The following is a 72,089-nucleotide window of genomic DNA, read 5'->3' as shown; positions in this document are numbered from 1 at the left end:
AACTCTTTGACATAAAATGTAATACTATTATTTAATTTTTATACTGCCTTTATTTTTTTTATCAACTCAATGCAGTGTATGTATTTAATGTTCCCACCTATTTTTCCCACACAACAACTCTGTGAGGTAGTTGGGCTGAGAGAGAATGACTGGTCCAAAGTCACCCAGCTGGCTTTCATATCTAAGAGAAGACCAGAATTCACTGTCTCTTGATTTCTAGCCCAGCACCTTAGCTGCTATACCAAACTGGCTCTCCAAATATATATTTGCTATGTAACATTATTAAGCACATTTGCTACTTCACGTATCACCTTGAGAATCCTGAAACAAATTATGTACAAGATTCTGCTGCAAAAGGTAGATGGGTTCAAATATAAACAGCCATAATTTGGACAGTAACCAAAGAAAACAAAACAAAACAAAAGCTTTTCTCCTGCATGGCAACAAAGTCACTGGAAGCTTTTTTCATAAAACACAGATTAGTATTATACCCAAAATCCTGATGTGTTGAAATAAATGAGCTTCATAAATTAAAAAGCTGACCTGTTTCATTTGAACACAACTTAATACCTGAATTAAACAATAAAAAACAGCTAATAAAAAATAAAAGCAAAAGCTTTCTTTTAAAAAACAAAAACAGTGTTTTTTAAAGTAGTTATTCTGAAGTTTCACAACATTAACTTACCCTATATGTGTAACAGCATCTCTGTTTTCACATTCAGTAGTCCATATTGCTATTTTATCCCCCTTGGTTCTAACATTAACAACAGCTCCACACACATCATCACTGTAGTCATCAAAGGATTCTCCAATAAGGCACAGCAGCTACAAAATTGAAGGTAACAATAGACAAGCAAACAGTCTAAATAACAAAATACAACTGAACACTTGCAAAAAAATCAACACTATATAACAATGTAAATTTCTACCAATTTCAATATACCATCAGAGCAAATTGCCATTTGGCAATAGTTTACTGAGAAAGAAAATTCTCAGTTCATAGCTGCTACACGAAAGATCCTATTATAGTAGAAGGTACCTTATTGCAAAAGATTTGACTTAGAATCCCTTCTATACTCAAAATCCCCTTTCTTCCATCAAGAAAGATAATCTTTATAAAAAAAAGTATAGCCCTGGATCTTAATATAACCATACCAAAAGATTACCACCATCGCTGACTTAAAGACTTGTGCCAGAGGGCCAGCATTATCATTTTTTTGCTTTAAATTTAACACACTTTTAATTCAATTAATCCATCACAGCTTCTAGATACTGATTTGAAAAATAGACAACTATGGAATGTTTAGTTACTGACATGGAGAGCTGGATAATATCAGTACATTAATGACACCCAATGTCAAAATTCCAAATGAGTGCTCCTGGTATATGGGGCTACCCTTGAAGAGTATGGGAAGCTTTAGCTGGTCCAGAATGCAGCTGCGCAGGTTATTTTTGGTGCCCCTAGATTGGCACATATAACACCTTTACTGTGCGAGCTGCACTGGGTGCCAGTTTGCTTCCGGGTCCAATTCAAGGTGTTGGTTATGACCTTTAAAGCCCTAAATGGCATGGGGCCAGGCTACCTGAGGGACCGTCTCATCCCCACAACATCGACCCGCCCCAACCGGTCAGGCAGAGAGGGCATGTTACGGGCCCCGTCGATAAGAGAATTCCATCTGGCAGGGTCCGGGAAGCGGGCCTTCTCTGCAGTTGCCCCCACCCTTTGGAACAACTTGCCCCCAGAGGTGAGGCAGGGCCTTCACTTCCGACCTTCAGGAGGGCCCTGAAAACCTGGTTCTGCCATCTTGCATGGGGTGGGAAGGTGGGCAACCATTCATGGGGTTGGCTCGTGCCTCAGACCCCCTCCCACCTGATCAGAATTTTTAACCTCTTGGATTTTATACTTATTTATATTGTATTTTATATTTGTAAATTGTTTTTATAAGATCTTAATTGTCTGTCATTATAGTCTTAATTTTATTGTAAACCGCCCAGAGTCCCTCTTTTGGGGGAGATGGGCGGTAGCAAAATTTGAATGAATGAATGAATGAATGAATGAATGAATGAATGAATGAATGAATGAATGAATAAATAAATAAATAAATAAATAAATAAGGAGATGATTATGTCAGCTTCACTAATGAGTACTCTCTGGCACACACCAAAAAAAAAAAAAACACACTAAGGAGTCTAGCATGAGTATTACAGACACCCAATCAAAATGGTGTAATCTTGTTTCATACATGAAGGCAAAGTTGAAAACTAAATAAAAGCCTGCTTATTTCCAAACATCAAAGCCACAAATGCCAACTCAATCTCATAGCATGATGGGAAGTAAAGCTCAGGTGGATTGAAAGTTATAATCCAGAAACATTTATACTAACAGTGTTTAATTTTTTGGGACAGGTAGCCATTACTGCTTTGCCACACTGTATAGTAAAAAGCTATTCATAGATGACCTAACATTGACTAATTCACCCGATCTAAAGATAATTTCACCAAAAGCAAATGAATAATCACCTCCTTTAATAAAGGAGAAACATTTCCTTCCTGAAATGATGCATTTATTTTCCAAGTTCTATTCACTTGCCAGAACTTCCTTGGACCTAAAGATGCAATGGCCTTCACAAATCTAAGCATGCTGTCAACATACGCAAGAAAAACTATGTTAAAATAATCTGACCAATTGCAAGAAACAGGTGATTGATATCCCTGGTCCAAAGTGCTACAAAGACACTGATCTGAGTGATTGTACTAGTGGGCTGCAAATCACCCACTGTACAATTTATCTCAGATATGGGCATTCCAATGCCACCCAGGCAAAGCTGTTACCACTTTGATGTGAAGGTAACAAATAATATTTTTTACTCTTTCCAATGTAAAGGAATCTTGGGGAAAAAAAATATGTAGACGGGTTTGGGACTCTCTCTGTTTAGCCAATAGCAGAATAACTCCCTGAAAACTGAACAAAACGGAACTAATTTTGTTGGGAAAGATGATAGAAAAAGAAAGACCGAGTTTGAAAATGGGCAAGATCTGGCTGTGGCAGCAGAAAAAACACGTCCCTCCCCACCAAACCACCCAATGTTTCCTTATGGGAGAAGCAATTGAGCAGCAACTCAGAAATACAGGTAGTCCTCGCTTAACACAAGAGGACAAGTAGATACATAAGCCTCTACATCTTTACACAGTGTGGGCCACCAAAATTGGAGCCTGGTGAGGTGTAAGGCTTTCACACCAGGATGTGGCCAACTCCTCCGCTCTAAACTTCACTTCTTGTGAAGTGACCCAAGGAGTACTGTTCTAAGCAACAGGAGAGAATTCAAGAACTCATGATCTCCATGCTTTCCTACTGGTCACTGACACCTCACAGGCCTACAATATACTTTATACACTTACAAATACACTGTATATCAGGGATATGAAACTTTCACCTACTAGGTTTCTAAAACAAGCCCCAGCATTCTCCTTAGATTGATTGTAACTGCAATGACATTAGTTTTGTGACTGCGAGCTCTGCTGTATATTTGGGATGATCAATATGACATGATGGCAATCCATCCAAGAGAACATGAAAATTATTTCTAACACATCTCTTGAACCAAATTCCAGAATCTAGGAGGATTCACAAGTCTCCAAAACCAATTGTTTAACAGGCCTCCACCCAATAAGAACATTCAATGCCAAGAACACCCTGATGTAATAATGGTCTAACCATGATCAATTAATTATCTGTATGGATTTTGTACATTGTCTTTTCCCTTTAGAAATTGGGAAAAAAGAACTCTTCTCTTAAATATGATCAAAACAAGCACCACACACAGACAAAAATCACTTACTGTCTCTAGCCAGAAGCGATCAAGATCACTTCGTCTCTGCTGCTTGTTTAGTGTAATTAGCCATCGCCCTCCTCGTTTATTCTTCTCATCTTCCCACATGGGTTCAATACCATCCTAAAAAGTGCAGTTCGATTATAAAACACAATATCCACATGTGTATTTAACACAATTTATTTTTAAATATTTGGAATTTGTTTATGTTACTAAAATTTTAGTCATGCATGAAACAATGTTGCTTTAAAAAAAATCAATATATGAGCCAGTTCACAAAAATATTTTCCTTCTGACAGAGAAATGGAAATTGAGGACTAACTAGATTAAGCATTTTTATTTACAATACTATGAAAACAGAGGCAGTGAGTGATAAAATGGGAAAGACAAGATTAGCAACATTTAAATAAATGTTGCTCATATGTTTAGCCTCACCTTTTCTTGAGAATATCATTATAATATTAACATGTATCCTAACACAGAAATCCCACTATGTACATACAGAAACTAAAACCAATAATAAACTCTGTATGAAGCCTCCTTAATATATCCTTTAAAGTCTTTTAGTTAGCAGATTACCCTCCAAAACTGCCTAACAAGATGAAATAGACTCAAAAGTTTATTCTGCATACCTTAAAGAGTGAGTAATCGCAACCAGGCATTAAATTACTAGAGAGCTGGATATGGTTATATAGCCTATTCAGGAAAAATATAATAAGTACAATGAATGAAGTGAATTATCACAAACATTAAAGATTACAGATACTCAAATGTCTAAAAACACATATATTATCTTAAATTTGAGGGTTAAGCTTTCAATATGAATTCTCAATAGCACAAATTATTAAAAGAAAAAATAGTAAAGTCATACAATAATTACTTCAAAAATTAACTCAACACTGCCATCATCACAGAACTTGAGAATACAGCTCACAGGTATTCCTAATACTTGACAAGAGCTGGTTGCTTGCAGTTTCCTAGGTGCCTATATTTCTTTCAACCACTTTTTACTACAATCATAGCAAGCAAAAATATTTAATGCCTTCTGCTTTCCCAAACTTAAATCTAAATGTTCATTATAAAAGTCAAGACAAATTCAAATTCATTTCATTTTTTCTTTGAATATTCCCTTTCATTCAACTTATTCTTCTCTATTTCCTCATATATAATCCTCAATAACAAACAGAAGAGAGGAAAAATAAACCAATCAAGTTTCAAGTCATATTTATAATTTCACTTACGCCCAAAAATCTTCAACAGTATCAAACTTCGAGATCAGACGAAGATTTGCTTGCCAGGTTTTACTTTTGTCATTTTTAAAGAACCAAAGTGCCCACCTGGGGGAAACAACAACAACTTCATGTTGGCATACAATATACAATTAATATTTATTTTAAAAGGCAGGAATTAAAATCATAACATATATAAGAAATTTGGAAAGGAAAATACAGACCAAGAGTATAAAAAAAAGTATACAGGTTTAATGTTCAAAGCTACTAAACAACTGGGTACACAATGGAGGCTCTAGATGTCAACAATTCAGCTATAGGAGGAAACCTGAAGCCATGCCTATGTTTACATAATGACTGCTTAAGCCCAAACAAAAATTGAATTACCCCTCTTTTCTCAAATTTCCACTTGCTGGAAATGGATCCTAAGGAAATCAGTTTGAACGATATAATTTGAAACATGACCTTAAATAACTCATAAGCCTTCAGTGGCACTTACAGCTAGCTGCCAAATGAATCAATTAATCTGATTCAGAAACTAGAATTACTTATACCATCTCCCTCTTTAAAAGAAAAATATAACATTCAGTTGTTCTGAAGAGGAACTAAATTTGGTACATTATTAATTATTGATTAACAATTGATTAATCAGCTGATTCATCCACTTTTTAGATAGAAATTTTACTCCAGGCAAAATCATTTTGCTGTTTCATCTGTAAGGAAATAAAATACATGAAATTATAATTTCACTAATCCAAGAATCTTAGAATTGTGATACTGTAGTTTTTTTAGTATTGAAACCATAAGATCACTAAGGATATCAATAATAAAGAAGAGCTAAAATCATCCACACTTGTTACGGTGTGATTGCAGGTTCTCCATGGACAATTCCTAGTTATTTCTGTAATACCTTCCACATAGATTAAAAAAAAAATTTTTTTTGGCTTGAATTGATGCACTACCTTTTATGGAAACTACCTATATACTAATAAAACTCTTGTGTCTGTTTGTACTTTGTAATCTTTAACTGGGTGAAATGGTGCATCGCATGGCAATAATTTTTGAACCAAGGTACCTCAAATGGGCTAACTTACAGAATGCATCAAAATCCGGGACCCATGACTCCCATGGAATTGAAATTTGGCAAAATTTATAAAACATTTTATGACATAATACAAAATGTCATAAAACAAGAAGTCAACTCCTGATGTTTGACTGTGCAAAATAGTCCAATATGAATGACATGGGCTATTTTCAAGGCAGATACATCTCTGAATATCTCCCTGAATTTTAAAGAACTTTTCCAGTGAAGACAGTACATTAGAAGTTCTGCCACTGTTGAAGACATTGAAGAATACGGTCAGGAAATATCTCTTGAAACAGTGACCCAACAGGTCACGGGTTGTCTAGTAGGCAAAAATACTAGTTTCCCATACAATTACTGCATGTATGCTCAGACGAAGAGGTTAAGTTAGTAACCGATATATTATTACACTACCCATTGTACCACCTATGCCATCTGGCAATCATATCATAAAACTGATTGTTACCAAGTTTCTCCCACTAGCTATGGCTTGCAAAAGGTAGCTGATACCCTCATTATTGTTTCAGGTTTGGAGGGGGCTGAATTTTAAATTTTGTGCCTACGTTTTATTGGCCTAATACCATAAATACACAAAATTAAAAAATCATGACTTTGCAACTGTTTCTATCAACTACCACCTATCACCAATATATCTAACTAATAATCATGAACCTATTCAGCAAACAGAAATGGAAAATGGCAAAAGCAGGCTATAATACAGAATTGGATGATTAACAGCTAAAATGCCACCTATTCATATACTTCCTTTTAAAAAATGCAGGTAATAGCCCATTAGAAAAAATATTCTATTTCTGCATATTTTTTTTGCAATGGGTTAGCACATAAATGAAAAACGAACATTCAAAAACACTCAAAAATACATTTCAAGATAATTCAAATTTTAAGCTAAAAGCATGCTATGTTCCTTTAAAAAAACTACTATACAACTGTCTCCATATAATATCAACAATTTTAAATTCATATATTGCTCACTGCCAATCTACTACATGCTTGGAGAAACATTGGCCAATGGGAAGGATTGTTGCCTTCATTCCCTAATTTTGGCCATCTCAGAAATATTTATGTAGTAGCTAATATTGAGAACAAACTTCAATTCTGGCTATTGATCTACTCAGGCTGTACTTTAAATCATTTTCTTGCAAAAAATATGGAAGACCTGAAATGAAAACAGATAACTAAATATGACAATTCACAAACATGAATGTACCATATTCTACCAATAAAGTATAAACATATTTCAGTTTTGAAAAATCAAAGGGGCACTGTATATTATTCCATAAATACTGTGAACAATATATAAGATATTGCAGTTACATGTAGAACTAAGACATTTGTTTCTCAAAAGGTATCCCCTGAAACCTTCAAGGTTTATGTATTTCTGGAAATGTATCTTTCAGAAGAGGAAACAGTTCCATTTTCAAGGAAAAAACCCAAATATTCTAAGAAAAAACAAAATATTCTAAAGATGAACTATTGTTTTCCATATCCTAAACTTTAATGCAGCATTGGAAAGTTGCTTTAGCTACAGTATATTGAGTCAGATGAAGTATTTCTCCTGTTTGAAAAAGTGAAAGTATATTTTCATACAGATTTTATTTTATTTATTTATTTTTCACATTTCTATCACCGCCCATCTCCCCTGAAAAGATGAACCCTGGGCGGTTTTGTATAGATGTATTTGTAAATGCTAGTAAAAATAACAGTGCCCTGCAGAGAGTCACCCTGTTTGAGTTGGGTGGCCCTATAAACCCAATGAATGAATGAATGAATGAATGAATGATGAATGAAAGAAAGACAGAAAGAAAAAGAAAGAAAGAAAATTAAGCAGGGAAATGCACACCCAGAGAGAGTGAGTGTACTTATTTTCAGAAATGGGTCTTCAGCTGAGATTAACATTGCAGGTTGAAGGATGTCATACAATTTTGGAAGGATTACTGCTGATAAATCATTCTAGCTAGAAACTGAAAAAGAATTCCTTCTAAAGAATTAAAAGCCATCATATATAATTGATATAAACATTTAACTAGTAGTACTGTGGTTTACTGTAATAATGGTTTAGAAGATTTTTAAGACTATTTCCTTAAATTATTTATGCAGTTTTATATTGCTGGTGCTAAATACCATTTCAGAAACTCCATTTTGAAAGAAACATACACTGAATTTCTTCAGTGGCTTGTATGGTAGCTCAAGATTGCATTTACATTTCTAAACAGACAGAAAACAGGAGTTAGACATGTTAATCAAAACAGGCATGTGCAACTTCTTTCAGATAAAGAGCTGTTTTAAGGCCTTGAGTTGTATGTGGAAAGTTGTACTCCAAAAACTGAACAGAGAAAGGAAAAACAAATGTATGTCTTTATTTTAATTAAAATTAGATAAAATCAGTATGATTATTCCCCAGGGCTTAAGTGTTTTTCCTATCTATCACATTAGCATTCACTGAAAATTTTTGTAAGTATTTTGAGACTAACAGGCTATGTCCTTTCAACTAAATCCTAAAAGTACTGACAGTCCTCAACCACATCCTACAGCTATTAAGATGACAAGGAAAAGTTAGAGCAAATATTTAAATTACACTGAAAAGTAACATCCTGGGAAGAAACCCAAATCCTTTAAGATTCTGAATAGGGAGATTGTATCAAATACTATCTGTAGCACAAAGTGCAATTTGGCTGAAACGTACACTGGCTAGAACAATTAACTCCTGTTTAAATCAAGAACTTATTATCTGTCAACGGTGCATTTCAAATTGTTATGCTAAAAAGATCACAGTATGAAATGTATGACAGGTTAGTATGTTATACATTCCAGTTTAAAATCACAACAAAGTTAGTTATTTAGAACCTTGTTATGAAGTTTGTAAAGGTAGCAGATTTTCAACTGCAATCTCTTGAAACATAAAGAGAATACCCATTATATAACATTTCAGAATTTATCACAAAGGACCTTAAAGTAATTTAAGATAAAAGACAAATATTTCCCAACTTTTATTTTAAAAAGGAGGATGTTTATGGATATGTATTCTGCATTTTTAAAACTAATTTCATTCCAAAATGCCTAGCTGATTCTGTTTTGGAACACACTATTACACAATTTAAAGGAAACATGCCCCACCTGTTCTGTAATGGATGCTTAACATATGTTTCAGGACTCACTATCTCCTGACTTGCTGATGTCTCAGTTTTCTCTTCTTCTGAAGTCTGAGGGTTAGAAATGGTTTCCTATATAAACAAAATAAACGATTAACTTGCTTCTTTATAAAGGATAAAATATTATATATAAAGGTTTTTTTGAAAGATAACCACTGTGTCCAAATATTCTGCGATTAACATTTGCCAATCCTTTTAATATGAATACGTCGATATAGTTTTCCACATATAGGCATTCTAGAACAATTAGAACTAAACTTTATGTGTAGTCCTCAGGAGTCTTCTCAGACAATTGCAACTGGAACAAAAAGATATAATCAATTTTTCCACTCAGGACTGTATTATCAAATGTGTGCAAATTTAGCAAAATGTTATTTTTCTTAATGCAGTTCTCAATGCACATGCTATTAAAAGTGATTCATTACCAGAAACCCTACGCATACACCAAATGTATGGTTCAGATAAAAAGGGCAATAAAATTCCAAATAATGGTACCCATCAACATATATTTTGAATTATTGCTAATTTTACTACACTGTAAACAGCTAAGTTTATGTAGCAATTTTCTCGCCCACTTGTCTTTCTACATATTTCATTAAGATTTGTAATAGTAAAACATATGATAGAATAAAATTTAGATACTATCGAGCCACTCTCAATTGTAATACTGTAGTACATTTGATTAGGAAATATGTACAAACATTATTTATTGCAAACTTCATAAATTATGGACAGACAGTATGAAAAACAAAAAATAATGGGACAGTTGCAGATGAAAGTAGTTACGTTAAGATCTCAAAAAAATCAGTGTTAAATGTTATGACTAACTTAGGTACTACTGATTTCAGCAGGATTAGGTACAAACTACTTTGTCTGGATCCAAACTGCAGGTAGTCCTTGGTTAACAATGGTAATTGGGACTGGAATTTCCATTGTTAAGTGATGCGGTTGTAAAGCACGAAATCATGTGACCACATCACTTAGTTACAGCAATCCCAGCAATCCCCATTCCCATCATTTAGCAAGGTTCATGGGTCATTAAGTGAGGATCCCCTCACAACTTCCCACTGGCTTCCAATAAGTGGGAAAGCTAGCAGGAAGTTGCAAATCCCAGGTGGTTTGCAAGCAGGCCAGCAGGCAGGCAAGTGGCTGTTGCAGGGCGGGGGAGGGTGTGTGGGGGTGCAGTGCAGCGTGAGCGTAAGGCTCGGGATAGCTGCTGCGGGGAGGGTGTGTGAGTGACCAGTGCAGTGCGAGTGCAGTGAGGCTTGGGGTAGCTGCCCCTGGGCAGGGGAGGGCGCGCGAGGCTTGGGGTGGCTGCTGCCAGGAGCAAGAGACTTACCCAAGCAACTTGCAATGTTCCCTGCCGGCTTCCCCACTGAGAGAAGCCGGCTGGGAAGGTTGCAAATGGTGATCACGTGACTGGGATGCTGCAACCGTCGTAAATGTGAGCTGTTGCCAAGAGCCCAGATTGCGATCACACGACAGTGAGGGTGCTGGGACAGCCAGAACTTCAAGGACTGGCTGTAAGAACCACTAGTTCAGCACCATCGTAAGTTCAAACGGTCGCTGAATGAGTGGTCATTAACCAAGGACTACCTACAATGAAGACATCTGTACTGCCACATAAAATGGTATATTCCTGCCAATTTTTAGAATTACATCTATAAAATCTGGGAAGAAACTGTGTCAGACTCCACAATCAAATGACTGATGAATCGTCTGATCGTGTCTGCCATGATGAGTCAACGCGTATCAAGAACAGAGGAGAGGGGGAACACCAAGGAGTGTGAAACTATTCTGTTTGGGTTAAGGAGGGGAAGTCAAGGTCATACTGCCAGAGACATCTGCGCTTGGTATGGCTGATGGTTGGAATTAGGTGGGAAGAGATGTAAGGGGGGAGTGGGGTGTTGGGTAAGTTTTAATTAGGTAGTTAGGCAGGAATCTTTAATCACAGCTTTTCTCTTGATCTGTACACTACTCTCAATAAATCTGAATTCTGCTTATTTCAACTGTGCATGGGTCAGGTCATTATTGGGATCCAAGGTGTCAGTTCTTAGAAACTGACAAAGCTGTTTCCTGCCCCCTAACAAGGCTAAAAATCCTGATCCAGATACAAAAGCACTATTTGCAAATGAAAAGTCCTATGAGAAATGAAGCTAATTATGAAGATTTAATCTGTATATTCTGTGTGCCAGACTATCTGGAGATACAGTAGTATCAGTCATCTAACAGATGGTGTACAAATCTATGTTAGTTAAAACTAGCAAACAAAAAGAGAACCATTTGATATTACCTGTACAGGGACTGATTAAATATGTAACTTTCATTTTATTACCTGTTCTCTTAGCTGCAATTATAAGATATAATTATATCTTAGGTGAAGGAAATCTTTCAACAACCAACAAAATAGACTTGTCATCCTTTAACTTCCAAGCTAAACAGGAATGAAATTAATGCTTATGCATACTTGTGGATCATCTGAAAACTAAACTCAGCATTTCATACTTAATCCTATCAAATTGTAAAGAAGCTTGTAAATTTACTTTAATAAATTCTTTTTAAGAAAAGAAAAATCATGGTGTCAGCTACAATTTCTACATACAATAAAACTTCTGAACTAAATATATCTGCTTTGACCTCACTGATTTTGCTGGCAGTTGAGTGTTTTGAGGTTCATTCCCATATTATAACAAAACTACATGAATGTTCAATATCTTTTTCATGTTATATATTTAATAAGCCTGTCTTTCAAGTGAGTAAATAAAATTAAAATAACATAGATGCAGGTATTCAAAATGTCAGCTTACCTTTACTGAACTACATAACCCAGAATGGCTTTCAATCATGATGATTCAAAGTTTTTAAACTCTAATTCTTTCATAGAAGTCTCCTGTATACATACACTTTTTTTCCTATTTGCTTTGGAAGCTGATAACACTTACAAAAATTAGAGATGTAAATTGTAAATTGTGCCTACTCTTGAAAATGAGAGATGACATTTTTTATAACCAGATGCAGAGGGGCATAGTACATGCATGCTATATCCTGGCAAATTTCAATCCTTCTGAATGTACAGTGAAATACCGCTAAGCCAACTTGAGTGTTTAACTTGCCACTACCTAAAGTGTCAGTGACAACTGCAGTTCACTTGGTTCAATGCCAGTTATTTTCCCCTGCACAATATTACTACTGTCATCTTCCATTGCATCTCAACCCTTACTTTTGTAGTTCACCGGTCAACTCACGGTATGGTAAGTTGCAGGGGGGGGGGCGAGGGGCACCTTTTTGTTTAATAAATTAATATCTGAAAGCGATGTTTGGCCTTAAAAATTCTGCACAGCTTGGAGGAAAAGAGGAACAAACGTCTATTCAAGCATAGGACAATTGTATGAAGAAGGCCTGAATCAGAGACAACCTTCTTTATGGAAAAGGTGAAGCCTGAGTTACAATGAAACAATCAGGACCCCAAATGTTCAGATCCCCCCCCCCAAATTATGCTGGTGTGAAAAAAAAAATTAGCGTTTTCCTAGCCGGTTCTAAGGAGCTCAATCGTAACTACACTTTTCTTGGGAAATACAGAGCAAAAAAGCGAATGGAAACAAATTAGGCCAAGGATCTGAAAGAAAGCGATTTTTGTCGCCTGGTTCGGAGGCACAGCTTAAATCCACAGGACGGTGCCACCCGAGAAGAAACAAACGGGCGCTGAGACAGCATTGAGAGGAACCACGGAGATCAGGGATGGGGGCGGTGGAGGGAGTGATTCTCCACCGGTGTTTGGGCACTCTGTGTCTGGCAGGCGCGGGAAGACAAGGAAGGAGAAACAGGCCGGCATAAGCGGCGCGATCCGCGAGCTGGCACGACGGAATAGAGAGAAGTTAAGTCCAGAATGGGGGCCCAGAGTCCGACTGAGCTCCGCCTCCTCTCTCGTGGTGATTTCTCCTCTCCCTGCTCACGCCGGCCGTCTTCGGCCTTCCTCTCTCTCCACCTCACCCGTCACACGACCCCTCCCCGTCGCCCCTCAACGCCCCCGCCCAAACTGTGACGGCACAATCCTGGCCGCTCGCCTCACGAGCTCGGAGCCCCCCTCCCTGGCCTCCCAGGTCTTCCCATCCTCCTCCCGCAAGGCACTCCATCGCACACGCCGGCGCCTTTCGCTCGCCGTATGCGCGCGCGCGACACACAAGTTCCCAGGCCGCTGTCTGCCGCCCTCCCACCTCGCCAACCATCTCCCCCCCCCGCCACTTTCGGCTTCCTAGCTAAGAGATTCTCTGTCCCCTTCAGGGCCGCGCGGCCTTTCCATAACCTTCTCGGAAGCCTAAGTGGAAGGCCGAGGGCGGAAAGAAAGAGGAAGACGGGAAAACGAAGGGAGGAAACGGGAATAAGGACACTCACCGGTTCCACCGTCGCCATCTTAGATCGCTCTGATCGCACAAGCGCTGAGGGGAGGGGAGAGGTAAAAGGGGAAGGCGGATAACAAATCAGGTTCGAAAACGATTGGTCGGCGAGGAGTCACGTGGAGGCGACGGCCGTTTTGGCGGCTCGGCGCGTGCGCAAGCCCAGCGCGGGGAGGGTCGGTGCCTGCTGCCAGAGGGAGCAGCAGCAGCAGTGTCTTATGGGAATTGTAGTCTCGGATGATTTCCCCCCCTCTCCCCACCTCCCCTTCCAGGAGAGAAAGTCACGTGGGAAAGGCAGGCATGTCAGGCTGAGACGACGTTGCTCAGAACGGGGAAAAGTGACTCCTCGAGTCCGAAAGCGGCAATTGCAGGTGCAGCCTGCGGGTGTGACCTCTGCATCCCGCCGCTGATGCCTGGCCTGACGGCGCAGCTGCCCCTTTTCTGTCACGGGGTGTCAGCATGTGTGATGCAAGCCGCCCCTCATCTCTCCGGGCGTCACCATTCAGCTTCCTATCCAAAATTTGAGGGTGGTCAGGGAAGGCGAGGGAGCGATCAGGTGCTGCTGCTTTCACCTACCTATGGTCATCGTACAGAATAACAGCAAATGACTTATTCTACCAGGCAGCCCGGTGCTCTTAATAAGGCTACCCGAAGCAGACGATGTACTCTGAAATCCTAGGGATAGTTTTTCGAAGGGCTTACATTACCCAGCCAGTCTGCCTATGGTTTTTTCCTTGAAATTCCCACTTTCAGAATGGGAACACAAAATACCAGCGCAGCTGCCCAATTTTTTGCTTATTCTCTACTTTCATTAACACTCTTGCCCAACTTTCTGGTCTTGAGAAGTGTTGGACCTTCATCCCTCTGAACTCAACTTGCAGGAACAACTGCAGTTAGTCTATGGCAGTGTTTCACTACCGTGGTTTGAAGATGTGTGGACTTCAACTCCCAGAATTCTGATAGTTGACGTCCACACATCTTCAAGTTGCCAAGGTGGAGAGACACTGGTCTATGGTGGCAGAAATCAGGAGGAGTGTGGCAGCACCTTTTCCAACTAACACATTTTATTACATTTTGTTAGAAAAAGTGCAAGCAGGCTCCTGATTTTTTGACATGCTGGTTGGGGGATGATGGAAGCTGAAACCAAATACATCCAGAAAGCAACAGGCCAAGAGACTTCTACAATAAACACTTTGAAGAAAAGAGCTTATCACTCAGACAAGGCGTTCTGTACACAATTGAAGATAATTTGTTTTAAAATGGATTTAATGATTCTTGTCAGAAAGGAAAAACAATCTGAATGCATCTAAACACTTGGACAATAAACAAAATCACATCCTCAGAAATACTAGCAATGTATGCCTCACTTCATCATGCTTGTCATCTTTTTTTTATTTTTTGTTTTATTATAATTTGAGTGCTCAGATTATAATAAAATTATAAAAGTGCTCAGAGTCACTGAGAGTTGGGTGGCATGCAAGTTTAATAAAGTATCTATCCAGGAAACAAGTCTCATGAGCTGCTATATGGGAAAGGAACAATGCATGTAATGATCTTGCAGGGGTACTTAATTTGGTCACCTGTGCCTTCTCTGATTATTCTACCCACACTATAATAGAGTTTATTTGGTCCCATGTAATATGTTACACACTGCAGTTATATCAGCTGTTAAGCCATTGTCAGGAATTCCTATTGCAAAATCAGGTGTGGGTTTCTGCTGTGAACTATTACCTCCATTTCCCATAGAATAGATAATAATGACTGTGAATTCTAGTTTAATTATATAATGAGTAAACAAGTGCTTTTGCTTACTGCCCTGAATCTCTTCAAATTTCATTTTAAATGATAAGTTCTAATACTGTGAAGAGAGCGCCAGTTTGGTACATTTGTTAAGGCATTAGGCTAGAAACTAGGAGATCATGAGTTCTAGTCCTGTCTTAGGTACAAATCTTGCCAAGAAAACCATAGGGACTTGTCCAGGGAGTTGCCAGAAGTCAACACTGACTTGAATGATGGATGGATGGATGGATGGATGGAGGTAGATAGATATATCCCCTGATGCCTTATATATTTAGTTTGAAGGAGACACACACACACACACACACAAATTACAGCAACTGCACATTGGCTTGACATTTTCATTGATCTATCTACATCTATCTGTTCTGAATATATATTTAAATAATGGTTTAGTGTTATGATTATTTTCACATTTTTAATATATTTATTTTACAGTATTTATAACCTGCCTCAGTCCCAAAGACTATGGGTGGGTGTACAACATCAACAGAAAGAAACCCAAAAGCATAATAAATCAGAAAAAGGTAAACATCAACTGTAGGCTCTTGGGATTTATTTTTGTTCCTTGTGATTATTTTTTGATAATCCCAAGACAAATGCTCACAGTTAATTTCCTAGGACCAAATGTGTATTGAAATAAAAATGTTTTAACCTGTTTGCAGAATAGCAGCAAGGTGGGGGCTTCACTAATATCCAAGGGATAATGTTTATTTATTATTTTTATATACCTCTGGATTCTCAAAAAGAATCCCAGAGTTTTGTAATAAAATGTAACACCAATACAGAATATGAAATCCATAAGCTATTTACACATCCCAGTGCCTGTTAACTGATCACAACTTTATGGTTAAAATTAGATTAAAAGCTCTGCAAAACAGCTCTAGTACACTGATTATCAAAATCAGTCTGTTTATAGCCAATTATATATTTTGATACATCTTTAATACTTTACAAAGAACATTATATAACTTAAGTATATTAAATTAGGGAATTAAGTCCATATGTTAAAATACTGTATATAAAAATATGCTCCTGTCCTTCCAACACAATGGATCATGTGAATTTGTTTGCTTTTCAAGCATTGTGGCTGTTCTGATTATTTTGGTTTCATTTTGGAGAAGGATATCCTTCCAGAACTGACATAGTGACATACTGAGATTCTATTAAGTGCCTCTGATAAGAAGAGTATTGATGCCTTTGAACTTTGGCATTGGAGAAGACACCTGAGAATATTATGAACAGTTAAGAAAACAAACTGATGGATCATTGAACAAATCAACCCAGAGTTCTCACTCGAGGCACAAATGATCAGGCTCAAATTAACCTACTTTGGACACATTATACAAAGACTCATCTCTCTGGAAAGGGTTCTTATGCTAGCAAAGGTAGAAGGAAAGAGAAGAAGAGGATGACCAGCAGCAAGGTGGATGGATTCAGTTCCAGTGGTGAGAATGCACCACTGGAACACATGAACAGGTCAGGGACACATCATCATGGACAAAATCTATGTGGTTGCTACATAGTTTTGAGTTGAAAATGACTTGATGGCTCATAATCAATCAACACACAGCACGGTGAACCACAAATTACACACATTTTAGCTTAGTGTGTTATGTAAACCCAAGCTGTGTGCTTAGTATATGGTTCAATATTGTGTGAATCCAGAAAACTGGGTTGAAGAAATCATGGTTAAGTTAACCATGGGTTAGTAGTCTTTCACCAAATTTTATAACTGCAAATTCCATAGATGTGAATGATTTTATCTGCCCTTAATCTATTTTATTTATTGATTTAGCTGCATTTCATTGTTTTATTTCATATCCTGCCTTTCATAAGGCACTGCTGGGTGAACTTCTTTGGGGCACCCCTTATGGAAGGTATGTAACCAACATTTACAGGCAAATAGTTAATCAATAATACAGACTCAAGCAATGTTGAAAGATGTATTGTTCATATAATTTAAGACCGATTCACTGCAAATATGACCAAAATGCTGTTTTGTACTTGTCAATTTTCTTCAAAGCATGTTGACTACATTTGTTGTTAGTCTATTTATCATGGATTGAACTACTCATGTATTTTATCAAAACACACAGACTTGGATGAAAGCTCATGGGTGCCTGAAACAGGGGCTTTAGCCACTTTTCAAGTTGCCCAAATAACATGATAAAAAGGGATTGGAAGTTCCAGCCACAATTTCCAAGATTCTGTACCATAAACCTAATTCTTGCATTAAAACTCCTTATCAAAATGGCTGTGATGGTTGCTTCCTTGACTGTGCCCTATAGGGCTTGACAGTCACAGACATGCTGGAACACTGCAAGAAGCATCACAGTGTACTTCTACTGTACTTTACCTTCTGCCCGTTGGCTATGCCAATAAGTTGTCTGTCAAGCTAGAAAGCAAAACTGACATGACTTTTACCAATTTAACCCCACCTCCCAAAAATCTCAAATCAGTAAGTGCTGCAAAGGAAAGGCAGTGCTTGAAATATGTGTCTCAGTAGGCAGCACCAAGAAATATCCCATTAAGTATGCAAAGTGATATTAAAATAGGCAAAATGGCATTCCCCAAGGAATTAAGTGGAAAGCATAGCCATAAGAAGCGCCTTGTTGGCAGTACCATCAGCAGCAAACCTGATATATACATATTTGGAGAAGAACAAATAACACAGATGTCAGAATACAGCTCTTTCCCAGTTTAAATGGACTTTCCAAGTAGAGAATGATAGTGCTGCTTTTAAACACATATCACCACTCTTTCAAAAGACTGCTAAATCCATGCTTAAAAGCCGGTCTATGCTCTTTCAGAAGAACACTAGAACTGTGCATATAAGAAGCCCGTGTAATGCCTGAATGGAGATTTGCAAAGATGCAGTCAGCTTTGTGAGTGAGTGCCTCTGTGGCAGGCAGGTGCCTGATTGTTTCTGCAGCCCAAGCCATACCCAGTCATGCTCAGCAACTAGAGGGGGTGGCGTGTGCCTGCAGCAGCAGAAAGTGGCCAGTGGGAGATGGGCAAATCCCAGCCCCTGACATCATCACCAACACTGTAAAGGAGGTATTGCAGAATATTCCTATAGCAAGACTAGAGTCTAGAAAGAAAACAATTACTACCTAAAAAGCAAAACAGCTGAAAACAAATGTAAATTCCTTCTGCAACAAGAAGGTAAGTCTCCTAAAAACAGCAGAATGTCTTCAAACTGGGGATACTGGGTCGTGAGGATAAGCCTAGACAGTGAAATCTGGAAGTTTACTCAGAATTCCTATCAAATAAAGTCTGGATAAAATAGGCAGCCATTAATGATTCACTCTATGGACATGTGGCCAAGTGGGGGTATACAGAAAAAGAAAATTCTTGACAATGGTATCACATAGTAAAACCAAAGTATGAATGAGTCTGTGAAACACTATTGAATCCTAGTCTATACATTCATTATTTAATATTGGGTTAACACATCCTCCCTCAATGTGTGGCATAAAATAGGATCTTCCAATATCTTCTTAATTAAACTCTTGCCATTGCTACTGTCCAGAGAGGAATGTTGAATTTGCATGTTTTATTATATACTTCATATATTTTTAATATGACTTCAAAGTACATCCTTTCTTATTTTTATTTTATTCTTACTCTTTAATTGATGTGCTGTTGCTCTGATCCTCTTCTACCAATTTTCTGCTTAGACTTTCCCTTCTGATTTCATATTTGCTGAAAAATAGAAGAGACTTTATATCCTAACAGTTGAAGCCAAAATGCAGCATTCTGATGCAAAATTTGAAGTGGAACTCCATATTGTGAAGGTTTGTTTGTTTACTATGGAATTCCCTTCAGAAGAAAGTATAACTGTGCTATGATCACACTTAAAGTCCCTTTTTAAACTATGTATAATCATTGTAATCCTCAGAGAAGAAAATGGACCATCAAATCTATCCTTGACATGGAGTTTGGAAACCTTGAGGCTGTATCATTCAAGTGAAAGAATTTTGCTTTTGTTGTATTCATTAGTTTGTTAGGATATCATGAAAAATCAAAATGACACTGCAGATAAAGGGCTAACAATAAGCCTCTAACAACAAGCATTTTTCTCTTACACTCTGTCTTTTTAAAACACAGCCATTTGTAATATAATATCCTTCTTTGCACTCTCCAAATGCATTGGACAACCGCCCTTATCCCCAGATAGCATACTCATACAACGTAAACAAGTATAATAATTTAATCAGAAGCACTTTTATAGTCCAATGCTATATACTCAGAAGTAATTGCCCTTGAATTCCAATAAGAATATAAAGCCTTCATCAAATCTGATTGGTGTATTGGGAAAGGTACATATCTATTTTTCTTTTCCAATGACTTCAATCCGGCTACAACCATATTGCAGGAAAATGTTGGGTGTAACTGAGAGTACAAGAGGATCGATTGGATTCAAATACCCACCAACAGCATGACAGAATTCACAGTTCTGAATCTAGACAAAAAAGTTTAAAAATTGTACATGCTGAATCATGTCTAAATGAAATTTTGTTAACCTAATACATATGATGGTCTTTTAAAGCATTTTATTTATACTTTACTTGTAAGTTTAATTAATTTGGCTTATTTTGTTCTTTTCAATTAGCAGCCTCAAGTGCACTTTAAATGGAAAGGCAGGGCATAAATTCACCAAATAGTACAATCCCAAAAAGAATCAGAGAGAAGTTTAAATGTATTTCTTCTTGTGCAGGTTTATATGGTAGCAAATATTCTGAAGTGAAATGAATAGAATCCTAATTAGTCAAAATAAGACATTATTTTTTAGAATATTAAATCACTGATAACATCAAAATGCTCTGCATACATGTAACTGTGATGCTAAACCTAAAATACTCCAGGGATAGTCAACTTTTTGGGGTGATTGAGCACATCTGGAATTTTGAGAGCATATAATAGGCATTAATGGCAATAAAGGGGCATTAAAGGGGTATATGATAGGTGTGGCCAGTCATGAACATCTACCAGAAGCCAAACTGGTAAAATTGTTCCTTGCCATCCTCTGCAACACACCCAAAAATGCACCTTATCTCCCTACCTTACCTGTCTTTTTGGAGATGAATTTGGACTGGACACACTTCCCAAGCAAAACAGCAGCTTACAGAAACCTATCCTTTTTATTTTCAAATAATGCCTGCAGGGCTGAGAAGTACTCAAGGAAATAAAAGGCATGCCACATGCTACAGTACATGACAGGCATGTCGATTTATTTATAATTCCGGTAATATTTAAAAATTCAAAAGTCAGATGGAGAAGGGAGGCCCGTAGGCACTGCCTCAAGTATGTACAAGCACACTGGCACCCCAGTACAGCACGCTGCCTATCAATGAATTAGCTGGTATTGTTTTAAAAACTGTACGTAACAGATTCAGAACAAACATGTGCAAATTTGGTATTTTTTGCTTCGGGATTCTTTTCTGATGTTAGCGCATTGCCCTATGATAAAGAGGAATCACCTTCCTTTTGATCTTTTTCCATGCTAATCCTGCCTGTTGCCTCTTTTTAAAGAATCTGGAGAAGAATGGTTGGAATGACGATCTAAATCAGCAAGCCTTGTGCTAGAAGGCTTTTTCCCTTCTCCCCCCCACCCCCCGGTCATCCTCTACAAAGCGGGAGAACAAAATCTGTCCCGAAAGTCCGAGCTTCTCCAAGAAAACCGGAGAGTCAGAAACCACCCCGTACGCCCAGCGGATATCGCCAACCTAGCCCGGGCAGCGAACTTGGAGCTCCTCGAGGCTGGATGACCGGAGGGACCCAAGGCTCCGTTACCTGTATAGGTAAGTGAGTCGTGCGAAGCCTAACGCGTGCAACAAGTCCGGATGAGGACGCTTCGCGCGTGGCTCAAGCGGAAATTCGCGGAGCAATTAGAGGCTTACTCAGCGGTGAGGAAAATGCGCTTTGCGCCTAGAGAAATGTGCCGGGGCCTGATATCCCGGGGGAGCGAGTCGGCTGCAGGCGGTGCGGCCTGCCCGAAGCGACACCACCGACTCTCAGCCCTGCTCCGTTTCCACCCACCGTCTTCAGAGGGCGGAGAGAGCCGGGGGGGGGCGGGCAAGACGGGCCTGGAGTCCCTCCCTATTTCAATCGGGAACCTCCAGGCCGAGAGTTCCGCCTTTCCCTCCGCCCTTTCCCGGTGGCTGTTGCCGCTGCTCCCGCCGTCTGCCTGGGTCGCTCCTGTGGCGGCGGCCACAGCAGGCAGCATGGCGGCCGTGGAAGCCAGGGTGTGCGAGACAGCGGGCTGCAGCAGCGAGGCCAAGCTGCAGTGCCCCACCTGCATCAAGCTCGGCATCCAGGGATCCTATTTCTGCTCGCAGGTAAATCGCCGCTGCTCAGGGCGTTCTTTGCTCGGCAGCGGGCTGGGCGCCGGGAAGCCTCGGCCGCCGAGCTCCCCTGACGGGCGCCTAGTACGAACGGGGCCGCGGCCGCGCCAGCCCACCTTCCTTTCTGTTTCGAGTCTGTGGGTTCCGGGGCGCGGGGCTTGCCTGCGCCCGGGGGCACGTGGGGCGGCTGCTGCCCTCCCAAGTCAGGTGTGACTCAGGCTGGCTGGGCCCGGGCCTGCTTTCTGGCAGCCCGAGCACGTTTTGCTGGGAAGTGAGGATCTGAAATTAGAGGGACTTCATCCCGTTGCTGAAATTTTCAGTATTTTTGTTAGCAGGGGTTTCCCTCCTCTCTCAAGTTTGCCTCCTCTTCTTCCTTTGGTTGTTGCTAAGGGGGGAAAGAAGGCTAAAGCACTATCATGCAACCAGGAATTCAGTAGAGCTAGGGACTACAGTGTCCATTGCTCCAAGTGATGAGAGTTATAGTCCAACACGTCCAGCTCTGGTAGGGGAAGAGTGATCTAAAGCCCTAAATCACTTTCTCACAGTTCCTCTCTCCCTACCTCCACCCCCACTTTTTATAGGTTTTTCTGCCCCAAGAGCTCACATGTCAGAAACGAAAAACCTAAATCAAGGAAAATATGAATTGTTACACCTTAATTTTTATGAACAGGCCCCAGAAATGCCGAAGGATAAAGCACTCTTGGTTGTGTGTCTCACAATATTGCACTTCCATGCCTGCCATTTTTTTTCTTTCTTATTGGATCTGTCATCAAGATTCACAAGACAGATTTAGAGAGAAAAAGACTAGGCAGGGCTGGGTTCTTCCTGTCTGTCAACAAGTGATTGTTGTTGCACTCTGGATATTTTAGTTTATTGCAGAGGGGATTTTGCCAAACCTTTTCATCTAAAAGGAGCCTAAGGGCTAGTGTTTTGGTGTTAGCTGTATGTAGCAGGTTTCTGCTCCGAGTTTGAGGAAAATCAGACCTTGGCACAGAACTATTTTAAATTTTCCAGTGTCTCAGTGGTTCTGAAATGCAATCATAATTAAAAGTGATTCTGAACATGGGTTGGTACATTGTCTTCACGTAATAACCATGGATTTATTTCCATAGTTCTGCTTTTAAAATCAGGTGAGCCTTCTTTTTTAGAAGAAAAACCTTTCTCCCTTTTTCCAAGTTCTGACATTTCTGTCCTCCATGTGGAGCATTCCTCTGAATCAGCATCAGCTCTTGGTGACTATATGGACATATCTATGTAGTTTTATTGACATTAGTAGAGAAGTGATTTGCTGTAATTTTCTTCAGAATGGTTTTTCAATTTCTCAGCCTTGCCAACAGTTCTGTGGTTTCCTGGTGGTGTACTATCCAGGTACATGCTCTTATTTGAAATTAGCCAAAGTCAACTAGGTGTGCCCCCTGAGCTGGGCCATGAAAATTGGGGGAGCCAGTTATATGGAGGTGTCTTTTTTTCCTACTGCAAATCATGTTCAGCTACACAACTACATAAATCTGATTCATTTATTCTACTTAAGAATCCTGATGTTGCCTTCAGTGGGACCTGAAGCCATATTTTTATACACTAGAGAAGGCATAAAACATATTTTTGTCCATTAAGAATGGCATGAGTGTGGAGTTTCGAAAACTCAGAAAAATTTGTGTATGTATGTAGTAAATGCTTGTTTTAAACATTGTATGGGTCTCTGTGGTATTCATGCAAATACATGCATGCTGGTTTTTTGAGAAAGAAGAAGCCTTTTGCAATATTCTTTGGTTATAAATACTTTCATTTCATTGGCTTCAGAAGGGTTTACTTCTAATTAAGTGTGCTGGAGGCCCCAAGATTAGACTCTGTTTCAGTTGGATTTTTAAGGGTTATGAAGTGTTAAATTGATTTGGGTTTTTTTTTAAGAAATCAGTACTCGAAAACAAATAAGATAAAAAAAATTAAAAAGGGAGCAACCACCTCTGTATCAGTAGCAAATTAATGTTTAAAGATGATGGGAGTTGGCAAAAAAGGAAATGGGAACATCTTTCAGTATTGTGAGTATTTTTGCTTTTCTTGCAAAGATAGCAATAGGGGTAGTTTTACAAATAAAATGATGGAGAAAGTCATGCTTGCTTTTAAAAGAACTGGGCTAAGGAAAATATTTGCATGGGAGACCAGGATGAATCAAGCATACTGAATATATTTTTGAAGGATAAAAAAAGATAGGTGTGAAAATGTTGAACATAGAAGGAATTCAGCTGTCCACCTTTTGTTGGTGTTATGGAGCTGCCATTTGCAGTGGCTGCTCCAGGCTAAGGTAGGCTCCTGAAAAACAGGATTGTAGAAGAAACCATGTACATTAGCCTTTCTCAACTTTTTGACCCTGGAGGAACCCTTGAAGTATTTTTCAGGCCTTGGAAAACCCCTGCACATTCAGGCTCAGATATAGGCCAGAAGTTACAAAATTATTATATTCTTTGGTGGGGGGGAGATGGGGGGTGATAAAATTTGATAGATAAATAAAAAAATATTTGTTTCATGTGTAGGCCTGTATATATATGCATTAACAGTGTTCTTAAACTAAAAATAAGAATGGAACTTACCTCTTTAATGTGAAGTTGCCCGGATTTGAAATAATTTTTTAAATAAATCATAATCTCCCAGGGAACCCCTAGTGCCCTCTCGTGGAATCCTAGAGTTCTAGAGAACCCTGGTTGAGAAACCCTGATCTACATGCTGCCCCAGGGAACGTATGGGTTCCCTGGGGCATCAGGGATTAGCAATGGTGGGATTTCCTCACCATGATTTTGCTTACTTTTTGTTCAGTGCTGCATGAAAACATTCTTTCTCAGTGGTAGATGGTGGGTACTATCAAGCAGTGCTGTGAATGTTATCGTTTGGGCTCCATGAAACTGTTTTTCCCCTAACTTTGAATGTTTTGAGATCCCATAATTTATTTATTGTGCTATTTACAAACTCACCTGCAAGCCTTGTGTATTTGCTACAAATGCCAGTGTAATCAGAACAAATACTATTGCCATAAAATATGAATGGGATCCATGTTTCCAGTCCAAGACTAAAATAAGGTATGTTTTTAAAGTGTTTCCAACAATATTAGGCTTATGCACTTATATGTAAAGTGGCTTTTGAGCCTTATCATTAAAAAGAAATCCAATTAGTGTGTGCTGTTTGAACTGAAGTACAGTGAGCTGTTCCTTCATCTTTCTACAGTGTATGGTTCAAAGCCTGTGGAACTGTGTTATCCATATAAAGTTAATCTGTTTCAAAGTATTGCTAAATTTATATAATTTGCCTTTTTAGGAATGTTTTAAAGGAAGCTGGGCTACTCACAAGTTGCTACACAAGAAAGCAAGTAAGCAAATATATTCTTTTGATTTTATCATACTTTCCTTTATCAAATAATTATAAAATATTAAATCATTATAAAATCATTAATTTTATATCAAAAGTGATATCAAATCATTATAAATGATTTTTATATCTGTAAATCTGTAATAACTCTGGCCTAGTTGTTATTGATGTAATAATCTGGGTTTGCAGTCTGAACTGATATAGATTGAACAAGATCAAACCTCCCAGAGCCCCCCTTTCGGGGGAGATGGGTGGTAGCAAAATTTGAATGATAATTTGAATAATAATAATAATAATGGTTCATAGGGGACCAAATGCTCTTTTGTATAAAACAAAATGGAAAAAAAAGATAAAACCTGTCTATGTGTTGCATTGAATGATGGTTTGCTTAACTATGGCTTGTTGAATTTACTCAATTGGCTGGATTGATGTACACATGGTTGACAAAACAGCTGGATTCACAGAACACAATAGGCTCTACTAAACACACCATATTGTGGCTTAGTATGATGTATAAATCCAATCTAGATGTCAGGAAAAAAAGGGTTTAAATTATCTTTTTCCCTGATACTTTCTAATTACTATATAGATTTTCTTTATATTTTATGGAAGAGCATTCAGACACATGGGAAGCCACAACTGTAGTTTGCAGTGGTACAGCCATGAAAGATATCTGATACTTCAGTCCTTTCCTTAAAATATTTCTGATTGCTTTCTAAATTTTATGTGGATAGTGGTTCTTACACATTTGTAGGTTTCTGTGTCTGCATGAGACCTTGGGCTTTAGTTTCTTAAACAGTTGTGATCTTTCACTACTTCAGAAATGCTGCAAAATGTGGCATATTTAAAAATAAGTTCAGTGTGATACAGAGGACTTTTTAAAGAAGTGTAACATCGGCACAGTAGAGTTTTGACACTGTAAATCTAGGCATGTCTCCATTGAAAATGGGCAGGGCAAGACGAGGCCTATGGTTTTAATGCTGGCTTGGTTTGATTTCTTTTTGATAGCCTTTCAGCAAAAATGATCCTCTTTAAGGTATCAGGGTTAGATTATATAGGAAAAGCAAGCATGGGGAGAAAAATTTAAGAGCTCTAAAGAATAGAGTAGAAAGGAGTTCCATCTATCCATATAACTTTTCAAATTCTTTTCTGATGTTTGATGAAGTATCTTGATTATCAGTATTAAAATCAGTGTGATTTTGCTTTTGTTTTACAGAAGATGAGAAAGCAAAACGGGAAGTTTCTGCCTGGACTGTAGATGGTGACATAAACACAGATCCCTGGGCTGGTTATCGATATACTGGGAAACTCAGGCCACATTATCCACTGGTAAATAGCTGAAATGTGTCACTTTGTTCAGTTTTCCTACCAGTCAAACCACAGGAAGATAATTCCTTCGTGTTTGTTCTCCCAGTTAGAGAACATGGTTGTCCAATTACTTTTTAAGATGTAATTGGTAGTTATTTTACCATAATGTATATCAGACAATTTAAAATACCCTACTATCCATTACAGGAAAGAAGGAAGAGAGAGTTTTATGGAAACTAACAGATTATCTTATTTATCCTTCATGAATCAAGTCCACTTCCATGATGGCTTACGTAAATTAGATTTTTTAATCTCTAAGGTGCCATACGATTCTTTGTTTATTCTACTGCAGTAGACTGTCCCTTTTAAAAACATAGTACTCCAGTATGAAGAAGAGCAAAGGAAACATTAGTCAAATCTATTTTAGTGGATATTCCATAATATAAGACCTGGGCTTTATTCCTCAAATATTTTTTCAGCTTGGAAATGACTGTTCATATAAACAGCAGCTCAGCTTGATGAGAACAAATCAGGTATTTTAAAATGTGTTTTTTGTAATAATAGATAATAATTATTTAATCTCAGCAATGCCATAATTTAAATTGATACTGAGTACTGCCACTGAAGAGGTCTTCCAGCTTCATAAAGGCTCTGAAAAAAGTATTTTAAAGGCCTTTCTAAACCTTGGGAGGTGCAGATAGCATAGAGAGTGACTAATAGTGTCTACTTGTATTGTTAAGACGAACAGGATTTGTTAAACATGGTTATTGAGTAAACAATAGTAATTTGCTTTGAATGTAACATTAAACCATAATAAGTGAATTCATAAACCAAAAAGAACCAAATTACTATCTTTTCCCGTTATGTATGAACTAACACGTAGAGCTGACTGACAAATAATTCGGTTCCTGCCCTGATATGAAGACTGTTGATAATAGCTGCTAAGAGAATGTTCAATTTTTTTTTCTAGAAGTAGGAGATAAACTCAAATAGTATCTTAGTCTTTGAAGAAACACTAACCTTAAAAGATAATTTCCTGCTATTATAGGTAGTTGGTGGTGGTGCTGACAATTGCAGAATCAGAAACCAATGAAGATAGAATAACTTCGATTAAACATATTAGACTTATAGTTTGCTTTTCTAATAGTTCAGAATCAAATCATGTCTGAGTTTCCAGATATGTAGGCAAACCATGGTTTAGAGCTCTTTGAGCAGACAGAAAATGGAAGCAGGTACAATCAGTCATGATGTAGAGATAGAGTTGTATTTTTATGCTGGGCTCTCCTGAGACACAGTTATAACTGGCTTCTCAGCACAGTTAATGTGATTTGCAAACCTATTTCAGAATGTGTTTTCTGTTTCTGGTAGGGCTGTTATGACATCATACTTGCATCCTTAGGAGCATAGGAAACTGTTTTATATAAAGACATATTATTTTTCTACCTAATCCAATATTATCTATTTACTGTAGATTGGCAGGAAAAATCAGAAGTTTTAGGCAATGTTATTTCCCATCATCTGCTGTCTGGAATTGAATTTGCTGCTTTCTATATACAAAGCACCTTTTCTATCACTGATCTGTAGTATATCCTCTTAACAATAGTTTAGAGTAGTGTTGGAGAGTATGTAGCTACATCTTAGCAATGATGGTGGCTGGGACTGGTGGCAGTTGTAGTTCATCAGCATCTGGAGGATCACAGGTTACCTTTCTTAGGACATTGTACATTATCCTTACATTTTATATTTATTATTTATTATTATTTTGTACATTATCCTTAGTAACATAGGGCATTGAGGCCTCTTAAAATGATAGGAGATAGGGATTCCTGTCGTTTAAGGAGGCTTCTATGTCAATTGTAGTTTTGGAATGCTTTTTGACAATTGTAATTATATCTGTCTCTTGCCCATTTCATACATTCTAGTAAGCCACAAATGGGTTTACAGACAACAGTGGCTAGGCTCATATAATACATGAACCCAAAACTAGACAAACCATCTTATGACTTAGTGTGATATATAAACCTAGTTACTTCTTATGCTAGATATATTGTACTTCTCAATACTTGGAAAGAGGATGTGAGTTTGCAAGTTATTACAAGCACAGGACATCTGCATGCTCTTCCTTTATCAGGAAATCAAGTAGCTGCCTCCCCAGTGCAATTACAGATCAAGAAATCTCTGTCCTGACAAACTGAGAGATACATTAGAGCTGAAATAATTGCCAATATTTCTGTAAACTAATCTTTTTCCCTTTCAATAAATTTGGTTAAAGAAGACTTTGAGAATCTTGTTCTTTGGTTATAAGGAGATGCTAAATGTGTGACATAAGGTATGAATATTGTAAAGTATTTTAGATATTGCAGAATAGGACACTATCATTCATATAATAATGCCTTTGGTAGTTTGCAACATTTAGCACAAATGAGAACTCCCAGTTTGTTGTCTTGCTGGTGAGTCTCTAGAAGATCTGAGATACTGGCTCTGTACAGGTGCTGCAATTCCTAGTGCATCGATCTGAGCACAGTCAGTGTGATGTTTGAACTAGGAAACTTTTTAACAGTTGGAGCAACAGGCTTCCTGCAGTGCAACCCCAACCCTTAAAGTCAAGGGCATGTTACCTTGTTGGGGCTTGTTGGTTCAACTCCAAAGGCAAGGCAAGACAAGGCAGCAAAACAAAAATGCAAATTAAAATGTAATTAAAAGCAATGTGTATTTAATATTTTCCCCTTCTGTAACGTTGAATATTTCAGTTCAATAGAAGTTTTTTGGAAGGCTCAAATAAGGCTTTGGGAACCGCAGGTGGTATGCCACTGTTCAGAGTTATGGAATTCTATGTTACCTCTAACATCCAGTTGTCAAACTGAGATTTCATGAGTATACGATTACTCTAATAGCTACAGAAAGGAATGGTGGAATTATTTCTACTGAAGACTTGGCTATTGCCCAAACTTGAGTATTTGTTTATCATGTTTATTTGGGCTTCATTCCTATAGCTCAGGACATTTAAGCTACAGCCGCCTCAGATGAATCCTCATCAGAGCGACAGGATTAGGCAACTTGGGTGCCAGGAGAAGGCTGTTCCCTAAAGTCTCAGACTGGACCAGAAGTTCAGAAGCAGAAACAGTATTTTCCATGTCTTCTGAGCCTATAATTTAAGCATCTAAGCTAGAAAAACTCTCTTGACTTCCAAGCCCAGGAGTTCAGTGTGATTGCTAGGTTTCAGAGCAACGTACAGAATGGTGGAGAACTGCAAGACTTTAAAGACAGGCATATTGGGAGGGTTACTTGGGAGACAAATTTCTCTAGGGTGCACCAGGCTTTGTGGAACTAATGATCCCCAGAGGAATGTAGTTGAAGTTCTGTGTTGATTCTTCATATAAGTCTTGAGACAAAGGCAGCGAACATTTGTGTGCACTTGTCCTTGTCTCCTTGCCTGGATCCTGTCCAATTTATTCTGTTAGATTCCTGAACATCTGTCTATCTGGAGTATTGTCCTCTTCCATTGGATCTCTGGAATTATTTCTATACTTTGGGCTCTTGGGCTGCACTTCTAGCTACTCTTGCTGCTGTCTCCCCACTGCTGTGTCTCCTATTATCTGACACCAGCTTATCAAACTACGCACTTGGCTTGCTTAGAAAGGAGATTTTAATACATGCTTTCATTTGATTTGAAAGTACCCATTTTATAGTTTGTTTTCTAGCAACTGTTATCCACATTCAGAATGACTAAGCTAATAAATATGTTTAAACAGATCTTAATTGTGCTTTATTTAGATGCCAATGAGGCCTGTGCCAAGTTACATTCAAAGGCCGGATTATGCAGATCACCCCCTAGGTAATTATAGCCATGGTACAACTTTCATTTGTTGAGCCTGTACTTACTTTAAGCTGTGTTAACTATTTCTTTTTCATAATGGGTGTGTCTATAAAACATTTGGGTATATTATGCAGCAAGTTTAGTGACCAGTTGCTTAAGAAAATAAGAATTAAATAACAAAAAAGCCCAAACGGTATTTTCAAGCAGAGGTGATTTTTGAATTTCACAAGCTAGCATTAGCCATAATACTTCTGTTGGGTAACAAACATTTTGTCACAATACTTCGCAAGATATCTCTGTCAAATATTTTACTTCTGAATGAGAAAAATTAGGGGAAGTTCGAATAAGAAGACGTGTCATATCCAGGGCTTGTTTTGCTTCTATCTTTGTTTTTATTAAGATCCTTTATCTTTTAAAATTCCAGCTACAGTATATTAGTAGAGTTTATATGCAAAACCTACCATTGTGGAATGAAACGTTCTGATACAGAGCATTTCAACACCAGAGCATGCTCATTTTTCATCTGGATCTCAGCTGATCCAGCCGTATAAGAGATAAGCAGTGCCCTAATAGATCAGACCTCTATCTCATCTAGTTCAGCAGTCTGTTCTCACAATGGCCAACCGATTGCACAGGGAAGCCCACTAGTCTCCTAGTAGGTGGCTTTCAGAGGCACCTACACTGCCATCAAGCTAACAGCCATATCCCCATGGCTTCCATGAATTGGTCCTACACTTTTTTGAAGCCAGCAAAGTTGGTAGCCAGCACTACATTTTGTGGTAGTGAATTCCAAAGTTGAATTACACATTGCATACAAAAGAATTCCTTTTGTCTGTCCTGATTCTTCTGAGATTCAATTTCATGGGTGACCTCTGGTTCTAGCACTTTGGGAAGGGGAAAATATCTTCTTGTTCCCTTTATCTATACCATAAGTATTTTTGTACACCTCAATCATGTCCATTCTCATTCACCTCCTTTCTAAACTAAAAAGCCCCAAATGTCGCAGCCTTTCCTCACAGGGAAACTGCTCCAGCCCCTTTATTATCTTAGTTGCTCTCCTATGAAGCTTCTCTAGCTCTGCTATATCATTTTTGAGGTGTGGTGCCCAGAACTGCACCCAGTATTCCAGATATGGTCAAACCATTGAACCATTGATTTATTTGTGAATGCTATGGTAGTTTACTGAAAGTAATCTTCCAGAGATTTTGCATAGAACCAACAAGAAACATACAATTGTTATTAACATTTATTGCACATAGATACTATTTCTCAGTATAATTTAATGGCTAGAATCTGGGACTGGGAGAACCACAAGGTTTCCTGGGTGATTTTTGAACAATCATTATGTCTCAGATCAATGTACCTTATTGGGTGTTATTGTTGGGATAAAATAAGAGGACATCTTTATATATGCTGCCTTGAGCTTTCCAGAGGAAACATAGGATATCAATGTATTGGTTATCATAATGGTGATGATGCTTCCTTTTAGGTATGTCTGAGTCAGAACAGGCCCTTAAAGGAACTTCTCAGATAAAGATTCTTTCTTCAGAAGATATAGAAGGGATGCGAGTTGTGTGTAGGGTGAGTTGATACTGTACAACATTGGTTAAAAGGACGTAGAATCTATAAAGGAATGTCTTTGCATGCTTAGCTTGAAAATGTCATTGCATAAAGATATTTTCAATTACATGGAAAGTGTTTGTCATAATGAATAATTTCTGTTCCTTTGTCTTGCAGCTTGCTAGAGAAGTATTAGATGTTGCTGCCATGATGGTAAAACCAGGTGTAACCACTGAAGAAATAGATCATGCTGTTCATTTAGTAAGGATACTTCAATGAGGTTCTGTTTTTTGTTACTATACCTTAAAGCTTAGGTACTGTGTTTAATAAAGAACAGCTTAATAGTTTCCTGCATAGTCCATAGTGCCTATATAACATTAGTCCATAGGTCCCCAATATTGCACCTGTAGCACCAGTGCATTCCTGAGACTTTTCTCAAGCCTGCCAGACTCTCTGTTCTACCTGACTTCAGTTTTCCCTGATACTTATAATTAAAAAATAGGAAACTAATATGTTGCCAGGCATCACTTGTATTTCCAAAAATGCTATTGGGTCCCAAATAGATCCCAGAGGCATTCTTTAAAAGAAATGTGGGGGCTGCAGCCCAGTGCTTTGTTGGGAAGCATGCCCTTCTGTCCAGAAAAGGTTTGTTGAGTTGGTAGAGTTTCTTGCGGGGGTGGAAGGAGTGACGGAAAGCAACCTCACTAGTTTACCTACTGGAAATGAATTTTTTTGTGACTGGTCATAGTCTCCATGACAGTCACTTTGTATGAATTTCCATAACATGGTTACAAAACTCCAACCGGCCCTCCAGGTCTAAGAAGATAGGAGAATGAAGATTTGCCTGCCAAATACATGTCTTTAAGACAACTAAGTACAGGAATTCCAAAGATTGCTCATCAACTTCTGTGCTTCTAGCCCCTGACTTAGAAGGCTGCTGCAGTTTTTAATTAGTATTCCAAAATTTCCTCTCTGATCACCTTACCCACAAAGCAAGTTCCATAAACAATACTTGTGGGAATGTCATTGCTACTTACAGTATAATCCTGTTTCTCTCATACTGCACTAGCCTGTGTATGTTAGCAAATTCCAAGGAGGCCGTAAATGTATAGGTGCAGTACCCATTTTAAAAATGATCTTCCTTCCAATGAAAGCAGTAATCCCTTTTTGTAGGCATGATCTCAGAAGGGTTTCAGGCTTACACATTTCTGCGACATTTAGCTGGCCTGGAATTGTGAGAAAATTTAAAGAAAAGTAAAACTTAGAAAGAAATGACAGCCTATTTGCATTTATATAGGACTTCCTTGAAGAGGTTCACAAAAGGTAGGATAATATTAATCTGAAAGAATAAAAGATTACTATCAACCCTAAATTGGACATAATATGAGGGCAGATTCCTGTTTATCCATTTAGCCTTAAAAGATTGTTGGATAAGCAGCAGCTCTTGGATAGAGGTCTTCCCTGGTGTCTTCAGTCAGATCTTCCATTGAGGGGCACTGGATCCAGTGATTCCAATGGAATCCCTTTTCCAAGTCTTTGATTTTATTATTCTTTTTATTAGAAGATAGCAACAAACTAGAACTTGCCTAAGTCTATCTGCAGTTTATGACAGAGCAGAATCTTGACTGGGAGCTTCTTGGTTCATAGTCTAGTTCTTTGTATTACCTGCTGATAACTAGTGATAGACATTCTTAGGAAGTATTCCTGACTATTTTATATGGAAGAATGTGAAGTGGAATATTTGTTTGTAGAGCCTCAGGTAAAAATCTATGCTTCACAGAATTTTTCAGGACACACACACACACACCCACACACCCACCCACCCACCCCTGAAAAGCTTGGGATATGAATGGACACTTGTTCCAGGGAGGTATTATTTGTCCAATCCTATATGGTTGATTTTAGTTCATCATCTTTCAGAAATTAGGCTTGCTTAGACTTGCTACATTTATTGAGACTACTCTTCAAAATATTTTTGAGTGAAAAGCCTATTTTAAATTCTTTTTCAGGCATGCATTGCCAGAAATTGCTATCCATCACCTCTGAATTACTATAATTTTCCCAAGTCTTGCTGTACATCAGTAAACGAAGTGATCTGCCATGGAATTCCAGACAGGCGACGCTTACAAGAGGGCGATATTGTTAATGGTAGGAAACTTGAAATAAATATTTTCGTAGGAAATAGGATTTTGGAAGGATATCACCATTGGACAGAATGTCTATGTAAACATCTGTCCAATGGTGATATCCTTCCAAAATATATTGTTTTGTTTTGCTTTGGGGTTACCAAACTCCAAAACAGATGCTTTATTCTTTATTATAATTTCTTCAAAATTCTGCTGGGGAAGCCTATTGGTCTTTAGTGCATTCATCTCCAATTTGGCTAGTTGTGTACAGAGTGCAACTGATAAATTATTTTTGTTTCTTTAATACAGCTTTTACAGTTGTACAAAATTAGAGCTGTAAGCCTTATACCAGGTCCTTTCTAAAGTTTTTCTCTGCATCTTCCAATTAACTGTGCCCCTTTTGGCTGTCAGGCTTTTTGACAGGAGCCTGAACCAAAAATAATTCTTTTCAAGCATGATTCCCATGGAGTTCTCTTTAGGAAGACTTATTGAGATGAAAAGAATAGAGAGGTAGAAGAATTTCAGCAAGTGAACTCTTTCCAATTTAGATTAAATATATCTCTGTGTACATCATGACAGAGACTTTCTCATTTTCTTTTTCCTGTAATGTAGCAAGGAAGCAAGTGTCTTTGCTGAGAATGGGAATTTTGCAGCTGGTTGTATATTTAACTCTCTCTTGAATGTTTATCAGTCTGAAAAACAATCCTTGCATTGCCATAGAAGATTGTAACTTTATAGAGCTGATATGACTGTTTCTTCAGATGCCCATTGGTAGTCACTATGAGAAACAGAAACTTTCAGTCTGATCTAACAGGACCTTTCTATTTTTAATGGCTGACAATTCTGCGCTAAGCAAAGGAGTTTGGGTGGCTTGACTATCATGTTGTTAGGATATCCATTTATACAGTATTTTCAACTTATTTTAAAATATTAGTATGCCATTCATTCTGCAATTCTGCCGAACCAAGTCTGAGTCATCAGCAGTCAGCTTGCTGCACTTTGGATCAGTTTCAGTTTCTGAGCAGTCTTCAAAAGCAGCCCCAAATGAAACACATTACTTTGATTCAACTGTGAGGTAGAAAGGGCAGGAATAATAGCCACTACAGCATCCTGTTCCAGAAATGGTTGCATTTGGTTCTCCAGCTATAGCTGAGCTAAGGTTTTCCTGGGCACAGTCTCTTATCTGATGTTCTGGGAGGAGTTTTCAGCCCAGGAGAACCCCCAGATCCCAGACTAGATCCTTCAGAGGAAGCATAACCCCATCAGACACTAAATACGAATTTATACTGGCTCTAGGCAATTTTTGGATAAACAGTCACTCTATCTTGCTGGGATTTCATCTGAGTCTAGATGTTTTGTCCCATCTAGATCCTAGCAGCCTTCAGACACCATGTAGCACATCTATACAGCTGGGTATCATTATGAGTTGGTAATATCCTACCTCAAACTGATGGATTATCTTTCCCAATGGTTTCATGTAGATATTAAATAAAATGGGAGAAAGAGCTGAGTCCTGGGGCACCCCACACTATGTTTTCTGGTTTTGTGATGTGTTTTATATTTGTTCTGTAGCCTTGTTACGATTGCAAAAACAGATTATGGAAATGCAGTGTTCCTTTTGTTTCTTGTAGTGGACATTACTGTTTATCGTAATGGTTATCACGGGGATCTCAATGAGACATTTTATGTTGGAGAAGTTGATGAGGGTGCAAAAAGATTAGTTCAGACAACATATGAATGCCTAATGCAAGCAATTGACGCAGGTAAGAGCTTTCTGGAAGCTGTGGCTTTCATGACTTATTTTCCTTTTGCACATCTCAGACAGAAGATCAGTTATATTGAGTCCTGCCTCCCTTAAGGAGTCTGTCTCAATCAACATGCCACACTGTTCCAAATTGCTATGCAAGGCTATAATTTTATTCCATTTGGTAGGGATGAATGGCTTTTTCAAAATGATTAATTTTAATAACATAATAAATGGTTTAAATTAAGTTTCATAAATCGATCATTTTCAGAAGCTCTGGTTAAACATTAATGGAATGTCAAGTTTAGAATTCTTTGCTAGACATCTGACAGTTGCAGTCTGTTTATCTTATAGAATCTATGTTCTTGCATAATGTTGGTGACAAATTAGAAGTGTTTTGAGGCAGATAATGAAAATGAATTAATGTAACGTAAGATGAAATTTAACCATCTCTTTAGGCATCCTAAGCTTTTAAAATGATTATTTACTGGATGCATTTCAAATTCTCCAAAGTCCAGTCAACGAGCTTATAACTGACAGCATAACAAAAGCATGGATTAAACTGATTATCAAAGTTTCTTCCCCTGGAGCTTTAGCATTTGCAGAGGAAACTAATACTCATATTACAACATATTTGTTTTGCTCAGGGAATGACTAAATGGTTGGGTTCAACACTAAGTTTTTATTGCAAAATCCATAGTGGGCTAATTCACAAATAATTCACAAATAACACTAAAACCCTGGAGAAAACCAGAAGAAACTCTCTTCTGTTAAAGCACAAACATGGTACTTGTAATTAAAAGAGAAAGAAAGTTTAAAATATTAAGACTCTTAAGGAGCATACAGAAGTGGGTATATACTTGTCATGATGTTGATCTGCCTACCCTAATTATTATGACTTTCAGATTGAAGGCTTTCTAGCTCTTCCCTTTTCCTGCCACAGTGGTTTGCAAGACACTATTAAAACAATGTTCAGTAAAACCAGCATATTGAAATAGGTCCCTATAATGCTAAGCTATAAACAACAGCTAGGTTCACACATCACCCTAAGCCCCAAACCAACATAAGAAGAGCACTTAGGCTGAATCTGGCCAGAGGTCCATGTTGTCAGCATTCCTTGTCACACCGGGACCAAGGAAATAGAAGGGGAATGATAGCTCTCTTCAGTAATTGCTTCCTGACAGTTGGCAATGGATACTGCTCATGATTTCAAAGGTAATATAACAGCCATCAAGCCTAATAGTTGTTGATAGCCTGATCCTCCATGAATTTGTCCTCTTTTAAAATTGAGTTGGTGGCTACCACCCCATTTGATAACCATTCCACAAGCAACGCAAACTACATTATGGGTTAGTTACAGCTATGGAACTAGTGTCTGAAAACTAGAAATGGTACTATCTTTGGGGCAGTAAGTTGGAGCCTGGGCAGTTATCCAAACTTGTTCTTCCCTAGAGTTATTCTGTTCAAATGTAACTTTCTGTGTGTCCAAATCTGAAACCCTTATATTTGAAAGTACTGGATCAGAGACTTCCTTTTCTTCATTTTTTCTTGTCATAAATTCTAAGCTCTTGTGTAATCCTCTGAGGGATAATATGCACATGTGCAAAAGAAGAGGGTATGGTATTATGTATAAATACTGATCTTTGCTTTCATTGTGATTTCTAAACATATGCCTTGCTTTGCAGTAAAACCTGGTGTACGGTATAGAGAATTGGGAAATATTATACAGAAACATGCTCAAGCCAATGGATTTTCAGTGGTTCGGAGCTACTGTGGGCATGGGATTCATAAGCTTTTCCACACTGCTCCCAATGTGCCACATTATGCCAGTAAGTACAAGCAGTATCTGCTGCTGGTGGTGTGTTGCTAGTAATCGGTAAGCAAAGAAAAGGTAATTGAAATCATGTACTGTACTTGAGATTTCAAAGAGTTAAAATAATAAATATGCCTGTCTCAACAAGTGAGCAGGTGCTTCCCCAGCTGAGGAAGGGTCATTCCATAGGCTGAGCACTGCTAGTGAAAATACCCCAGCAGCCACCTGCTGTAGCACCCAGGGAAGTACTTCATATACAGATTTTAAAGTATTTGTATTAGCTGTGTATTGTAACAGAAATGTGACTGTTGATATCACTAAAAAGGCTTAGAATATGTTCTCCTGCATGGAATACTTACTATTTTCTCAGATATATATGCCCTTAGCTACTGTATACTCAAGAAAACAGTAAATTTAGATTTTTAAATCAGGGTTAAGCAAGCAAGCCATAATGCCCTGATTCACACATCATGCTAACCCATAAAGTGTAGGTTTTTATACATTAAGGCAGAATAACCATGTTATGGCTTAGATGTTAAGGCATGCACGGATGGCATTTGGTGGCTTGAGTCTCTGTTGATTCCCATGAAGAGACGCAGCTAGGTATACTGCCATAAGCCACATTACTCCATATAAGTCCTCTCTGCCACTGATGAACCAGGGAGGAGGGAAGTGGCAACCTCTTTCATTCCTTGCCTGACCAGGTAGAAAAGTATTTGCTAAAGACTAAATCCCTTTCCCAGAATGAAGAATGAGCACTGCTGGATCAGTAAGAATTCTGAATCTTTCTTATATATAGCAAAGCCACAGACCCAGAAGAAAGTTAAAAAGAGAGAAGGAATGAACAGTTGCTTTCAGAAGAGTCTGATTTCTGCCAGCTGTTCTCTCCTGTCCAGGATCTCACCCAAGCACATACATACCAGGCCAAATTTACACAGGTCAGATTTCAGTCCAGAAAAGACAAAAATGATCTATAGCACAACAAGGCTGATAGATTCTAGCTTGAAGTCCAAATTTGCTAGATATCAGCCTAGTTGCTGTTGGTTTGGGCTTTGCTTTTACTTGGATGGGGACTACCCTCCCTTCTTGTAAAAGTTCACTTGAGGGGGTAAATCAACTATCTTGTTTGTCTGCTCCTTACTTGATTTTTCCAGTAAATTTCTCTGCCCACTTCCTGGATAGATGGTCCTTGCAATGGCTGGACTTCTTGAAATGAAAATTTTCCACATTTGCTATAGATAGAATCATGGCTTCTTTAGCTAAACCATAGCTTGTTTTAAGGCTGTGTTTATACAGTCCAGACTGAGAAGTGAAATATGTGTATGTCTCCTACATTGTCTATATTCTTTCCTTAAAAGTAGGGGAACAATTCAGGGAACAATGCTTAATTGATTTGAAAAGGCCAGACTCATATTTTGACATTTTTGGAACCTGTTAAATATTTGCCTTGGTTTGATGTAGATTCTTGTTCATTTCCTCAGTTGGACAAAGAATAATGTGGCTGCATGGTGATTTTTTTTTTAATTGGAAAGTGAATTCAACAACTCACTGAGAATTTAAGTATATATTTAGCAAGTTTATTTATTAAATAAATTGATATGGCCACCCAGCTCACTCACAGGTGACCCCGGGCAGCTTACAGAAATAAAATTCATTTCTATAATTGTATTATATGTATTTTATTTAGTTAGTTGTATGATTTATGTAGCCGCTCATCTCATACAAGTGACTCTGGGCAGCCTACAAGAATTTAAAACAGAAAAACCCATGATATATAATCCCAGGCACCCAAGGATAAACAATAACCCCACTCACCGAAAAAAGATCACATCAACAACAGCATGTACGTATACATTTATTTGAGGTGGGGAAGAAATCACCAGAATTGATTTTACCTGGAATTGGCAGCTACAAATGGGAAAGCGGAGATTGCACAGGATTTTTGTCAATTCATTTTTTCTTCCTACTTTTTGTTTTGGGTGAGTTGTTCTATATTTGGATCTAGTTTTAAATAACTCTATCCAAAGTACTTTACAGTAGAGTGAGTTTGTTTTTTAGTGTCTACTACTGTATCACTGTAACACTTTAGCATTGCCTTGTATTTTACTCCTGTCTTGTCTCTGAGAATTGATCATCTCCTAATAATTTTTTATGGTACTTTTCAGAAAATAAGGCTGTTGGGGTAATGAAGCCTGGCCACGCATTTACGATAGAACCAATGATCTGTGAAGGTAATAACACAGTTATGAATCTAAGGGGTTCTACCTCTAACTAGAAATTCCGTGAAGTTAGTTTGACAAGGAACTATATGTATGAACCTTTCCTAGTCACTGGCAAGCTCCCCACATCTTGTAAGCAAAGTGTATTCCAACTGTTGAGCAGAAATCTTGCTGCATAATATTTTTGTGTCATTACATCTTGTCTTGAAGACGCAAAAGATTGCGTCCAAGACTGTTTTTATGTTGTGCCTAAACTACACCTTACACTTTTCTTGGTGAGATCATACCAATTTTCAAAAAAATCAGTAATAGCAATTTGCTTTTTAAAACTATGCACAACTGAATTGTTAAACACACTTTTGAGTTTCATGTTTGGTAAAATAAAATTATAAGAGGTAATTGTATTAAAAGAGTCTGAGGTGGCCTTTTTTCCTTTTTTAAAAAATTATTTGTAGGATATTTTTGTACAATCATTAAATTTTAAAGCACCTTCAGATATAGTAATAGATTTGTCCCTAATACGCCAACCCCAAGTTGTAATGCAAATCTTGACTAAGTTAGTTATATACTACACAGTAAATTAGTTTTCACATTTTCTGGGAAGCAGCATTTTTCATAACAGATAGCTTTTTTCCCCAGTTAACTCATATTGACATAAACCATTTAAATTTCCACATATTGGCATATACTGGATCCCTTTGCATATTTTTTTCAGAGATGATTTGTTAAAAAATATAAAAACTGAGTAATAAGGATATGTATCCTATAAGTAGTCTATGTTACCTGTGGTCTATGTGGTAATACCCAGCATAGAATATGTGAATGAATGTTGTACGGATAGCAAGACTATTCTAATGATCAGGGACTGGGGAACAAGTTCTGCCTCATGCTTATTAAAATTAATTGGCTGGGGGAAACACTGCCATTTAGCTAAAAGATCAAACTGGGCTAAAAGAGCGTAGTCTTCTCTGGGGATTAAAAAGTAAATTCTGAACTGAGAGAAGGAAGATAGATGCTTTTGAACTGCGGTGTTGGAGGAAAATTCTGGGAGTGCCTTGGACTACAAGAAGATCAAACCAGTCCATCCTCCAGGAAATCAAGCCAGACTGCTCACTTGAGGGAATGATATTAAAGGCAAAACTGAAATACTTTGGCCATACAATGAGAAGACAGGACACCCTGGAGAAGATGCTGATGCTAGGGAGAGTAGAGGGCAAAAGGAAGAGGGGCTGACCAAGGGCAAGGTGGATGGATGATATTCTAGAGGTGATGGACTCGTCCCTGGGGGAGCTGGGGGTGTTGACGACCGACAGGAAGCTCTGGCGTGGGCTGGTCCATGAAGTCACGAAGAGTCGGAAGCAACTAAATGAATAAACAACACAAATTCTGAACTGTACCAATACATTTTCTTGTATGATTCAGACCATTTTTAGAGGGTGGGGAGAAGTTGCCTCCCAAAATAGAGAAGGAGGGAGCCATTAAGTATATGCTTTTATCCAAGATGTTTGTTGGGGAGAAAAGAGCAGAAGCAGGTAGAAGACATAGAAGCTTGCCAGCTTTAATATACTTCTTCTAGAGATAATGTTTAATGAAGAACAGGCCAAACTGTTTATAAATACATATGCCTAAATAAAAAGCTGAAGCTCAACCTTTTTCTTGTTTTTTCTTTTAAAAAAGTAATCAATTGATGAGGCTGTATCTGTTGTGTTATGCTCATTCTCTGTGTTGAATCTCTTTTTGTTGTGTTCTTTAGGTGGGTGGCAAGATGAAACCTGGCCTGATGGCTGGACAGCCGTTACCCGAGATGGCAAGCGATCTGCTCAGTTTGAACACACACTCCTAGTCACAGATACTGGGTGTGACATCTTAACCCGGCGGTTGGATAGCATTCGTCCTCACTTCATGACCCAGTGCTAGTATAAGCCACATGGAGAGCTTGAAATGAGCATCTGTACTATGCATTTTACTAATGTACAGGATGAAAGGGGGATTTTATCACCTGTTTTCTTGTCATTGCCTGTAGGTAAGAGAAATGCAAATCTGCATTGTACAACTTGGAAGAATCTGATACAGAGGACCCCAACACTGTTTGAACTTTTAAAAAGAATTTCCAAATAGCACCCCTTTAATTCTCCATTCCACCCACCAAAACAAAACAGCAGCAGCAACAAAAAGCTGGGCTTCAGATGATTTTGACACTGCCAGAGTTGTCAGCTGTGTACCTGAGACAACTTTTTCACAGTTAATGTGAGATCTTACCTTAGGTTTTGAACTTTTCTTGTTCCAAAGGCAACCCCTGCTTAGCTTGTGCTGCAAAGGCAGTTTTAAACAGGCTAGGCTTTCATCTGTTTACAACTCAGAGGTGGCATTATATACTATAAAAATGAAACTAGTACTGTGTACTAGTCCCTTCTGAACCTTGTCTGCCTTTCCTTATACCATTTTGGTTGCCTGTCGCAATTGTACATAGAAGTACAATAACTACTAGTTAAGTGAAGAGAGTTTGCCTTTGCCCAGCGGTTCTCTGTGAAAAGCCGTGAAGTGGGGCAGGAAGGCCAAAATTACTGAGATCCTGCCTGGTTTGAGCTTTTACCAAATTGCAGCTTTAAGATGGGTAGCACTTGACAGCCAACAAAGTTCTAAAGTTTCACTGGTAGAAAGCTGTTATTTTTAAATTGAAACAGGGAAAAAATGGAAATACAAAGAGTTCCCGTTCGCCATGTATATTATATATGGTGACTTTATATGACTTCATTGCCATGAACAAATGTTTGTCCACTGTAGAGACCACTTGATATCAGCATAATTTCATCATGGTGCCCTAAATGATACTTGGGATTGTGGCATGCAGCTGTCAGGATCTGGATCAGTAATGGCTTCTTTTAGTCCATAGTGAGTCAAATCAGCTTCACTGCAAATTAGAGAAGAAAACCTTTGCCAATAGTGATGAGAACTGGTCCACAAACAGGAAAGTAAGATATAATGCTGCATGTTTCCCATGGCAAATTTGATCACATAATTATTTTTCTGAAATGTTCTTAGGCATTTAACAAAACAAGGTGTATGTCCTGTTCCACCTAGCCAATGTGATGCTTCATCAGAAGGAAGCTGTTGTAGTAAAGATGCCTTTGAAAGGTGCAAGGATTGGACAGCCCTGGAAATCATTCATCTTTCCCCAAAAGTTCTTAGACCAGCAGCAAAGGTGTGATAATGTCCCCCCGTACTTTATATGAGCTTGTTATACAGATTTACTGCTGTTGATGTCAGGGAAGGCTTAATTTTGTTGGCCAGTGGCTGTTCCCATCTAGCCTTGTATTCTGTAATGAGAATGATTTTTCAACCACATTTTTGATTCTGGTGCCTACTTCATCCATACAATGTTGAAGTGCAGAAATGGAAATGAAGACAAATAAAAGTCATAAGATCATGGGCATAATATGCTAATTTCTGTTCTGTGTCTTGTACATTGTTAGTTATAAAATAATTGTAAAGAGTTTAAATGATCTCAGCTTCCATCAGCAGTACCTGACTTTATTGTTCTTTGGAGGTTTAGAATAGTTGTTACTAAAAAAAATATCAACCTGTTTATAGAAAGGAGATTAGAAGTCTGGATGGTTGGCCTTAAGAGGTTTTTTTGTGTGTGTGAAGAAGTGCAGTTGTGACAGGACAGCTAAGTGAAAGTACTGTTGTCCTGCAGAGTCATGCTTTGCTCATTCTTCATGTACATGGAAAAGGCATGTGTGGGGGAGAGTAGGCTTTAAAAAGACTGACTCCATAAGAGTTAGTGTGGCAAGGTGTGTATTGGTAGCTTGTAGAAATGGTGTATTGGTAGATGAAGATTTGGCAAGGAGAGCAGACAGAAGACTGCTGAAATGTCAGGACTTCTGCAATTTTCATGGTTTTTAAAAAGAAAGCTGAAGATCAGTGTACACAGTACATAAGTTTAGCATTGCAGGGTTCCAAGAGGACAAAGTCTCCAGAAAGAGGACCAGTGAAAATGATATGTGAGAATCTTGAGGTGCCTGCATCAGAAGGAAGGAAACCAGCAACAAAGGGACTAGACCAGGGAAGTCAACTGGTGTCTTTGACCAGTAGGTAGAACAGGAAAGCCACCAAGTTCAGCTAGGGACCAGCAGTAGCAGAAAAATTGTGCCAGATGAGGAAAGGTGGCAACCAAGCACCAGTTGCACTTCAGTTTATAGAACCAAATTTTAGATGTACTTCTGATTTTGGGTATATTTCGACTAGATTCATATATTGTGCTAACTCATGGTTTGAATAAACCACAGCTGGATGACATACTAAGCTATAAATCACAGTTTACAAACCTCAGTGGTTGGTTTCATACAACACCCTTAAAGCCAAAACACCAAACTACATTATGGCTTGATGTGATAGCTGAATGCCATCATGTTCAGCTATCACCACCCAGAGTCCCTCTGGTGGGAAAAGATGGGCGGTGACAAATTTGATAAATAAAAAAAATGTTGCCTTTACCAAAAGAGCTTCTAATTAGAGTCATGTACCATATACCAATTGAGTCCTATACTTATTGTGCCATATGAATTATACCTGGATTCCCACAATGGTAGTCCAAAGTGTGCCCACCATTACTGTTCACCAAGTTCCCTCCCTTTCATTTCTCAGATTTTGTAATTTTTTTTTAAGCAGCAGCCTCAAGCATAGTAAATACCAAGACATATTTAGAAAACAAAATGATAGCTGCCTATAGACCATCCTCATGTGCACCAATCCCTTAGGGGCCCCTCTCTCAACCAATGATCTATTATTTCCCTACATGGGCCAGGTTATCATTACTCTAGATCTTAATGACTGTTGCACTGTAGCTCATTAGAGAGACTCCTGTGAACTCTCTTACTTTGAAGTGAGCCCTTTGGTAGCTCTAACCAGAGGGGTCTGGGAAATAGGTGCTCTCCCCAACTCAAAGCATCCCTGGGTGTATTCTAGGACAAGATGTTTCTAGGCCAGATCCCTAATATCTGCCCTACATCATACCTTCAAGCACAAAGGATTGTGCGTCCCCAACTTTTGCCTGGACCCATTCCACACCCCAGAGATGGCACATGGCTCAAGCAAGATTTGCACTGGGCTCAGGGGATCTGCCTCCAACAAACAATAAGGGGGTTAAAGTAGTTTGTCTCCTACAAACAGCAAATCAGGAGAGATGAGTGTCCTACCCCACAATTAACAGATAGATTGGGAAATGAGTTGGCCAGCTGTTCACAGCCAGCAAGATACTGCCATTTTGCAGCATTCTCTGTGGAAGTGTGAGTACATTGGCCACAAGACTACAATTAAGAGATTTGTTGAGTGGGATGGAGCAGACAACATATCTTATAAAAATAGTAACTTTGCTGCCTCAGATGCAAAAGTTGGCCTTACTGGGTCAGAGTATTATAAACTGTTAACACTGACTCTCCCTGGGATTTTGGTTATAGTATATCAGCTATCTCCAATGACCTAAAATAGTAGTTGGCACTTACTTTGAAGTACCTTTCTGGTCACTGCACGATGGATCCAACAGTCCCACCCTGTTTAGGAGGAAGAGACTGGAGCATTCAACTGGTCCGAAGGTTGAAATGCAGGTTATTTTACTGCACCATTCTGTTACATGTTGTTTTTCCATTCGTCTGTCTGTCTTCACCAGTTACTTATTAGAGTTGTTATGATAAAGGAAATAAACCACACTCAGGTGTTTCCTCCATGGGATAAAAAGCCTTAGGTCCCAACTTCTATTTAGAAGAGGTGGAGTTAACCCTCTCCTATCAGATCCCCTTTCTGATAACCAGAAAGGTGGTTTGCAGTAAAACCAACTACCACTATGTCAACTCATTTGTGAGTGTGCCCCATAATATTTTCAAAATTCCAAACATGTTTTAATATTCTGGAAAGATAAGGAGCCTTTGAATTGTACCCTAGATGTGCAAAAAACCTTAAAAATAAAATAAAATCTACATCTGAAATTACTGTGGATTAGTAGATTTAACAAGAAGGGTGAAACCCAGTTCTAGTTAGCAGAAATAGTTTCTGTTGTAATTGTATGGAAGGATGATTTCCTCTACCACAGCTTTAAACATCATCTTGGTGATGTCTCAGTCCTCTGGAACTGTATTTGACCATGTCATAGGTAAATTCAGGATGTAAATTGTAGTCCAACACCCTGGGAGTTGCCACAAGGGGGAAGGCTAGAATGGAACATTATTTCTGAACAAATGCTAGTGGCTTCTCCAGAATGCACTTTAACCAGAAGACACTGCAACCAAATCCAGCCAAATAAATTAGAATGTAAAATTTGAACCATCAAATCTCTTACCATTATAGCTGTAGTCATTTGCATCAAGTTTATATTCTCTCAAAAACCAATTTGAGTAATACTTCCGCATGTAATAACTATGAAATATATGAGTATGGGGAATCTAACCTGGATCAACTGATGGGGGTCTTCTGCTGATTGCTACTTCTCCCATTTAATAAAAGCTATAGTAGGTCTAACTTGGAGCTGTGTTATTTATTCATAGCATTAAATTGTTCTTGGAAACCACAGAGCCTAATTATGCAATCCACAGTTGTAGTAAGACTTTTCTTTCTTTTGCTTGACTTACAATACCTCTACTGAAACAGACCAGAACTACAACAGAATCCCTTAATCGGTGTATGTTATAAACTGGATTACCTAAAGGGAAAAAGAACACACTTATATCCTTATAAGGTAATGACAAGCTTTAATCGTGATTCTTGTTCCAAGAGAAAAAATAGCCTAAACGGATAAGGTGTATTAGAAGATTAATAGTTCCTGATTTTAAGTAAATCTACAGTTCAATCTACGGTTTGATATTCCCTGATCCAGTAAGATGGAAAAGAGTACACTGTATATTTAAAAAGAGCTGGTATGTGCTATTTTAAGGCATGATCAATGCTTTCCTTAATTGTAGATAGTTTCCAACTTGATTATTACAATTATTCCAAAAGGTGTGTTGAATAGTTGTAAAAATTGTTTCTTCAGACCTTTTAAAGTTTAAGAACAGTTCGGATGCTGCAAGTGGAAAGAAAAACAACTTCAAATTGTGCAGTTATACTGTACTGTAAAAGTAAGTTTTCTTACTGTCTTTACTGGAAACCAAGACTCATTTTTCCCCAAATTATGCAAGGCTTGGCTTACAATCACTAAGAAGATAACCTTTTACAGGAAGGGAACATACTGAGTTATTTTTCTTTCAGATAAATAAGAGGTTTGAGAAAATAAAATGGAGGTCAATAAAGGTTTTTGTATTCTAAACTTAAAGTACCTTTATTCAGCATAAAGATACTGGACAGATCACACTAACATAAATCAAAGGATTGTTTGTAATGTAAGAAAAAATGCTCGTAACTCCAGCCTGTGCACTTTTCAGACGTGTGGACTACAACTCCCAGGACAGTCGGCAATGTCCATCTATTTGCCTAATCAATGTCATCTTAGCAGCTTAAACAGTTTTGTTTCCCCTTTTGCTTCCCCTTTTTAGCAGCTTCTTTATGCACCAAGATTGTTTGTTATGTGTATTTGTATATTTCCATGTGAGCAGCTTTTGTAAGACAGACTGGCTGATGTATGTAGACAGAGCTCAGTTACCTTTTTTTTTTAAATGGGGTACCTTATTTTACAGGGAATTAATTTTAATTGGAGATTATGAATGCAAGTAATCAGATTTTTTGAAGGTCCTGGGCACGTCCTTTTTTAAAGACTGCGGCTTCCAGCAGGTATATTCATGCACATGCAAATATGACAAATTCACAAGTTTCTTGGGGAGGGAGAAATCTCCAGGAGTAGTTTCACCTGAAGCAGGCAACCCTCGGTTGACATGGTGGCAGGTGGAGGATTTTTGTGCTCCATTTTTGATCAGTACATGTTTTCTTTTGGGAGATCATCTTAAATTCAGAGTCATAGTTTTTCACATAAATAACAGTACCTTGTAGCTCCCATGAATTCAGCAACCCTTTTCCTATCAAGTGCAACTGGACAGTTAGGTTAATTAGTCTCTTTCTGATACTCCCTCCCCTTTCCCCTCTTTTTGACATTCCCCTCCTATTCTCTTCCCAGTGTAACAGATTGCCAGGAAAAGACACAGCTTTTAAATTTAAGATGAGGGTTGTGCTCACTTGACCCTCTCTCAGAGGCTTCAGGCTGCAGTCTTACGGCCCATGGGATTAACTAGAGCAAGCTGTCCTCTCTATAGGCAAAGATGGACCTTCACTCTTAAGCAAGTTGCTGAAGCAACTATACTCCCACATCAGAAAAAAAACCACCAGGAAGTTTAAGATGGGTCAACTCAAAACCTTGGAAAAATATTCCAGCACCCAAACTGGCATGCTGGTATCACTTCCCGTTCAAAGGGATGCCGATCCAAGCAACATAAAATGGTTAAAAAAGAAAAAAAAGCTGAGCCAGTACCAAAAAACTCAGAAAGAGGATGCCAGTTGTAGAGGTAACAATGCTAAAGACAGCCAGTTTGGTCTAATGGTTAAGGTGCTGGGCTAAAAACCAGGAGACTGAGAGTTCTAGTTCCGCCCTGGGCATGAAAGCTGGCTGGGTGACCTTGGGCCAGTCACTCTTAGCCCAACTCACCTCACAGGGTGGTGGTTGTGGGGAAAATAGGAGGAGGAAGGAGTATTTGGTATGTTTGCTGCCTTGAGTTATTTATAAAAATAATAAAGGCGGGACAGAAAATTTCAAAAATAAATAAATAAATAAATGGCAATCCTGTGCTTATCTAACTGCAAGTAAGACCCATTAGTAGAGTTTATCTCTAAAAAGGCATATGTAGGATTGCACTTATAAACTTAACACACAGCAAAACACTTACCTCTTTCCAGCATGCATAAGTTCAAAAGCTTCATTAATTTTTTCAAAAGGTAGAGTATGGGTCACAAATTCATCCACTTTTATTTTTTTGGACATGTATTCAGCTACCAGCTTTGGCATGCTGTCCACGCTTTTCCAACCTGGCAGGCAATAAAATGATTACTTAATGCAGCATCAGCACAAGGTTGACTACTCCTATTAAGCCTCTTTGCAGCAATATCAGGAAACAATTCAAAACTAACAAAAATGGATTCAAAAATTTGTAACAGGGAAGTCTTCAACCACCGCCAGCCTAAAACAGAACTAAAATGGTAATCAAGTCTCTAATAGCTTCATTAAAAATGAAGCAAAGGACATTTAACTTTCTTCATAGGCAAAAGTTGTATCCCACATAAAATAATTTGTGTGTTATTTTAAAAATGATATATCTTACCATGGTTTAAGGAGGATTATGTAAGAAGGATATAAGAAGGATGACATTCTAAAAGTTACAGAAACTTTTCGTTTAGAACATGGGAACACAAGCAATAGCAATCTCACTGTTACTTAAAGTGCTGCCAATTTTCAGTAAGTCTCAACAGTTTTAAAACTGGAGAAGGGGGAAAGAAAGCATGGAGGAGATACTGGTGCTGGGCAGAATGTAAGAAAAATTATGGGTATGTCTACTCTGTACTTTGACCACACTCATTTTCCCCTCTATCCACATACAGCTCCCAACACATTCTAGAAGACCTATATGCAGTCTTTAACATCAAAATTGGGCACTTTAGTGAGAGGAGATCCCATTTTTAATAAAGACAGGGTGGGACTTAAATGCTGTAGGTCTCTTGCAGGGGTTGCTCTTCAGATGTTGGGAGTTCCAACTTCTATCAGTACTTGCTAGACCACCCTTTCTCAACCTTTTGACCCTGGAAGAACCCTTGAAATATTTTAAGAGACCTTGGGGAACCCCTGCACATTCAGGCTCAAATACAGGCCAGAAGTTACAAAATTATTATATTTGTTTCATGGAACCCTGGTTGAGAAACCCTGTACTAGACTGTCAATGGAGAAGATCCCAGCCCAGCAATGTCAGTGGTTGTATCCCAGCAAAGCTGTACCTCCAAAGGCAGTCCCTTTCCATGTTCGTCCAGTAACCAGCTGGAAGGGACGGGTAGCAATTTCTTGACCAGCGCCAGCAACCCCGACTATCACACTCACTCCCCAACCTTTATGACATGCTTCCAGGGCTGCTCTCTGTTGAATGTAGAAGGGAAAAAAGAGGCAACACATTGAGATGAAACAAGAAACAGGAAAGGCCATAGCTCAATGAAAGGGCACAGTTAAAATTCTGAGAAGACATTTTCCATGCTCCTGTAAAACAGCTAACGTAAGGGTGTGGCCAATCACAAAGCAAACATTTAGCAGACTCTCAGCTAATAATCCCATACCCCAAAGGGTTATCATTACAAAGCTTACCACTGCCTATTTTCTGGGGAGGTGAACAAAGTTACAAGCGAAGCACTGAGTACAGATACTGCACCACTAGGATATCTAAGAAGTATCCTTGGAAATAAAGATGAAGCTAGAGACCCATGCTTTGCTTTTTAGCATACTTTCTACCCATTTCATTTTTTTATGTAAAAGAATCTTTAAAAATAAAATCAGGTGGCTCCACAGAAGAGGTCTCAGATTGTGCTTACCATGACACCAACATTCCCGATGCATTCAAATGAGTAATCTACTCCTCCATCTGTCAACTCAACCAGAGCTTCCTGAATAGGCTTCTTGAAATCCTCAGGGCTGATGCATTCTGTAGCCCCAAATTCCATGGCTTTGGTAAATTTGCCTTTGTTGAGGTCAACCCCAATGATCCTGGATGCACCGGCCACCTTACAGCCCATGATAACTGCTAGCCCAACTCCACCCAAGCCAAAGACAGCACAGGTAGAACCAGGTTCAACCTGAAAGAAAATGTGACAGTTCAACTAATGGCATGGGAAATAAAGCTATAGAAAACAATTGTTACACAGGGAAAGTTCAAGGCTTTTGCAAAAGACTAAGCCAAGCTACAGCTATAGTCTGTTCTTAAAATTGACAAATGTAACTTTAAAGCACAATACTTTGGGCAAGTTCACCCATCACATTGAGCTATACTGTGGTTAGGTTTCATCTAACTCTGGGCCATGATGAAGATTAGATAAGCAGAAAGCATTATGCTCAATCCATAGCCATGATCCGTTCTTAGTTCAGTTGTCCTGCAGTGGCCCTGTATGTCCTCTTAACCTGAAGAATAATAGAATAATAGCTAGTTTATTCTCAAGCATCATTAGTCTGCCTGGAAAATGAGGTAGGCCGAAGGCAAGAATGACAGTGTCCCTGTGGCTGTTCATTTTCCACCACTGAGGAATGGTCTTTTTTAAACAATTGCTGAGGAAAATTCAACCTTCTCCCACTACAGGTCCAATGGCTTCTCCTCCAATTGGATCCTGCACACCTGTGTTTTTCTATAGCGCAAGCATGGCAGAAAGTGCCAGATGAAGAAAGGCTGGGTTATTGGCCAGAGAGAGGAAGAGGAGGACTGGCAAACCAGCACCCACAGCATGGAGAAGTCTCATTTCTATAACTAAAACTAAGCAATGGGTAGCATTACCTGCTTTGATACCTACTGCTAGGTTTTACTCTACAAAGGTAGAGCAGCAGCAGAAGGCCAAAGAATTTCATTTCATAGGTGTTTGACCCTAAGCATAAAGGTATCTCTGCTTCTATGTCCACCTAACCAAGACTGTATTACATAGGCTACAAGGAGCATCGGAAACAAGACTGCTGTCAGGTTTTGTGTGAACACACATACACACATTCCTGTCTAAAAGCTGCCATTCTCACTGCAGAAGTGGAGTGTAGGCTTGAGAAAACAGTGATGGCAACTTCAGTTTGATCTGTGTGCTCTATACTGAGGACTACTACCTCCACTGCCAGCCTCCAGCCAGTTTGCTTATAAAAAGGAGCCTTAGAGCAGGTGGTCTAAAGGCCTTTCTTTCCCCACTGAATTCAACGACAGCCTGTATATAATTTTTTAAGAAAACAATGGCTTGGTGAAGCACAATAACAGCTTGCTTTGCACGGAACACTGAACTCCAAAGCGATTGTGTTATGGCTTAGCGTTCCATGTAAACCAGCCAACTATGGTTTATTCAACAGACCATGGCTTAGCACAGCAGCCAATGTCACCTTTTCCAGGTTGCTTTTCTTCCATGAAAATAAGGAATTAGCTGACAGTGCCTAGTAGAAAGCTCTTGAGTTAATAACCAACAGAAATAGAAAGAATTAAGCACCTGCAAGTGTACCTCTGCTTTCAAGTGAAGCCTCCATGGTTTCTTTCCAGTAAAAAAAATAATGGAGGGGGGGATTTAAAAAAAATGGGGGGGCACACAGCACACAGCTCATCTTCATAGGGGAAATAAGAGGGAGGGAGGGAGGGAGGGAAAAGAAAAAAGAAAAGAAAAGAGATTCTTTCCTAAAGCATTACTCTAGTTCAGCATTTCGCAACCTTGGCGACTTTAAGATGCGTGAACTTCAACTCCCAGAACTCCCCAGCCAGCATGCTGGCTGGGTATCCTGGGAGTTGAAGTTCACACATCTTAAAGCTGCCAAGGTTGAGAAACACTGCTCTAGTCATTGTGTTATATTATAGTTTGGGATTAAAATGACCTTGTTTAAAAACAAAATTGAGAGGGAAGCAGATGTCCTACCTTTGCAGTGTTCAAAGCTGCCCCGTAACCTGTAGAAATTCCACAGCCCAGCAGGCAGACTTTGTCTAAGGGAGCTGAAGGGTCTATTTTTGCCAGGGAAATGTCAGCAACCACTGTGTACTCTGAGAACGTGCTTGTTCCCATGAAGTGGAGAACTTGCTTTCCTTTGCAGGAAAACCGGCTGGTACCATCAGGCATCACTCCTTTTCCTTGAGTGACTCTGCAGGTAAAAAAATGCATCATTCAGGTATCACATGAAGTTATCAGCAGGCTGTAGTACAGACCTAAAACCATGATTTGGTGCATTGTGTTTTGTGTTTAGCAAAAGTTTGGGTTGGACACATCACAATGAGACGAAACTGAGTTAGTTTTAGCCTTGCAGGCTATATGAAACAAAGCATTGATTTGTAAACCATGGATTAAGATTTAGCATGCTATGTGAACCCAGGCAACAGTAGCCAATTCCACAAGCCATAGGGCAGGCAATCCATAGTTGGCATGTACCCCTCAGCCACATTTTTGGGTCTTCCAGAGCAACCCCATATTACATCTGTAAACACTACTGGGTAGGCAGACATGTGTAAAGACAAGCCGTAAAACAGGGTAAAAAGGTGTTACTTGGATATCTTGATTTATGAAATACCTCACAACTCCTCCCAAAATGCAAAATGACTCCAAAATCATTACACCTATCCCCCAATGATATCACAGTGACACCAGCAATGTGACTCTCAGAGGCAAAGTCTGCTTGCCTGGGTTGGTTAGGCAAACCACAGCTCAGCCCTTTGTGTCAACCAAGCCCACAGGTAAACCTGCTTGCTTGCCTGGCCAGTGTCTTTGGAAGCTAAAGACCAACTCGTGATTTCTCTCCGTAGAAATCTCTTGGAAGGAGGGTTTAAGGTCAGTCCAAGCTCACTTTACATACGCAATCTTTATCAGTGTTAAGTCAACTGTGATTTAATTTAACTATAATTATCGTAACTGTTGCAGAAAGGGATCCTACAGGTTTTGGCTTGCCTTATATATATTATCTCTGATTGCCAACGAGCTGACTCCTCCTCCAAGTTCTATATCCTGTTCACACAATCAGAAAGGAAAAGGACAGTCTCACACAAAGCTCTGAAATTCTCTCACACCTGGAATTGCAATGGGAAGCAAGGGTCTTCCAGTTTTCTAATTCTTAGCATACACCAAAGCATTTAGGAAAGGGACAGCACCAACGATGCTCCTCCATTTGAGCCAGCTTTCCTCAAACAAGTTGGATCACAAATCCCCATCCAGGGACAGAACAGGACAGAGAAGGATTTCTCTTGTGATCAAAGGTGAATTGTTGCCAAGAAGAGATATGGGTTCTACAGATGTGGGCTGCCTGGAGGCTTCATCTGTAGAAATCTGGCCCTGAGAAAATGTATCAAACCCCTCCTTGCTCCACAGGATAAGCAAAGCATGCACACATGCAGGGTTGAATTCACACATGGTCCCCTGCCTGAAAGCAAATAAAGCATATATTGGTTACTGTAACAGACAAACCAGGAAAGAAAATAAAAAGCACAAACCTTATTTTCTGGCAGAGATTCGTTTTAGGGTTTAAACAAAACTTGCATTCACCACACTGAGGAATATATAGAGGGATAACTGTGTCTCCTGAAAAACACAAAATAGTTCCAACTGACCAAAAGCACAGTGTGTTAAGCTGGAAATACTGTACTAAGAAAGTGCTGTGTTTTGTAAAGGGAGGTACAGATTCAGGCCAAATGAGACATACCACAAGGGCAGTAAACGGTAAAGTTCTGAGTTCCTCCAGCTTTAGAGATTCTAACTTTCTTAGAAAGTTCAGCTGGGCATTCAGCTGCCACTGACAACAGAATTTAGGTTCCCCAAGAGCAAACCAGTTTCCAATGCAATGGCTCAACTGGATTTTGCCAAGGGTTCCCCTAGAACAGTGCAATCAAATTTAGGAAGATGCTTGCCAATGCCTGAGGGTGTCATGTTCACTCCACTCATCTGAGCTAATCATTTATTTGTTCTTTTCCTCTCAGGGATCCCAGGCACATGCTCTGACGCTCAATTTCAATATGCCATCTGCTTTCCAATTTTATATTCACCACCACTCTTCTCCAACCTTGCAATTGTTTAGATACTATGGGACTACAACTCCCAGCACCCTCAGTAAGCAGGACCCAATTCTTGATAACAAGATAAGGAGTGCATTGACTAGTCCCTCCTCCATCACAGTACAGCAGGGCTAGCCACCCCTTGGGCCTATTCACACATTTCTCTGTTTTGAGTGGCTAAGAACTGTAGGAGGCATATCAGGGAACACACTGATGTCACAGGAGAGGTAAGGCAGATTGTTCAGTGCTCCCCATTCCCTATTTGATATATTCTGTTTTTGCCTTAAAAAAATAAAATGTGTGAAACTCAGTGCATTTTTTTTTACATATTTTGCAAACCAAATAGGAAAAATTATTATTTTTTCCTTTGGCCACCTGCTGCTGAATTTCAGCAGCATCATCTTATCACTCTGGGAGGCCACAAATTGCCCTCCTTACGGTAGAAGTTTTATTTTATTTATAGAAATAAAAATTCAGGCTGGCCAAGGCAAGGACTCAACTGTCCTTACAGAAATTTGGGGATCAGACATAGCCCATTCCAATCTGAGGCATGGATGCACAAGCAGCCTAAGCAATTCCATATTCATTCATTCCATCAAATATGCTTGATTAGAGAAAACCAAGAATCTTTGGACATTATATAAGATTAATGTGCATGCAATTATTCCTCTTGATGGAGCATCAGGAGACCCAACTTCTTACCCGGTTTAAATTTAGTCACTCCTTCTCCAACACTCTCCACAATCCCTGCTCCTTCATGACCCAAGATTACAGGAAAGCTCCCTTCAGGATCAGCACCACTCAGGGTAAAAGCATCAGTGTGACACACTGCAGTAGCAATAATCTAGGAAGTTACAATGAACAGTTGGATAGAGGAAGACAGAACATTCCCAGAACTCCTCAGCTTGTTTTTAGACATTAAAAAGACCCCAGGGCAAATTGTATTTCTGCAGGTAAGCTTAGGGACACTCTGCTGTGGTGTTTAAGAAAAAGAAGTTAGAATCCAAACAACAGAACAGAAACTGGGAGACTTGGTTCATATTATCACTCAACCATAGGCTGGTCCCCATCATTCAGCCTAACCTTTCCCCTAGGACAGTGATGGGGATAAACCAAGCAAAGAAAAGACCAGCATATACTCTGAGTTCCCTGGACAAATACTGAGATAAAAATGCAACAACAAACCTTTTGGCCTCAGCCCACCTGCAGTTTCAAGGACAATGACAGGGACCTTCTTGCAGATTATTGAAATAGCATATGGGAAGCATGACAGCAATAAATGATCATTACTAAAATCTGTGGCATCTTCAAGTTCACATGTAGTCTACTCCAAAAGCTTGTGTCAAAATCACTTTGTTAGCTGTTAAGGGAGAATCCCCTACTAGATGAACCCATAGTTGGGAATTCTGGGACTCATAGTCTCAACACTTCCAGAGGTCACCTCGTCAGGGAGGGATGGCTCAAAGATGCCGTAAGGCTCTATATTCTTTTTGTTTCAACAGACTTTCATGGCTACTACACTGAATACTTACAATTATTATTGCTAATTCTATTACTGGATCCTATCATTTGTCATGGAAAGCAAGAACTGTAAAGTATAAACACAGTCACCAAAAAATATGTTCATGGTCTAGCTTTGGCAATTAAGAGTAACTGCAATGGGTACTACAACCATGTGTGCAGATCAAGTGTGCAAACTCAACACTTGATTCATTACCTTGATACGAACTTCATGGGCTTTTGGAGGAGCCACTTCCACCTCCTCAATGGACAGTGGTTTGCCTGCCTCCCAGGCGACAGCCGCCTTACATTTGATAACCTAAAGAAGAGAAGAAACCTTGTAAACTCATGTAATGAATTCAACAGAGCCAACCACTTTTAATTCTTAGAATCAATCCCAACTTTTCCATTCAAGACTCAAGCTTGTTCACTACTGGAACTTTGGTGAGATCTTCCCAGGATTGAAAATGGACCTTCACTTCTAACAAAATCAGCAAGCACTCCAGGAGATGTTTTGCACACATAGACATGTTTAGAGAGTGGGGCAGAATCCTTAATTTACCAATATCATTTGGAATGGGAAATGTGGAAGAAATTTTCAGCACAGCACTATCAACTGCCCTTCTTTTTAATCTGGATTTAAGCTTTGTCTTGAACAGTTTGTTCAATTCTTACTGTAACCCACAAAGTAACTACTTGCAAAATCTGTCATCAGACTGAAACCAATTCATTACTTATGGAGCAAGGTTCAAAAACTGATGCCAAGTAAAATATTTGCAGTCTTCCAGTGTCCTTATCTTTACCAACTGGTTAAAGAAATATGCATTCATGTGAAAAAGATATAAGCATAAATGATCTAAGTATTATGCATAAATACATTTGAAAACACAGTAAAAGAGTAAGTTTTATAGGAAGTAATTTGGAATCTGAAATTATGTAGGACTTCTGGTTTGAGGAGCATATCTAAAATATAATACAAAGCATATCTAATTTATGCTGGCTAAAAGGCTGATTTCAAGCTATTTTTTCCATAACTTAAACCTTTAAAGTGTAAGATACAGTGGTCAGCAATTAGACATTACAAAGGGCTGGAGAAACAAATGTGATACATTACACAACAAACCAGTTTTTAAGCAGCTGCAGAATAATTTTTAATTCTTGTATTTTTAAAAAAATAGTCTGTATTCTTTTTTATAACTAACTAAAACAAAACATAAAAACCACCATATTATTCAGGAGAAATAAAAGATGCCCAAGATATGTCAAGCTGGTAACTGGAATCCTGCAGCTCTTGAGACCTGCCTTAGCAAGTGCAAAACTCTTGGAAGAGAGTAACAAAATACAGGACATCATATTCTATAAGCAGCTTTGATTATTCTGCAGCTGCTAGATTGGTTGGTTTGAACAGACATCCAGTCCAGCTGTGCGGGATTCTGAACACAAATTGTCTGGATATGCAAGAATCTCATTAGTACGGATTACAAGCGTTACTCACTGTCGCACAGAGAAAGCAACAGGTGAATGCTGGAAATTATAGTCCTAACGAAGTGGGAAAGTGGCAGGCTGGGAAAAGTTACAGGACTGTGTACACACATTAGTTTTCCAAAGGACACGGAATTCACTCCTTGAAAAATTGTATTACAATACAGTACTCCCAAATTCATCACTGCATGAGTGTATTCTGGAGATCAGGAGCAGAAGACTTATTTGAAGGTAATACTATTTTTCTGGGCTCTTCTACAGCTGAAAAGATTAAGAGGCTAACTGAGAAAATGACCCAAGTGAAACAAATATTCAAATACACGATTGTGTGAATACAAACTGCATGTTACAAAACTCACCAACTTAACCATGGTTTGTTGAATAGCTACTATCCATTGTACTCTCTCACTATGTTTAGAGTGTAAGCTATGATTTACAAATCACACCAGTTAGGTTCATGTAATCCCCAACCCAGAAATAAGCAAATCATGTTGGTGTGACCCCAGCTGATATATTTGGACGGATCGCGTGAGGAAACTAAATCTGAATGCAGGAGGCATTTTAAAAAATGTCTCATCTGGAAAGTGTTTTGTTTTGCAGACGAGAAAGTTGTCGTCTGAGATGCGACAGCCGTGGTACCCAGCGGCCTCGCCAGCGCAATCAGGGGCTCTTAAAAAAAAAAATGAGGAACGAGTGTCTGCCTTTGCCCACTGGAAGTAAGCCCTACTAAACTCTCTGAAGTTTTGGACAACCATGAAAAGAGATATGGCTGCAGTGGGAAACAAGCTGCAAGCTCCTGCCGCCCTTTCTCTGACCCCCAGGACCACCCTCGCCTATCCTCCCGCCTTTCACACGGCCCCTTGGCGAAGGCGAAGCTCGCCTGGGACCTCCTGAGCCCCAAGCGCGCCCTTCGCTCCCCGGGCACCGTTCCAAGGCTCCGAAGCGCAAACGCAAAGGGGTCTCCTCACCCCGCTCGCCATGGGACACGTGGATCCGACGAACCCGGATCACCCCCTTCAAACGGACCTCTTCTAAGGAGTCGGCCGAAGCATGCGCACTCGTCCGGGAACGGCCCACTACCGGAGGCGGGTCGAAGAGAGATGATGACGTCTACACTCGCGCCTCCCCGGTTTTCGTTAGGGTGGCCCACGAGCTCTAAATCCGCCTTCCCGAGCGAGTTAGATTCTGCCGGGTTCGATTGTTCGGGATTGCATGGGAGCGATTCCCATCGCGACTGGCGTTAGTCTCTCTAGGCTGCAAAAAATCAAGCCCCCTGCTAAAAGCTACAGAGAAGTTGAATTCATTCTGGCTCTACCAAGCACATTCTCGTAATCTCTTTCCTTTTCCTTTGGATTTTTCTCAACCCCGCTAAGCGTGGCGCTTTTTTCTAGGCTCTCATCCGTTTGCATCGCGTATCCAAAGTATATGAGGTTCTCTCCTGGACGATCTCCTCGATGGATTGATTGGTTTTTGGAATTAAGTTGCATCGGAGCTCGCTTTTTGTAGGCTCCGAATTTAGGAATCTATTATATTTGAAACAACAGAGCTCGGTAGAAATCAGCACTTGAGAAACTAGGCCAAGCGCGGGCTGCAAAATGTAGAGCAAAGGGAAATCAGAAAAGAGGGATTGCAAGATAGTTTTAAAGGAACATGTTAAATGAGCAGCTATTTTGATACACAGGTTAGGTTAGGTTTGCATATTGCGCTACCAAAATCAAGGAGACCACGTTATGACTTAGCACGGTGGGTAGACTAATCTTTCTACAGATCTTTTTTCAAACTAAGCAACGCCTGCCTAACCCAACAGCTATAGTTGGAATAGCTATGAGCAAGCAAACCATTGCTTAATTGATGCGCAAACAAAATATATGAAAGGATGTATTTCTAGCACCTCAACTCTGTTCTGGTTTTCAAACAATGAAAAGTAATCCTTCCCAGCCCTTCAGTTTGTAGAGGCAGGGGTGGGAAGCTAAACTAAGCAAAGGGTAGCACAGGTGACCAGAAAAACAGCACCTGTTGGATATTTATGTGTTGTGTGCTTGCTGGGAGCACCTTGCAGTGTAGGTGGGTGGCTAAATAGCTAAGTTTAAGCTACCAAGGTACCGATCACACACACAATGAAATAAGAAATGTAGAACTGAAAAAAGCAGAGAAATCTTAATCTGAATATGAAAAAAGAATCTTGGGTGACAAGAAACTTTAAATGAAAATAAATCGCCTTGGTTTTCCAAGAGAGGGATGTGCATTTGTTTCTCTAACATTTATTGATCCTAAATAAGCCCTTAAGGATCAAAGTACTTAGTTTTATTTGTTTGGATGGAAAGCAAGAAATAGTGGATCAGTATTTAAATGTAGCAGAAAAGAATGAACATTAGGTGTCAGTAGAGTAACTTAGATGAGCTGCAATTCCCATCATGCTGTAGCTTTCACAGGCTTTGGGCAGGAATACAGAGTGTGCTTTCTTGCAGGATGATTGGATGGAAAGGGTAACAACTCTGACACTTTTACTGTATTCTTTCCAAATGCTTCTTTTGTTTTCTGGTCTAGATGCTAAACAGGAAGGGCACCCCACAAAGAAAGGGGAGAGGACGCAATCTCTCTCCTCCATGAATACCAGTTGTAAGAGAACCACCTAAAATGCTGTCCCCAGTTCCTGAACCCCATAACTGGTACAGTAGGATACTGTGATTGATGGTATCGAAAGCCACTGAGAGGTCAAGGACTGCAAGGATGGATGCAGCATCCCCCATCCCAGCTCCACTTCAGGCATCAACAAGCACTATCAGTGCTGTCTCCATGCTGAATCCCAGCCTGCAACCTGACAAATGTGTCTAAATAATCCACTCCCTCCATTGTTCATGCAGTCCTACCACCTTCTCACCAGCCTTCCCTAAAAAGGGGGAAAGGCTGAATTTCACATATTGGTTTAAATGAAGTTCCCAAGACTCTGGCTACAGGTTTGCATTATCTGTGAAAAGGTCATCTACTAGTCGTTGGCGGGGTGTGTGTGTTAAGGCAGAGTGGTGCCTCTTAGGGCATTTGCACACTGGACCATTTTGCCTCCCTGTTCCCACGAAGCATTTGCAGGAGGCAGGATGGAACATGGAGTACTCATAAAAGTTGGAAAGCAATTTCCACGTCGGAAGGCTTGACCAGCAGCCCAGATGGAAAAGGGTTGGCTGCAAAAATTTGGCCCAAGTCCAGGAGTATGGCTGGAGAGAATCGGTGGGAAAAAAAAGAGGAAAGTGGAAAATGCTGATTTCTTCTTCCCCACCCTGAAATCCCACTCACTGTTTCAGAATAAAAGGTTCATCTAGAAGCACCCTCTGTTTACCCAAACAAAAGGCTAGGTTTTTCCTCCTAAAGAGTTTAGCTTTTTAAAAAATGTAAGGATTGTCTTAGATTTACTGAAAATATTGTAATGGAAGTAGATAAAAGGATTTGGGTAGGTGGGTGGGTGTCTAATTTTCCTTGTGTAGGGGGGAATCACCTTAATTCAGGACATTTTTCTCCAAAACCCAGCAAGTAGAATTCCATTCTGTGAACAGTGCTGGAGAAATGCCTCTATTAAGCCCCTCTGTCAGTAGGATCTAATGGGAAATGGCTTTCAGTTTCTAAATATGAATGACAGCACCAGAACAGCTGGATGATATAATAGTTACAAGGTATCTTCATGGTGACATCTTCAAGCCACACCTGTCTCCTAAATTGAATATTAATTTTCCTTCTCTCCTTGACAAGCCAACCCTTCACATTATTACTCTTACTTGGCAGCAAGAACATCAACAGCAACTTTTTCTGAGTTGGTTACATGGTCTTTCCATTTTTGGGGTGGGGGCGTTAAATGGTTTTTCCATTTTTTTGGTATGATCTATTCTGTCATGACCTCTTCCAGGTCTCTACACAGCTGTGCCTCTCAGTGTCCACCCCAGAGCTGTACCAGTTTGTTTCTAGGCTCCATGATGTGTGTATGCAAGGAGCTGTTGCAGCTGTTTTCTTTTCAAGCAGCTGTTGTTGTTTATTCGTTTAGTCGCTTCCGACTCTTCGTGACTTCATGGACCAGCTGTCATGAGTGCCGTTGAGCTGAAGTCATCAGCGCAATGGCACACATGACAATAGCAAGGAAATAGGTGAAGGGGTTCAAGATAAGTAGCCATCAACCCACAACGACTAACGGCCAACAAACAATAACTAAACGGATCACGGAACACACCCAAGCCATCAGCGCCAATACAACGGAGATCGCCCAGCTGACAGCAATCAACAGAGGAATAGAAAACCTGATGATGGGCGATCCCGGAACCCCTCACCCACCGGCAGGGCAACGTATTGGACAAAGGGGGGTGACGTGACCACGAGTGAGGGGGCGCTGACCGGCGCGGGGTATTTAAACCCCGCACCGGCGCGCTCCTGTCACTCTCAGCTTTTTTCTTCCGACGCTGTAACTGCGCTGTGAATAAATCAGAGCCTGATCCACGAACCAGTGTCTGAGTATTATTCAGAGGCAGGCAGCGCATGACACCAGCCCACGCCAGAGCTTCCTGTCGGTCGTCAACACCCCCAGCTAACCCAGGGACGAGTCCGTCACCTCTAGAATATCATCCATCCATCTTGCCCTTGGTCGGCCCCTCTTCCTTTTGCCTTCCACTCTCCCTAGCATCAGCATCTTCTCCAGGGTGTCAAGCAGCTAGTTAATAATATATGTGCATAGTCTCCTTTGCTTCCCAACCAGCCATCTGCAAAACTTTTCTTAAAAATTCATCTCACCCAATATTGGTGCAGGGATTTGTGAAAACAACAAAAAACTAGTGACAGCATAGATTTATATTTTTATATTATTTATTTGTTTGTTTGTTTTCTATCCCGCCTTTATTATTTTTATAAATAACTCAAGCCAGCGAACATACCTTATACTCCTTCCTCCTCCTATTTTCCCCACAACAACAGCCCTGTGAGGTGGATTGGGCTGAGAGAGAGTGACTGGCGCAAGGTCACCCAGCCGGCTTTCATGCCCAGGGCGGGACTAGAACTCTCAGTCTCCTGGTTTCTAGCCTGTTGCCTTAACCACTAGACCAAAGTGGCTGTGAGGTGAGTTGGGCTGAGAGAGTGATTGGCCCAAAGTCACTGACATATAAGTTTCTTATATACCTGTACCCATTCAGAGGAGGTCAAACTAAAGAAAAAAATGGGCAAGAGACAAGGAATCAGCTGTTTTTCTGATTGGGAAGAGACTTGGCAGGATCCACCACAGGCCAACCTGTTGGCTGGTTTATAAATGAACAAAATAAATGCATCTGGAGAGGATAACAATTACACACACAATCAAATTATAACCCACAATGTGTTTTATATTGCCACAACAGAGAAGTATGGCTAGGAGCTTTTCTCCATTACTGAGTGGAAATACATCCAAAGTGCATCTTTGGATCATTGTAAAATCAACACCAGCATAAAATTTGCTGTTTTCAATGCTGGTCCTTGTTCTGCCGTCATTGTGCATGTTCTGACTCACTGCCAAATGTTGTACTAATTTGTGAGTATGACTTATTATAGGCAAGGGGATTAAATTCTTGGTCTGGATTTGCTGTCATTCCTTTAGAGTGAGGAAAAACAGGGTTACTGCATCTAAAGATAGGGTGCATTTCAGAGTACAATAAATAGAATAAATCTTCATTTTTTTTAGACTTCAGTACAATAGATTTCAGATGTAATGGACAAAAGTCTGAATTTGGATTCAGCTCCAAACAACAGATAGTTCTGTGGTTGGTGCATCAATCTGGACAGTGTGTATATTTTTCCAAAATTATGCATGTACTTTATATATGCTGTGTATATTTCATACATATTGCATTCACTTTTCACATATTGCACACATTTTATGCATGCATAAAATCCCATTCACTGTTTAACTGGCATTCAGCTTTAATGGAAACCTCTCCCCACCATTAGTTCATTGAACTGAAGATTTACTGTATTGTTCAAATGGAATAAAGCAAAACTGCTTCCTTTTTTTCCTCAAATAAAAGAAGTTTGATAATTTCAGAATACCTTTAAAGCAGAATAATGCTAATGCAACCTCTCTTTTTGCTGAAATAAAATAGCAGAGGTCTGCTTTCCTTTAACAAAGAGTTAAAGGAGAGGACAATCCTTGGAGAAAAATGGCTATGGCAGAAGCTGGCTAGTGGCCAAGGGAAAGGGGGTCTACATGCCTCTCATTCCTAAAATACCCCTCTGATGATGCCCATCACAGGTCAGTGGGCCTTGCCTCCAAGATAATGGGTGCCGAAGTGTTAAGATTTTACACACTTTGAAGCTGGGGTGGGACAGTGCCAGCTTGCTGACAGTTAAAGTAAGGAAAATACTACTTTAAAACCAGTACAGCTAATGACAAGGATAAGTCATGGAGGGTTGGGATAAGATGAAGACAGTTTCGGAGCCAATAGGGAAGATGGATGTTGTCAGGGCACCATTGAACTGTGTCAAAATGTAAGTGAGGACCTGCCTAAGAGCAGCCCATCTGGAATTAATATTAATCATGGCAGATGTGTATTGCAAACAAGTTGACAACTTTTGGAGAATCTGAATGATAGATTTTATTGGATTCAGAGATTGTTAGAAACAGCAGTATGAAAAAAAAGCTATTCTTCTGAAGGCAGGAAACTTACTGCAACATCAGATTAAAGATAATATACACAACTGTAGCAATATTAATATTAATATTGCTACAGTTATTGCTTTCCCTAATATTGCTTTCCCTACAGGATAGGGAAAGCATGCAGACCATGACTTCTGGAAAGTTTTCCAATGCAGCGGCCATACAGTTTGTATGTGTGGGAAGCACAGGGTGGGCTGCGTAGCCCATCTCCCTGGGCCATGTGACTAGAGGGAGGTGGGGACAGGGCTTAGAATGAAGCAGTTGCCAACATTCTGAGTCACTGCCTAACTGACTCTCCCTTAAGGAAATTTTGGAGTTTTTTCTTCTGTGCAGCCTCAGCCTGACCTGACCTGTTTTAAAGCTTGTTCTTTTTTTGCCAGCTTCTCCACATACACACCACCATAAATTTAGTTCCACTCCCTTCAATTTTCAGAGAGAAAGAGACAGCCCTCCAACCGACAAGGTCAGAGTGTGAACTCCCTTGACCTAATTTCTTTTCAGCCAGGTAGGGAAAACATGCAGAACCTGGCTCTTGGAAACCTTTCCAGTGTCTTAATTATTGCTCCACTCTGGATCATGGAAGATGAAAAGGAGAAGGGCTTAGGGTGGAGGAGTTGGCAACACAAGGGACCAGCACTTGGGGTAACACAGTTCATGCTGGCCTGGTTTTCTGTCAGATCAAGGATGGGTGGAGCACAGGATAACTTGGTGGTACAGAAATTTGTGAGATGTGGGAACAAATGACCAGAGATTCAATTTCTTTCTGAAACGAGAGAGAGAGAGAGAGAGAGAGATTTTGAGCTGGGAAAAAATAGAAACCCAGTCAAGAAAGAATTAAGCAGCCTCTTTTCCACACTGTTTTCTCCCCTTTATAAACCCTTTTCTACGGTGTTTTGTATTAAAAAGATGGTTATCGAGTGCTATTTAAATGTCATGAAGAGTTATGCATTATGTGTTAGAGATAAAACGACAGTCATCATTTAGTGAATGAGAATTTCAGGCACCTTCTTTATACACTTTATTCTGGTTCATCTTTGTTTGATTATGTTATGCATGTTTTCTAAAGCCTAGAAAAGATAACAAGGAGAGCTGGGAAAAGCTACTAGCTAAATACTTCCAGTAAACTCTAGATTTATCTCAGATAGTCTCAGTGCCTTCTGAAGAGGGATTTGGTTTGGACCAGAATATACAATCTCTGTAGTCAATGCTAGTAATCTGGCTGAGGCAGCATATTTGCCACTGAGCCTGGAAGTATACATATGTAATCTACTTACGCACCCATGCATGCCCATGCCTAGGCATTGATGCACTCACAGAAACCATGCAGATATTCATACACTCATATAAACTTAAAAAATAACCCTGAATGCACTCATTTACACAGAAACACAGAGCAATTAAATCTCAGGGCCATAGCACCCAACTTTGGGAAACTTTCTTGAGGAGGACATCTCCATCTCCCTCCATTATGGATTAGAATTTCTAAAGGCTTTTTCTCTGAGAAAATCTTCAGATAGTCCATGTAAATGCTAGTAACAATCTCCCTTCAAATAAGTGTTGAGAGCCAGTGGTTAAGGCACCAGACTAGAAACCAGGAGATCGTGAGTTCTAGTCCCGCCTTAGGCATGAAAGCCGGCTGGGTGACCTTGGGCCAGTCACTCCCTCTCAGCCCAACTCACCTCACAGGGTTGTTGTTGTGGGGAAAGTAGGAGGAGGAAGAAGTATCAGGTATGTTCCCCGCCTTATTTATAAAAATAACAGTATAAAAATAAAAATAATATAAAGACAGGATAAAAAATAAAAAGGTGTTTTAATGAGAGATGTAAGGACATGCTTAAGCAATCTGTTCAAATTAATGAGATTTTAAAGTAAAACTTCATAATTACTAATTCATTTTTGGTCAAATAATAATACAATAATATAATTATTAATAATAATACAATCTCCCTGCTAGATCTCATCACAAATGATGCCGTCTGACAACAACTAGGCGTGTCATTAATTACAGAGAAGATGAGAAAGCCGGCTTCATTAGTACAGACATGTCCTTAGAGCGGAACCTTCCACTGTTGCCAAAATAGTTTACCATCTTAAAATCGATGGCCGGCAACCATGTGGGCAACCAAAACAAAGATAACAAGACACCATCAATAAGGACATGCAAATCGAGGGCTTGTGCCCTGATGATGCAGACAATCGGGCAAAGTGGCATTTCAGGAAAATGCTAGGAAGAAGAAGAAGATTTTTGCTCAAATAATAATGTTCTGATGTTTGAAAACTGTGGTTTTAAAGATATTCGATCTATTTTTATTGGCTGTCATTTTGAGCCTTACATATTTATCTAAATGTTTTTTTAAAACTCACAGCAATGACTGGGTGGCAAGGAAGAGTTAAAAACCAAACAATTCTAACCCCTTTCAATCAGTCTGTCATTCATGTGAAAGTTCATACCCAAATTGGGATTTTAGACTCATGTGTTTGGACTAAATCCAGTTTTCAATGCTTGCCAAAATTATGTCCGCTGGCTTATATTCCAGTATTATACTGGACACATCCCATAAACCAGCTGGCCATAGTTTCCGCTCAGTGTGAACTGCCAGAACCACGTCAAACCATTCTTAACTGTCTTGTAAATACACAGCCATCAGATGGTATCCAGATGCAAGTAAGGTAAATATTTGATGTACAGTTTGCCAAAAAGTAGCTATTAAATGCCCAGGAACACACTCATACACGGGCAGAGTTATTTTTCTGTGTGAACTACTCCATTACAGGTACAAGGGATATGTGCCATGCTTGCATGTCCCTGCAATGCCATGGGGTATCCAAGTGTCTTGAAAAGGCAGGCTGATTAATGCTGCAAGCTTGTCAGCTGAGCTTCTGCTCCAGAGAAAGTGCTAAATGTGGTAATTTTGTGGCATTTTCTGTGGAGTTACAGGGCAGGATAGCTTGGCATTGGTGTGAACTTGCTCCTACCTCCAGAAGCAAAGATGCCCTAGTGTCTGGCTCCTTCCCCCTTGTCTTTTCCTGCCAAATGTAGGGAGGGCTTTGCCCCTTTTACTACGAAAAGTGAGGGTTAGGGGTGTGAATGGGAACTGACTGATTCCTTTTTGTGAGGCTCCTCTTCCATCAGCTGGCTGGAGGGAGTGCTGGCCAGTGTGCAGGGGCGAAGATGAGGACAGTTGCTGGACACAAATGATGATGTGGGGTGGAGGTCTGTATGTGGAAGTGCATAAGCATTAAAACAAACCCATCCTGGCTTATTCAGTTCTCTCTTTTAAAACCAAGCAGGGAAGATAGGGTCAGGAATGATTGCTGTCTAAAACTTGTCAAGAAACGTTGGCAGTCAAGTTTAAAAACCAAAGCAAACATTGTTCATTCTGTATCTGCCTGCATTCATACCCTCTGCATGTGGAAAGGTGAGCCGCAGAATGGCTTGGAGCAGCCCTGAACATTGCTCTTTGAAAGCTCTCACTGTGTAGAGCAGGAAGAGTGGGCAATTATTTGTTGGCTGGGGTCATATTTGATGCTGTGAGGGGATAAGGGCACAGGGAGTGAGATGTTGCTTCCAAATGGGAGGAGACACATCCTGAGTATAGTCTGGCCCAGGATTTTCAGGGTTTGCCACTGTTGTCAAGGAGGAATATTGGGAAGAGGGTGTCTTCATGGTTCAAAACTATATTGAGCCCACTTTAGACTTTAGACTATGTGACTCTTTTTCATGTTTTCCCTGCCTCAAAATGGTCATAAAGTGGACTGGCATTCCAGTTGGGGTGGCTTGGATAGCTACAGGCCTGTATGCATGACTGGCATTATAAGAGATTCCCCAAAAATATAATGTGGGCCAAAGAACATCAGTTCACAGGTCAAGCTGGGATTGGAATGTTGAAGTGAACACAGTTGTGATAGATTCAGGGTTGCAGTTGGCTGAAATCTCTTAAACGTTCTTTCTTAAAGTACTTGAAAGCCTTTTTAAAATATAATGGATGTGAATATAGCCTCTTTATGAGGGTGGCAAGCAACATGGATAGTTAACACTGTCCATAACTCTGCTTGTGGTGCTGTTTATGTCTTTTATCAATGATTCATAGCTTTCATGGTCAACTATACAATTGAAGCCCTCATTTCAAGCATCTGCAGCATTTGCAAAGTGAATTATTGGTTTTCTTTAACTCATCCTGCCATTTGAGAAGTGCCATGTCAAATATGTACATAGGTACAATGATATAAGATTTGGGCTAAATGAATACAAAAGAAGTAATAGTTTGCTGCTTTACTGAGTGCAATTAAATATTTGTTGTAAACACTAACGTATCATTTGTCAAGATGACTTTGAATAAGCCACCTGTTCCAGAAGGAGGTTCTTGTTGATTTTGCAGCATTTAAATTTGTAGCAAGGATTTGTAGCTTTTATGCAATGGTGTAATATCTATTTTCTTTAGGAATATTTTGTAAACTAAAGAAGTGTTTGATGTTGGCAAAGTTGTTGTTTAGGTTATTTCCTTGGTAAAAGATTAATTGCAGGGTAGCATCTTGTTGAGGTAATTAGACCTTAATCTCTCTTATCTGTCCATTCATACCTCTTTTGCTTTGCTTTGTCAATACTAATTTATTTTCTTTAGAATCTGGTCTAACCACTGAAGAGAATTATTCTGTTCTGTGCTGTGTACTATTGCTGATAAGCTGCTCATTCTTGCCTTATTGCCTATTCAGATTTATTCTTTTCTTCCTGTTCCATTATGGTTGGTTAAGTTTTGTTTATGACCATGGAATCACAACTATTATCAGGTATATAATGATTGCCATGAACAGATTTTGCCAATACAAAGGCAGGCAAATATTTGGGACCATGGGCAAATGGGACCATGGGCAAAACTCAATTGTATATTTCCATCCCGGGTGAAGTAAGTGATGCCGTGACTACCCTCTCCGAGTGTCTGGGGGCTGTGGGGGCCTGGATGGGGAACAATAGGCTTCAACTGAACCCTGATAAGACCGAGTGGCTGTGGGTTAATGGTTCTTCTGTATCCGGGACATTAACATCTCTGGTTCTGGATGAGGTTGCACTGCCCCAGACAGACCCGGTGCGTAACTTGGGGGTCCTCCTGGACTCATGGCTCCTGCTCGAAGAGCAGGTGGCAGCTGTGGCTAGGAAAGCCTTTGTGCAGCCATGTGCTGTGCACCAGTTACCTCCCTTCCTGGACCGGGAGGCCCTTCGAACAGTCACTCATACCCTTGTTATATCTCATATGGACTATTGCAATGCGCTCTACATGGGGCTACCCTTGAAAAGTATCCAGAAGCTCCAGCTGGTCCAGAATGCAGCTGTGTGAGCTGTTTTTGGTGCCCCCAGAAGGGCACACATAACACCACTGCTGCACGAGCTGCATTGGGTACCAGTTTGCTTCCAGGTCCAATTCAAGGTGTTGGCTATTACCTTTAAAGCCCTACATGGCATGGGGCCAGGTTACCTGAGGGACCGCCTCTTCCCCATTACATCAACCCATCCCACCCGATGGTGCAGAGAGGGCATGCTGCGGACCCAGTCTGTAAGAGAATTTCATCTGGCGGGGTCCAGGAAGCGGGCCTTCTCTGCAGTAGCTCCCGCCCTGTGGAACATGCTGCCCCCGGAGGTGAGATTGGCCCCATCACTCCTGGCCTTTCGGCGGAGTCTGAAGACCTGGTTCTGCTGCCTCGCTTGGGGTGGAGAGGGGAATAGATCTACATGGGGATGGTTGCTATCGAACACTCCTCCCACACTTGGACTGTTTTAGATTCTTCACCACTTGGATTCTTTATTTTTACCTCTATTTATATTATTTATTACTGTATTTTATTCTGTGTATTTATGGTTATGGTTTTTAATCGATTGTTGTAAACCGCCCAGAGTCCCCCAACGGGAGGAGATGGGCGGGGACAAATTAGATAAATAAATAAATAAAATGTTGAAAGCTTATTGTGGGGAGTTCACAAAATGGGCCGCTTGTGAGGGAGGCTTATAACTACTCAGAGTATCTGCCATGGTGAGCCCAGGCAGTCATAGAGCAAGGAAATAGATGACATGGTCTCCCATCACTCCTTACCAGCCTGGTTTACTTTTGCCCATTTTTCTGGAGTGGTGAGCAGGTTTCCAAATAAAGAATAGGGTGTAGTATGGATTATATAGGCAGTCCTTCACTGTGCATTCTTGTCTGTTTGTCTGTTTGGTATATAAACTCAGGTGGGGGCAGGAAGGCTGACAGAAGGCAATAGAAATGTGTAGGGCCTGGCACTTACGTTACCTATCCCCATAAGAGGATGTTCAACATGCATGTTAACTTCTCATGTAGATTGCCTGGAGGTGGCGGGATGATTAAATATTGCAAATGCAGACTTTTTTGGGGGGACTGATGATAGTTAGTCTCATTTAGTTCTTTAGATTTGTGCCTGTCTTCTCTATATTTATTATCAGCTGTAAAACTTGGACCAGTAATTGTCTGTGTTTCCATGCTACTATACAGTTTCTATGGGATGAATGAACATTTCATTTTAAGAGGTTCATCAACAAGTAAACAAATAAAGGCAGGATTAGTGGCAAAACATGCCTTTGGGCATTTATGGACAATCCTAAATGGTTTCTTGATGATTTCCCCCAGGCATTTATCCCTTAATGACAGTGTAGAATTTATTTAATTAGCACTTTGAGGGAAGAATATATATTCATGGTAACATGTATGCAAATAGAATAAGGCAGCACTGTCCTAGTAGCAAATAGATTGCATGTCTTGCTAACGGCTTTGCTTGTTGCCAGGTATCAACCAATATTTGTGACAATCTCATAACAGATGCAACAGAAAAGAGGATCTTTTTATACCTTATAGTCAAATTTTAGCCTTCAAGCTAAAGCTTTTTCTCTTCCTAGTGCATGCAAAGTGTGGATATTGTAGGCCTATAAACTAACAAATAAAACAAATTCTGATTAGCTGGCCATTGTAATGGAGAAGTTTAGACCGTTCGGACCATCTGCAGGAAGAACTTTCAAAGATGGGGAAAGAAAAGAATTTTTAGTCTGCATGCAAGTTTGGTGAACAGCTTTGAATCATAGCTCTCTGGAAAAGTGGTTTATATATGCTGAGTTACATTTCAGTGTACAAGTTCACATCATACTGGGCCATAAGGCATCTTGTTTATTTTGGGCTTAGGATGCTGTGTAAATCCAAGCATTGTGGCTTGTGCGTTAATATAGTGTGTGAACCCAGCCATTTTCGATTTAAGAGAATCGTGACTTAATGCAATGTATAAGCCAGCTATTGAAAACTCAGTTTCCATTTGTCAGTGCTGATATGGATCTTTTAGCTGGTCCTATAATATGGGACAAACTTGATTTCAATGGTACTTATGATGACAGTGTGTAGCTCATTTATTTGCAGATCAGTTGTTATGAAACCTTCCTATTACTGATTGTATTCTTTTAAAATATCACATCAATTGTTTAACTTTCTGTTTTGTTTATGGTTTCAAAGAATAAATGCAAGATCATTTGTAACGTTTTTTGTCTTTGATGGAAACAACACTCCACCAGGACATTCCACCAAATATTTAGACTATGAGATTATTGTTGGCTCAGCCAAAAATTTTACTTTAGAAAGTATGTATGTTTCTCAGTTCAGATAACAAGAACCCATGGTTGTCAAAAGACTGTTCTGCCATAGCAAGCAGCAAAATAAGCTCTTGAGAGCCAAGTTAAAATAGGCTACATGTGTGAGGTTTTTGTATGAAAACGCTTTAATGCAAGTATCTATTTACAGTAAGATACTACTAAATGCAAAGTATATCTGCATGCAGAGTGCCTGAAGTTAAAATCTAAAAGCTTTCCAATATAATTATTATATGTGAAAGGTGAAAGGTCCCCTGCGCAAGCACCGAGTCATGTCTGACCCTTTGGGGGGACACTGCTTTCATGACGTTTT

General features: G+C 39.5%; 3 protein-coding genes across 4 annotated transcripts in view; 1 reads left to right on the top strand and 2 right to left on the bottom strand.

Moving 5' to 3' along the window:
• EIF4E (eukaryotic translation initiation factor 4E) overlaps positions 1-13,767 on the bottom strand; it is a 16,588-nt gene extending 2,821 nt beyond the window's left edge. Inside the window, exons 1-6 of the mRNA XM_063310823.1 lie at positions 13,706-13,767; positions 9,279-9,385; positions 5,072-5,167; positions 4,463-4,526; positions 3,840-3,953; positions 686-825 (exon numbers count right to left, since the gene is read on the bottom strand). Of these exons, the coding sequence (XP_063166893.1) occupies positions 686-825; positions 3,840-3,953; positions 4,463-4,526; positions 5,072-5,167; positions 9,279-9,385; positions 13,706-13,723 (539 nt within the window). The 5' untranslated portion in view covers positions 13,724-13,767. The remainder of the gene's footprint in view (positions 1-685; positions 826-3,839; positions 3,954-4,462; positions 4,527-5,071; positions 5,168-9,278; positions 9,386-13,705) is intronic.
• Positions 13,768-21,656: 7,889 nt separating this feature from the next.
• METAP1 (methionyl aminopeptidase 1) lies at positions 21,657-43,225 on the top strand. Of its 2 annotated transcripts, none has more exons than XM_063310712.1 (11): positions 21,657-21,848; positions 25,161-25,212; positions 26,428-26,540; positions 30,294-30,354; positions 31,826-31,917; positions 32,074-32,157; positions 33,906-34,044; positions 35,654-35,785; positions 37,452-37,595; positions 39,745-39,810; positions 41,552-43,225. In XM_063310712.1, the coding sequence occupies exons 1-11, from the start codon at positions 21,735-21,737 to the stop codon at positions 41,713-41,715; spliced, it is 1,161 nt and encodes a 386-aa protein (XP_063166782.1). In that variant the 5' UTR covers positions 21,657-21,734; the 3' UTR covers positions 41,716-43,225. The 2 variants fall into 2 exon arrangements, with proteins under 2 accessions (XP_063166782.1, XP_063166783.1); XM_063310713.1 differs by lacking the exon at positions 21,657-21,848 and adding an exon at positions 22,259-22,356.
• A 3,296-nt stretch (positions 43,226-46,521) lies between these two features.
• LOC134501733 (alcohol dehydrogenase class-3) lies at positions 46,522-58,550 on the bottom strand. Its single transcript, XM_063309637.1, has 9 exons — positions 58,454-58,550; positions 56,221-56,322; positions 55,206-55,347; positions 53,946-54,033; positions 52,390-52,609; positions 50,341-50,601; positions 49,759-49,894; positions 48,660-48,798; positions 46,522-46,852 (listed from the first exon to the last, which is right to left on the bottom strand). Exons 1-9 carry the CDS (start codon positions 58,463-58,465, stop codon positions 46,828-46,830), a joined length of 1,125 nt encoding a protein of 374 aa, XP_063165707.1. The 5' UTR covers positions 58,466-58,550; the 3' UTR covers positions 46,522-46,827.
• Positions 58,551-72,089: the final 13,539 nt, after the last annotated feature.

Source organism: Candoia aspera, chromosome 8, assembly GCF_035149785.1.
Source record: "Candoia aspera isolate rCanAsp1 chromosome 8, rCanAsp1.hap2, whole genome shotgun sequence".
In the NCBI taxonomy this organism is placed as follows: Eukaryota; Metazoa; Chordata; class Lepidosauria; order Squamata; family Boidae; genus Candoia; species Candoia aspera.
The sequence above is the reverse complement of the archived record's forward strand: the minus strand, read 5'-3'. Positions and strand labels throughout refer to the sequence as shown.

Coding starts and splice junctions, on each gene's coding strand:
- LOC134501733 (XM_063309637.1), bottom strand. Junction 52,610..53,945: donor AATCTCTGCCAGAAAATAAG/GTTTGTGCTTTT, acceptor TTTTACCTGCAG/AGTCACTCAAGGAAAAGGAG. Junction 46,853..48,659: donor CTTATGCATGCTGGAAAGAG/GTAAGTGTTTTG, acceptor TTCCACTTGCAG/CATCCGAACTGTTCTTAAAC.
- METAP1 (XM_063310712.1), top strand. CDS start 21,735: ATGGCGGCCGTGGAAGCCAGGGTGTGCGAGACAGCGGGCTGCAGCAGC. Junction 31,918..32,073: donor GGATGCGAGTTGTGTGTAGG/GTGAGTTGATAC, acceptor TTTGTCTTGCAG/CTTGCTAGAGAAGTATTAGA. Junction 32,158..33,905: donor TAGATCATGCTGTTCATTTA/GTAAGGATACTT, acceptor ATTCTTTTTCAG/GCATGCATTGCCAGAAATTG.